The 72,089-nt window shown below is 32.4% G+C and overlaps 1 long non-coding RNA gene across 1 annotated transcript; it reads left to right on the top strand.

The window, feature by feature from the left end:
* Positions 1 to 13,106: 13,106 nt before the first annotated feature.
* LOC118185245 (uncharacterized) lies at positions 13,107 to 70,138 on the top strand. The gene is made up of 3 exons (XR_004757567.2): positions 13,107 to 13,322; positions 51,789 to 51,853; positions 69,707 to 70,138. It is a non-coding gene; the product is annotated as an uncharacterized LOC118185245 (long non-coding RNA).
* The last annotated feature ends 1,951 nt before the right edge of the window (positions 70,139 to 72,089 follow it).

Genomic DNA, 72,089 nt, shown 5'->3' with positions numbered 1-72,089 from the left:
ACCCGGTTTCCAACATATCTAGAAATGAGTCAGCGATCACAGTTTCTTATTCGAAGAAAAATGTGCCGTTCAGTTTCTCGCGGCACACCGCATAAAAAACGCGCACGAAATCGGAGATCTGGACACCTCAAAACGGAGCACACAGAAAGCTGTTTTCTGTCGAGGCGCCATCTTCGAAACTGATATTGCGGCTGCTCAGTAAGCATTATAAGCAAACAGCAGATAGAACATGAGAAATCTGGACAGTTGCTAATGCTTACGGAGTACGGTTTATACGAGAAAAGGCTTATTATTAATTTATTATTAATTTTTAAAACCACACCATTAATTTATAGACACCCTGTATATGGTGTGCGTATGAAAGTATGTATATATACGCACAGAAACAGAGAGAGAGACATTTAAAGCATTATTGAAGTAATCAGATTTGAAATCTTTAAAATAGGATTAATTAAAAATTAAGCATTGAATTCTATAAAGCTTGGATTCAAGTTATAAATCCTTCAATTACAATTTAGCATAGCTTTAAGTAACGTTCTAATGCATTTAAATAAATCATTTTTCTAAAATCCAAGATCTCTTATATTTTAGGTTTAATAAGGCAGTTAACAATTCAGTGCATCAAAATTTAATTAAAAGAAAACCTTCCCTAGTCACTATAGATTAGGGGATTCAGTTCCAAAGTACATTTTTGTTGGGTTCCTAAAGTTTATATTTTAATAATCTTGAAATTTATAGACGGCGGCGACTTCCCACTGTACTCAAATGACATCATGAGCCTTCTCTTCATTAGAATCAGGAAACTGGAACGAAGTGCCCTGTGAGAGAAATGGCACGAGGGGGAGAATGAGTGGCCAGTCCGTCTTTATTGGAGTTTGGAATACACTTTAAATAATAAGATGAAACCTAATTTGATCCCGAATAAAAGAAAGGACAGCAAATTGTCAAATTAAGCCAAAATATACCTTATAGAACATAGAGAAATCATTCAAAATCACATGAAATAGCACATATCCGCAGCCCTTCATATTACGATAAGTAAAATGTTCATGAACAGTTAAATAAAACAGGCAATTATTCCAATTCCATGGTTCATAACTGTATATTATGTGTTTGTTTTTCCTTTAACCTGTTGGATAAGAATTGCACTTATCTCACTTTTGTAATTTCTCTTTCTCTAAAGTATGGCATTTAATTTTTCCCATTTGAATTTCCAAATAAATGCAAAACATAAATTACAAACTATACTGCAAAAATGAAACTGTAAGATTTCATCATTAGGTGGGTTCTTGGCGCATTAACACTATAATGTGGATTCATTCACACGTACGTAGTACAGGACAGCACTTCATTTACAGTACGAACAAATAAACAGATATGCCCTTCTTGTGATGTCTGTTCTGACTCGGCGTTGCGTGGCAGAGAAGCCAATGCGGGCGTCGGTTAGGCTAAACTGTGCATGAGTGGCGTTCAAGGGATCATGACACCTTCCTCCTAAATCATCGGATTGCATCTTAGAAGTGACCTGTTAGATCCATATGCAGACATTTATTGAAGAAAAAAGTAATATTTATTATATATATAAGAAATATTTTAATTTTATTTATTATTGTTAAGTAATATTTAAAACAGTAATATTTTTCTCAGCATAATTTACCAGTTCCCTAATTACAATTAAAATTATTTGAGCATAAAATTATTTGAAGTCAATAATACTAATCATTAGAAGATGTAACATTCAATTAATCGTAAACCTAAATCTTTAGAATTATCTTAAGCACATTAACAAAATAATTAACAATCAATCATTAAAATTAAACTTTACATACTTTACCAAACAATGTCTAAATATTAATCACATCACATATTTTAAAGTGTAGCATTTTAGCTCTTAAAAAATATTCAAAAAAATAGTCAAATTGTTTAGAATGAATCAAAGAGTTTGACTTACAGTCATATTTCCAGTGACAAAGCAAATAACTGGGAGAATCAGTCCTCGTTAATACAATCATTCCCTTTCCTGTTAAGTAATCACTGCTTGAAACCGTGGTAATACTAAAGACTGCAGTTTCAAATGAGAACTCTGTGAGGAACACACGGTGAGAAAACAAGCTCCTACAGCGTAAAATGATGCGCAGTGTAAATGATGAAAGGCGAGTTAAAGAGTAGCATTTTGGAACATTGCAAATAGCGCGTTTCAATTAAATGAATGCTTCATCGTGTTCTCTTAATTTCGTTCGAAGCCCTTCTTTTTGCCATCGTTGTTAAAGGTTGTACTATTACAGAAAATTTGGGTACGTAAGATCTATAATACGATTATAGTTCTGAAATGCTTCTTACATCTTTCTCAGGAACTTCTCAAATTCTGAATGACTTTAACCTTTGCTGGGTCAGGCTCATGTTAACCAGAACCAACTATGTGCTATACGAATTTGATTTTATGCTTTTTGAAGTCACATTTCTTGAAATTTACAGTGGAATTTGCTTCTTCCTAGTGTACATAAGACATTGCCAAGATATCATTCTAGTCGCTAGAAAATATATTCACGTCTTCAATACAGGACCTATCAAAGTCTTTATGTTTGGTGAGACGTTTGTTCATAGTCCTCTAGAAAGCTGCAGTGGCGTTTCTGAATCCAAACAGTAAAACTACAAAAGCATATTATCCTTGCTGTGTCACAAAAGAAGTCAAGTGTTGATACTCAGAGTTTAGTTGTATTTTCCGATATCCTTTAAGAAGATCAATCAAAATGATGTAATTGGACTTTGATATTTGGTACATGATGTCTGTGGCAGTTTCCAATGGAAAGGCATTAGTTTCAGTTTACGAGTTTAGGTAACGGTAGCCCGCACACAGTGTTACAGTTATGTCTTCCTTCACTTTACAAACTATTGGATGCGCGTGTTCACTTTATGCTTTCACAATTAGTTCCAGCTGCAGTAGCTCATCTATTTGTCGATTAAATTTATTTCTTAGAATTGAGTGTCCTGTAAGGCCTCTGTTTCTTTGGTACCCCTTCAGGCTTGCGTTTAATTTTTTGTTCTCCAACATTGGCTATTTTTGGAATAAAAGGTCTGAGAGAGGCATGCTTTCTTAAAGTTTCCATGAGTCCCTTTCTCTTGCGTGGTTCCAGGTGCGTAAAATCAAACTCTTCATCAGGACAGTATTCTTCTGAATTTGTTGGAACAATTCTTGGAATGTTTTCAACTTATCCGGGGCTGAAGGGAGCCTCCAATTCTTACAATTCTTACCAACGTCTGCATCATATATAACACCAGCATTATTTACAGCAGTCTTTATTAATTTATTATTACTAATTTATTAGCATTCTAATTTATTAATTAATTTATTATTACTAATTTATTAGTAGTAGAAGGTAATTCATTAAAAGGATGCTTTTTAGCTTGAAGCTGACAAGAAGTATTAAGTGTTGCAATATTTATTCTCATCTTTCTTGATTCCAGGCCAGTAGAAGGAATCTCTTAGTTGTTCGGAAGTTATCTTCGTATAAACTAGAAGGAACTAAGTCCAAAATTTGTCTCCTTCTCTACTTGGGAACAACTAACTGGTGAGCCCTTTCTCCTAAAATATTATCTTTATGGTATAAAAAGTTATCAATAACAATGAAATTGTTACTTTCGTTCTTAGCATTTTGTCAGCATGTTTGAAAGAATGGATCATTTATTTGTTGAACCCGTAACCCTTCTGAATCCGAAACACAGTCATTTTATTTTGTGCTATCTTTAAAATCATCCGTACTTATCTTTATGTGTAACACTGCACAACGTTATATTGCTTTCTTAACAATTTCCTTACATTTTCATTCATAATGTTTTCTTTATCTCGTTAAATATTTTGACAAACTATACAACTACGTAAAAAGCTAGGTAAGGATGATTTTAAAGATTTCTAAATTCTTAAAATTAGACTTGCAATTAGTTCTTAAAATTAGCCTTAAATGTGTATACTGAAGCTTATTTTTCTATGCTCCTATAACTTCTTCTCGGTAAACAATTAAAGATATCGACAGTAAAGGCAATTAAAGTAATGGATACGATACAAGAAGTACCACTGCTGCAAAAGACTACATCTCGTGAACATGCTCATATCCACTTTTAAGGAAGGAAAAGCAGACCGTCTGTCTAAATGTAGTGAGATATTTGATAAGATAGGAATTTGGTCATAGCTCCGCACACCTAATGATAAGTCAGATCACGTTTTTCTCCAATGACAGCTTCTGCTCTAGAAGTAGGTTTTCTACAAGTTTCTGGGATGTTACAGTTACATTTGGTCATCATTTTCTTTTTACAGCATTCGACAGGTTAGGTCATAATTTTGGGCGAAGTAGTTAAGTTCATGGAAACGATTCTAACTCATCCGATAAACGTGCATTCAGGTGAGAACTCTGATGTATGGCGAGGGCTAGGGCATCGATTGACAGCCATATCATAATAGTATACTTGCCCCATTATTGTCTTGCAAAGTAATCCTGTTGTCAAAGACTATACAAGCATTTTGTTTACCAAGTTCGTTCTACGGTTAAAATATTATTCCCTTCAAGATAAATCAATTATCATGATAATAAGGACCCAATTACATCTTATATCAGCCAACTGTGGTTTCGTGAGTACGCTGATGACGTTTTCACTTTGCCACGGCCTATACGTATCTAGGGTTTAGTATTATAGACACCATGTGACCAGGTTTATGAACAGGACGGGAGCTCCAACATCTTTAGAATTTGTCACGTTCTACAATAAGTAGGATCTAATAGACCATTATTCAGTATCTAAGATCATTTGTCGATTTCCGGGAGAATTCAAGGACTCTTGAACGCAAAAGGCACACTATTAAACAAAAAAATATCCTTTTTTTTGCCACGTTTTTCCGCAGTTTTGGCCAATCTTTTCTGTAGAGATATAGATATATATGAACTGCCTTCCAAATGTTAAGCACGCCGCAATAAGATCAACAAAAATGAAAACGTAAAACTTTGATTAATATCAAATTGCACATAAAGGCAGCAAATATGTTTATACATGAAAAGAAAAACTCATCATGTATAAAGATGAAAACAATATTTGATTTTCGCACATTACCTGATGGTGTCACATTTGGGTTATTAACAAATTTGTGTTTAAAGCCAAAAACAAACAAAGTAATTTGCATTAATCAAGTATGTGTCCTCCATTAGGGCAGTTTCTAACTGTCTAAGATTGGCTAGAGGAGGTAAATGTGCAAACGCATCACCCCTAAAGGACATCCCAAAGATTTTCAACGAGATTAAGGTCAGGAGAACTCTTCTGACTCAGGGAATCTCTATACGACGAATGTCCTTACTCTCAGGTTCGCTTTAACGATATTGTCTTGATACTGCTTGCCATTACCATCCTTAAGGAGGAACTTCAGACCAAATGACGCAGCGTAGAGACTTACAGTGGGATAGAGGACTTCATTCCTGTAACAGGCAGCCGTCGTAGGACCGTCTTTTAAAATGTGCAGCTGGGTGCGTTATACCATTGAAATTCCTCCTCATACCCTGATGCCATCTTTGAATGTCTCATGTTTTGGACCTGATTTCATGTGCTTCGTTTTCTCTATCATGAACAGGATGTTGCTCCAATCTGCAACAATCCGGCTGAGATGTTGACGACACCATTTTAATCTTGCCACTCTGGACTGGGTGGTTAATGGAACGCAAACAATTGGTACTCGGGAATACAATCCCTACGTGTAAATCCTTCGGCGCACATATTCGCAGACATTTTCTGGCCAAGTGACACTGAAACTATAGATGTAATATTTGATGAGGTGGGTAGTCTATACCTCTTACTATTGCGATATTATAGTTCTTCAGAAGGGATGCTAAACCTTCTTCAACCGGACGCAGGTCTCCGTACAACTGTTTGACTTGTTTGGAAATATTCCAACATTTGGAAAGTCACCGAATGATCGACTCTAAAAAAAGATAAATATCTTTAGTTGACTGTTCTGCTGTCAACAGCATACCAGAACTCACTATCTTCAATTCATTTTCTTTCAGTCGCAGAAGCACGAATTTCATCAAAAAATATCTTATTAAAGTTATAAATATTTCGTGTCAGCATTTAAATGAACATCCTTAAAGCTTTCAGACAGCTGGCGTCCTCGATGACTGCCTAGTTAGCAGATATTTGGACAACGAATGATGACTGGTTGTAACATATGATATTTTCATATCACCATCAGCTTGCGCAGCGATTTTCTCTGAAATTCAACTATGCTTTCGAAAATTGCTAATTTACACGCATTGAGTGCTTAGCGTTTATATAATATCGAGTTTTCTAAAAAATCCAATAACTTAACGAAACTACAAATTTAGCCTTAAATTTGCCTGTTTGGCATCATCATTCTTACTTGAGTAAAAGACGAAATACCTTCTCATTTATTAATTATTGTTCATTGAACGGGGGTTGGTTTGTTCCCCTTGAAAAGGCAACTAATTTCCGGTCAATGATGATAACTACTTGGTTTATTAATTTTCTTTTTCAAAGTTTAAATTTCTATTTTTCATATTTAAATTCAAGTACCTTTAAAGAGTTTTCGGAATTAAGTTTCATACTTCTGGGTTACTGCATTCTGATACATTCTACTAAATTTATATTATGAGGTAATATAGTCAATATTTCTTTAGTAAATAAATTATTATTATCTTACTTTGCAGCTATTGCGCAAGCATTATAAAAACAATTTCGATTTCAATGAATTTCAGTTCATTCAATATATATATGTATATATAAAGTAAAAAATCTTTAAAATTAATAAATTAAAAAAGTTATTAAAAGACTTGGAAAGTAAAATCCTGCGCTATTGCTGCAAAGATAAAATTAATTTAATAGAGAATATACAAATGAAAATTATCTCGTGTGAAATGTGAAATGAAATTTTGATAGCAAATGTATTTTATTATTGAAATTATTAATTAAAATTTGCAAATATTATAAATTATTAAATTATAACTGAAAATATTCTAAGACCGCTTAATAAAAAATAAATTGAGCACATAAACAAGTAAAAGAGACATCAGTAGAAAACTTAGCCAAAACAAAAATAATTTCTAAAAAATTGGAAACAGAAAGATGTTTTAGAGTAAATAAAATTAAGAATTTAAAAAGCAAGAGCAATGTCACTAAGTAAAAACACAGGTGGACGTTGATTAGTACTTCCTGTTTTCTTAGGAGCAAAGCAATGAAAGCTAATCAGATCAATCTGACAGTTACAGTAGTTCCAAATAAAGCTCTAAAAAACATAAAATAGAATTTGATAAAGAAATTTATTTACCAATAAATTAATTACTTTTTTCATTTTCTTTTACTTGCTTTGGCAATTTGTAAAGACAGACACATATTAAGAAACCAAAAGACGGGAAAATAGCAGTTCAAATAGAAATACGAGTTGTACAGATGATCACATGCACTGGATATCGCATACAGCCACTGATGTCAGCAGTCTTTAAGTTTAGCCTTCTTTTCAGACAAATTTCCGGCCAGCTTGAATATCTTCATGAGGTATAATATTGAAAAAAATGGTACAATAGTTTCTTCAAGAGGGTTGCATCATGCAGTCGGTTGTCATTCAGAAGTTTCATTTTCGGAGTTCTGAGGTAAGAATATTTACCATGTTTGATGTGCTGATTATACTACCGAGAATAAAACATGCACCACTGAAATGTGAATCTTTCTTCTATTGCCAAAGAAACTAGCAACCAAAACAGACGCGTTACGATAGATAAAAATCCTTACAAATTTTAGCAAGCGTAACTCCAAATTTTTAAATAAGAGCTGTACGTTATCAACTATATTTCATTGGAGTTAGTAACGATAGAGACCTTATGTTGCCTCATCACTTCACGTAGCGGAGCTGAATCTGTTCAAGGATTCAGCTCAAGATTCAACAACACATGCTGCCGCAGAACTTGACGACCTAATTTCAGTTCCAGAGACATGATAATGGAAGTAGGTAGTGGAATCGGATGTCATGGTCGAGTAAATCGAAGTTCTTTCTCATTCTCTTTGAGGAGCGCGGAGAAGTTACAGTAGGACCAAAAACATGTACACTGCGGAAAAAAAGAGAACAGTTCTATAGCTCTCCTTCTACTGTCCCGATTAACGAAATTCAACTTTCATGTCTCGAAAGCGCGACTTAGGATATGTATTAGATTTGTATTAGATATAGCATTGTTCTAATATAGGTATTTTGACACAAAATTGGACTTTTTCTGAACTGACATGCCAATTTTTTTTTCCATATTTCAATTATACGACTCAAATTATGCCAAACTGCCGAGTTTTGTAAATGAATTATTCTTGGCGCAAGCTGAAAGAAAGAAGCCAAGATAAATTTATGAATTTCTCCGTAAATTTCGCGCCAAAGTTTACAAAATTTAATATTTAGGCATAAATTTGAATTGTAGAATCGAAATATGGAAAAAAAATAGTACGTTATTTCAGAAAAAGTCCGATTGTGTGTCAAAATACGTATGCTAGAATAATGCTAGCTATAAATCTAATATATATCCTAAGTTACGCATTCGAGACATGAAAAACGCAATTTTAGTTTCGTCAATTGGTCCAGTAGAACGGGAAATTTAGAACTGTCTTTTTTTTTTTTTTTTTTTTTTTTTTTTTTCGCAATGTATCTGCAATCTTTACTTAAGGCTGGAGGCGACATTGTGCTGTCATACAGAGAGTTTTAATGCCGTATGCACTTAATCTACCCATCTATTTAAAAAGCTGCTGAGAGGTTATACTCTGTGGAAACTTTCTAACAGATCTTTTATGAGTCTTTTAATATTCTTGATCATCTACGGTGAAAGAAAATTTATAAAATGATAATGCAACGTATTAGCAGCCTTCGGTATCTAGTAAGGCATTGAAAAACATTTTAATAGCTAGATTAACAATTTGATATTTTGAACTTTGATTTGGCTTCCACAGTGAATTGATACCAGTCTCTTAAAGCAGTTTTAGAATAGAATGGAAATAAGATTGTAAGCCATGAATACAGCACCATTATGTGGAATATATTTACGTTATTCACTGTAGAGTTCGTGGGCCGCTATCTCTTCGGAGCTGTACCAGCAATTTATTGACTCCATGACGTGAAGTGTGACTTAACGCTGAAAGCTGAAAGCTCTGAAGTTAAATATTTCCTTTGAGATTATAATATACGAGTGAATATGTGTATCTACATAAGGGGAATGTAGGAATATTGGAATAATAAAAACTACCTACTTATTGCTGTTCAAGAGAATTACATAACGCTATCAGCAGAGTATCAAGAAAATTACTTTATCAAATTAGAACAGGAGTTTGTTAAATCGCAGTTTCTCAATAATTGCAAAAAAAAATACTTAGAAAATCTCTTGAAATTTTGAAAACTTAATCTTCAATTTCAAAATTTTGAAATATAAATAACGTTTCTAATGCTTCCTGAATTTTTGTTTCCTTTTTTAGTTCCAGCGTTAATAGTTATGCAGTATAAATTAACCTAAAATGATATTGTTACCAAGATAGTTTTTCATTTGCTACAAATGTTTGATTTTAAACAAATAAAGCGAATTACGTTCATTTAAGTTACTTAAATACCTAGCGCTTCTACGTATATTCAAAACTTTCCTTAAACAGATACAACTTCAAATTTATTTTTTAGTGTACGTGTTAATACAGTACTAATAGCTAGTATTATAATTTCATATGCATGTGTTCAGGTTTGGTATACAAACATACAGGAATATACATTAATGATTATGTATAGAATCCACAGTGCGTTTATAGGAGGAAGCGAATTCATAATGTTTCAATATTCTCCAAATTTTGCTGTATTCTCTGCGTTAAATCGTTACCCTACTCCAAAGCAACGGCAATTACAGATAATTCAGACTTAATAAACGCGAATAATTATTTATTTACGTTTTTACATTTGGCCACGTATCTTAAAATATTTACTTGGTATTAAGTTGTAAGGATTATGTTAATTTTATTAACAGTTAAATTTTAAGTTAAAGTTCCTTTCCTGTCAAATTCTTAACTTCAACTTACTACTTCCGGACAGAACGTAGTTTTGGAATCTTGCTGAATATTTAATGAGGAGGAGCGGTTAACCACGAAGTTACTTACTGAGTCAGAGAGAATCAGAGTTTCTGATTTACGCGTGTCTGCCTCTTTGGAAGCTCTCTCTCTCAAAGCTGTTATTACGCTCGGCCGTACTCAGGCCCTTGCTAAGCTTCGTAGTCAAATAAGTTAAGGGGCCAACTCGATTCGAACCTTGATAGCTTGCTTCGGCTATACTTCTTTAGTTAATCTCAGTTTTAGTTTAATTCTTAGTCTTTTAAGTTCAAGCCCAAGTGCGGGCTTTGCTTGTACACTCCCAGGTTAAATTGTTAAATCGTATTGAATTAATAAAGGGTTAGTTACCCTTCTATCTTGTTGTTTCTTGTCACCGAACTCAAGCGATTATTCGCTTGTCATTTCTTAGATTCTTCACTTCTAACATTAAATTAAAATTCCAAAGTGAGGAACTCTACAAAGTAAATACATACATTTATTTATGATATTTTTATACATGTTTATTTTTGATATTTATGAAGATAGTTATATAAATTTGTATATAAAGTTATGAAATTAAATTTTAAGAATGGATCGACATCATTCTATGAATATGATCTTACATTCTTTTCTGAAATTTCTTTAGTGGTTACCGATGAAATTAAATATTACAATTTTATAACCAAAATCCCTTTCTAGGTGATAAGATTTTAAAAAGTTGTGACTATGCAAGAAAATCAAGACACTAAGGTTGGAGTAAAATAGTATAGCAAAAATTAATTTCAATAAAAACACGTGTAGAATCATTAAGCTATCTGGTCTCCTCTAGTGAGTAAAAGGTGGTATTCGCGAATGAAACAGTATGTTATCCAACTAAACAGTACGCTAGTTTTCTTACAGGGACTTTTTATGATTCAGGCCTCTTGAAACTTTCCAAAAGTTTGGTGCTAGTACGATGATGGTTTAGCATGATTTGGAATAAACAATATGTTTGCATTAAAACAATCTCTATTTTCATGTAAAAAAATGTAAAGCAGTCCGTAACTTATATCCGTAACTACAGACAAATATATTTATACATTCATGCTCACAAAATAAGCAGTAAATGCTAAAAGAAAAGGTTGAACGTAGAATGGGGAATTAAAACATACAACTTACTTATAAGGTAGACGTTGCATCTCCGAATGCAAATAGATAACCAAAATTATCATCAAATGTAATTCCACAGTCACACCACAACGCCTTAAAAAGGGACAGGCTAGACCTATGCGTCAGTTTGCAACTAGCGATAGTTTCGTATAATCCGAGCTAGCCAAAGCGGAAAGCATGAGCCTAACGCATCATTTGCACCATAAAATGCGTTGGAATGTTGCAAGCGTTGCAAGACAACCCGCTGTAGTGAGAGAGCTGAATGTGCATCGCAGTGTCATCAATAGGCTGTGGAAACGAAATGATCAAAACCCCTGCAGAAGACGTCGGTGTGGGCGTTAGAGGATTACCAGACCGACAGACAATCGCTGCCTGTTGTATGTGCAAGACGTCTTAGATCACTGACAGTACAACAGCTGGCGTCACATCTCTCTGCTGCACGACGGCCCATATCTCCCCAACCTGTGCCGCACCGATTGCATGAAGGTCGACTGTACGTCCGATGACTGCTGTTTGTGTTCCTTTGTCCCCATCCCATATCAAAGCGCATTTGTATTGGGTCCATGAACATCGCAGTTGAACACCAGAGCAGTGGGTTCCCGAACTCTTTACGGATGAGTCTCGATTTAACATCCATAACGATTCAAGAAGGGCAATGATATGGCGAGAGTCGGAGACAGCTATTATGCATCAAATATCACCGAAAGAGAACATTACAGAGGAGAAGGCTTACTTTTAAGGGCTGGGATTGCAACGAACGGTCGCACCGACTTCTATATGATTCATGGTAGTTCCGTCACAGCCATACGATATTGTGACGAAATTCTACACCCTCTTGTGCATCCGTTTATCGCCGAAATGGGTACAAAGGCAACATTTATAGACGATAATGCCAGCCCGCGTAGAGCTCGAGTGGTGCGGAGTTCTCTGGAAAGGGAAACCATTCCATACCTGCCTTCACCTGCTAGATCACCAGACCTAAATCCCATAGAGTAGGTGTGGGGCATGTTAGGTTGCCGAATAGCAGGTCGCAGTGCACCGCTAGGTACCCTCCACGAGCTCCGACGTGCATTACTACAGGAATGGGAGCTACTGCCACAACAAGAGATCAACAATGTATTTCAGCTAGAGCATGTATTTCAGCTAGAGGGTATCACAACCATTATTAGCGTGATGTTTACATTGCACATTCTTCGACCCATTTGGCCTTTCACGATGTGATGGTCGTAATACATGTACTTTTGTATGTATTTGCTTAATTGTATGCTATGTGGTCTAATAATATCACACTAAACTCTTGGATCAGTTTCACGCATGTCTATTAAATATTTTTTGTTTTTTGTTTTATTCCATATTTTTCCTTTGATACTTATTTTTGAGCAAGAGTGTAGAATCTCACTAAACATTTTAATAACGTTATTAAGTTTCAGGTATTAAAATGTATTGTAGGGAATTTATTTGACACGCACTTAGACTTTAAAATATATTATTATGCTTAGAGAAAACCAGCTTGGATTCCATATGGTACACATAACAAGTGTTTCGGAAAAAGAAACACTAACTATCTATGTGAATAAGTGCGCAAACATGCTTGTGCAAATGAATTGAATAAACTAATAGTTTTTAACAATAAGCTCTTCCTCATATGATTACCGGTTTTTTTTTCATTGAAAAAACGTGTTAACTTCGAAACGAGTTATATATTTAACTTCAAACCCTGCGAATTGCTCCAAACAGGTACTAACGCGTGGTATGACAAAGTGAGTGGGAATTAAAAGTAAAGATACGACAATTGTGCTTATAGCAGCGAAGATTTTCCCAACTCAGCTCGCTATTAATAGCATTTTTTTAACTGATGACCTCATTGTACCAGAAGACGGGAAGACATCTAGCGAGGAAAGACGCGAGAAGTATGTGAGGGAGTGGACAGTCATAAATGGCTTTAGCAGACAGATGATAATGGCAGAGATAGAGCTCCGACTTCATCTTTTTATCGTCTGCTCCCTGACAGCCTCCTCCAAAACCATCGAGTATCCCTCCTCACCACCACCTACGCACTGATCTGACCTCAACCTCTGGGTGACCAGGTTTGGCGCATTTATCATCTCTATTGGCGGTTATTTTAATATGCATCATTTTTCTGACTCTCCGCCGTTATCGGTATAGCAATATCGCTCCAGCCTTTTTTTTTTTTCTGCGTGTGTGGCTCGGTAAGGAAATATTTAACTTTTGCTAGCGTCGAAGGGGTCGATAGTTGACTTCGGAAGATACTGAAGTCTCTTAAAATTTACTTTATTTTTTTTACTTGTGCATAGTTCAATATTTTAAAGCGTCAGAGCTCACACTTTGTGTAAAGTAAACTGTAATAAATCCTCTGAGAATAAAGTTTCATTAACCTCTCTCTTACTTGATATTTTTATTCGCAAGCGATGTAATTTGCAACAGGTTTCCCTTAATTAAGAAACTGAGATTCAACCTCGCTGAAATTAATTCTAGAAGTTTAAATTCAAGGAAGGTATATTTTTCCACAACGGACACTAATATATTCTTATTAAAACATTTTATACGCTTGCTATTTTTGTCGTTAAAAATCAATAGTAATTAAGATGATATTCCCAGTCATGAATAAGTGTTGTAGCTAATTACAATAATGAAAGCCTAACTACTGTGTTTTAACAGCACTTGAAAATTTTGTTACTGAAAATGTTAATGTTTAAATATTATAAATCTGTCGCCTGTATAGATAGTGAAATTAAATATAAAATTTGCGAACAAGTAGTAGAATACTTGGAGTATGGACTCATCTGGCGAGCCTGACCTTTTATTCATTTCAGTTAATTAATTTGTTTTTTTATAAAAGAAGTGTATATCTTCTATTTCTCACTCTCATCTGTAATGGAAATATCCATCCATAAATACTGAAAGTGCATGAACCATATCGACCACTAATACTACCTCTAACAATTCGGGATTTAAATAAATGTGAAACGAATATATCTATCAGTGATGGAATATGTACTTCGCATAACTTGTTGTATTCCTTACCATTTAGATTATGGTAAGAAAACCTAATAAGAAAGTGATAAAACTGTTTCCAGTTGCATTTGGCATACATTTTAAGACGTTTATACACCCAAGTAGAAGATAATAGCAAATAAAACTGAAATGATAATTTGTAATCAGATCTAGAATAATTTCTCCGAGATGACGCTTCACATATACGTAACTAAAACGCCTCCTGATCAATAACATTAAGAACTGGTTACACAAACACATTATTCATGTACAGTAGAAAATAATTTTCTAATTCCTACATTTAGTACTGCATTACTATGTTAAAATTTTGGTTTGTTAGGTCAATTTACTGCTTATATTAATTAAAAATAAAAGGTAAGATATATAATACTTAAAAAATATTGTGTTGTAGTAATTATAAAACAGCTACAGATACGGAATTGCTGAGATATTACAGTATCATGGTAAACGTTTATTTTGGATATAAAGTAGTACTGATTAATCTTAATTAATTTACCTGTTATCTTAATTAATTTACCTTTCTCTTAATCCATTTACCTTCTTTTAATCAATTTACCTTTTTTAATTTGCAAATTATAGTTATTTTAAATACCCCAAAGATCACTGTAATGATTACATAACTCATACGTTTGCTGTTCAGTTTTAAACATTCAGAATTTTTGCGACTATTAGAAGTTTCTTATCAGATACTTTGTTGAAATGCTGTTGACTTTACCACTTTCTGTACACGATAGCTTTACCACAAGTTCTGTGTGGTACAAAATGAAAACAAGGTATGGGGGATGATTTTAAGTCTTAAAATAAAATTATTTGGATTGAATAGCATTAAAATTTAGTTATAAAGTCGGACGTTACAGATTTTAAACTTAGTATATGAATTTCTTAAACAGCAGGGAGTAATACTGAAATAAATTTATGTGAGCGAACATCTTTTACATTAGAAACAATGGACATCTGCATTCACACTTTTATTTCAAACAATGAATTAGTAAACTTTGAGGGGACGAAACTGTACCTTGAAAAAGCAAATAAAACCAAATAAATTAATTTAAAAATTTAATTCCAGATCTTGGAAGTTTCGTATTTACTAAAATACCATAGCGCGAATTTGTGAATTTTAGAGTATTTAAGACAATAAATCTATCATATGATTTTTAAATGTACTTTCAAATGCAAATGGAGTAATTAAAAAAACTAAATGCTACCTAACCATATTTACAAATAACAACAATCCTACGTATTTTCCACCAAGCTTAACAACACTTTTATTTAGAAGTTTTCGATTTTTTAAATGTTTTAATGGCTTGGAAATATTATATATTGCTAAACAGAGTCTGGAGAGCAATTATATCTAATGAGTTTTTATTAAATGAAATTGAAATGTAGTTTAATATTTATATTTGCTTTCAGTTATTCATGGTTCATTCTTCACTTTTATGCATTAACATTAAAAGCTTCCATTAGCATTGCTTAAAATCTGGTTCATCAAAACATTTGCATTAAAACTATCTTCCTAATTTTAACTGTGTTACTTTTGAAAAGAATTAAGATAGTGACTTAACCTGCAGACCGAGATGATGATGCAGTATCGTGCACTGTGTACTTGACTGGATTACTTACTTTTTACAATGTAATATCACAGACATAACTGTAGTTGGGCCATGATATTGATACTTGAAAAAGCTTTTCTGTTAAAATTTTACCAAGTTACATCACATCGGTTTCAGAAAATAATGATAAAACAAATCTAGTGCATGATTTTATAATGCTAAAAATGTGGCAACAAGCAAATGCGAAAATGGAATTTCCTCGAATTCTCAAATCTACATTCAGAAGTTTTAGGAAAAGTAGGATTAAATGGGCATTTTATAAATATTCCATTTTTTTTTCACATCGCGTAATCTTACTTTTTCTTTGTGCTTTGGCATCACTTGGCGCAAGGTTTCTCAGCAGAAAAAGCAAAAAAGTAACCCCTTGCTAGAAGCGTTACTTCCTGGTGCTGTCGATGTGACTAGTGGCTTTGTGGCCTTCCTCAACAAACCAATAAACCTAAAGAGCCCAGTCATGGAAAGGAAATGGGGCGTCCTTTTTTTTTTTTCTTTCACCACCCAAGAAGTAACAGAGTGCCCTTATTTGTACTGCACTCGTGATCTGCCTCACATATATACGTTAAGGTCAGGGTTCTTAAATATGTTATTGAGCAGAATCCGATCATTCTGTGCATCTTGTTCATCCTGAGAGGTGCTTTTTTATCTCACCGTCTGGTCCTTCTTCAGCTTAGGTTTCACTAGCTCCAGAATTGCAGAAACAGACTTATGTCAGGATTCGAAGAAATTTACGTTAAAATAATACTAAAACTGAAATGTTACTACAATTTGCTACTATTACCACAATTCGCTTACATAGCGTATTATCAATTTAGGATTTTTGTTCTCTTTCGCATATAAGTTTATCACGAAATTAGTTGGATACGAATTTATTACTACGCTTGAGTAAAGCTATAAAGTTTTTGTGATTTCGGATGGTTAAGCTGTTAAGCGTCTATAAGAAAAATGAGGCAAAAAGTATTGTAATCTCTAATTTTTGTAGCAAATCCGCAGTCATTTTTAATAACAAAATTAGAATTTATTTTCAAGATGTGATTACCTTTCTGGCAAAGATTGTCAATACACTTTATACTTGAATTAAATGTTGTATGATCTTAAATTCATTTAGTGCGAAAACAAGTTACTACTACTTGCGCAATTGCTGCAAAGTTAGTTAATAATAATTTATTTCCTAAACAATATTGATTAATTGATTATATTACCACCTAACTTAATTAAAGTAGAATTATTTTAAAAGAGTGAATCCATACTGGTAAGTTATATTTTGAACGATGTTTTGAAGTAACTTGAAAGTAAAATGTTAATAATGTTTTAACGGGGACTGGAATTAAATCATCATGAAGAACAAAATTTCAATTGTAAAAGGAAAAATTAAAAACATGTAATCATTGTCATTGATCGGAAATTAGTTGACTTTTCAAGGGGAACAAACCAACTCCCGTTCAATGAACAATAATTAATAAAAATACGTAAATACGAAGGTGTTTCGTCTTTACTCGAGTTATAAGGTAAAGCCAAAACAGCAATTCTAGTCAGGACAAATATTTCCGCGAATAGAAGGGATTACGAACCAATGCTGATACTCTAAGAACTTATTCTTATGAAGCATTTTAGCCAATTCAATTTGGAGTAAAAAGCAATTTCTGTAGAGAAATCCGAAAAAACTCGAGTAACCGTCCCCGACACCCTCATGTTTATGCATTTGAGTTCTATATTATTTGTAAAAATTAAAGATTGGAAATTGTCATTATGAAATAGAATTCAAAGTAAAGTTGAAATAAACATAGAAGATTACAAAATAAGATAAATAATGCAAACTTTGTAAAAACAAATCAAAAATAATATAAAAATAATATAAAAAATATAATAAGAACCGTGAATGTACATGAAGATATAAAGGCCAGAAAAGGTATTAAGTAACTTACATTCTTTCTAGTGGGAAGTTGGCAAGGTGTTCTCTTCGTGTCTGACGCATAAGTGTAGGGTGTCCGAAAATTCTTAGCGGCAGTGGGGGCTTTGAATAATATCAGTCGGTAAGACTTAGGTGAAGTAATTTATGGTAGTGGGTGGGACTCGGAATTCTTGAGGGATGTATTATGTGGAGTTCTTATTTGAGTGAAACTGTCTGTAAGATTTTTTGAAAATACTAGTGAATGGAAATTAAATAATTTCTGGCTAATTGTCGTGTCACAATTATTAAGAATTTAAGAAAGGAAAAAAGGAATTTTCACTGTCCAAGAGCTATTAGACAGACTAAAGTCATGAAATAGGCCCATTTTTTTAGTAACAGCATAAGTCTGAAGACAATTAGCTTTTTACAATATATACAACTGAGTAATTACACAACTGAGTAATTACAAATCCTTCAACTGATAGTCATCCAACTTATACCGCCTTCTCAGGTTTAGGAACAAATTATCATATCCCTATCAGTTAAATCATTTAGAGTGAGTATTTAACGCCTGCTCTTTTAAGGCAATGGTTAATAAATTGAATGAGTATTAGATTATTTTTGAGAATTTTAATAAGGAGCAAATTTTCGCATTGTAAATCTATTGTATCTGTGCATATAATTTTAATTCATTGTATTTGATTAATTATTGTATTGTTAATTACTTTTTTGGATATGTTGGAGTTCCAATTTATTAATTTGTTAGTATTGCAATTGAAGTTTCTTGTTTTGTCAAAAAGTAAAATTTTTTTGTAGTTAATGATTTGAAGATCTAGAAAGTTTATGCTATTTTGTGAATTATTAGTTTTATTAAGTGTAAGACAATTTGGATAAATCTCGGAGTGTTCAATTTTACCAAAATTATTAATTGTTATAAGGTCATCAATATATCTGTAGATGTGTTTGTAGTAATTTAACTCTTGTGGTTGTAAATTTTTTTGGAAGTTAAATTCTTTGATAAATAAAAAGATATTACAGATCGAGGAGCTGGAATGTAAGCCCACTGGCAATCCTCTGACTTGTTTAAAAAGTTGATTTTGAAACTTGATGTAGTTATGAAAAAGTGTGCATTTTAGATAGGTTTTCCATTTGTCAAGAGTCATAATTTTGAGCATATCAGGGAACAGTTTAGGCAGATCAAGTAGACTGGTATAGATTTCTTCTAGAGGAAGTGAGGTATATAAGTTTTCAAAGTCATAGCATTTAATGTTTTGGATGTTAATTGTTTGAATGGTATTAATGACAGGAGTGTTATTATGGATGATACAGCAATAGTTATGATTAGTGTTACAATCATTGAAAATAAATTTACAGATTTTATTAAGTTGAATTGAAAAATAATAGTCTACATTTTTCTTGTAATTATTAGTTCCATTAGCTATAAATCTGAATTTTAATGGTGTTTTATGGAATTTGGGAATTGCATAGATTAGTAAATCTGTTGTAGTATGTATTGAAAGTAATATTGAGTTTCTTATGAAAAGTTTTAATCCTGTTTATTATAGATGTATCTGTAAGGTTGGCTAATTGATAAGTAGTTGCGTTGAGAAGTTCTTTATGAATAAGTTCTGCGTAGAATTGTTTTCATATAATGCTAAAGTTATTAGTTGCTTTATCTATTTTTGTAATGGTAAAAAGCTGTTTTAATTTTTTAATATCTGATGTAAGTTGCGACCAATTCAGTGTACTTTTAAACTTGAGGTGACTGATTTCGGTGGATATGCGTTGAAGAATTTTAGCTTTCCATTTTAAGAAGGTATCTATGGGAAAATTCAGTTGATAGCTTGCTTTAACTATAAATTCGTTGATGTTGTTTTCGAAAGTCTTGTAACAGTAATTTTTAGTCATGTTTCTGACTGGTCTAAAATTTTGTACCATAACTCATTAGTGTTTTTAGTTGATGGTTTTGTATGATATTCAGATTGCCAGTAATTATGTGCTGGTGATGAGAATCTACGTAACTACTGTAAACTGGTGTCTTACAATGTCATTCTGCTGTTTCATCTATTTAATGGTGGTTAGTGAGCAAGTTGCTTAAGGTCCTTTGATATTTAAATGCAACCATTGGTATTGTGTCAACTGCGGGGAAGTAATCTTTACAATCTCTGATGATTCTTGCGAAATGAATCTTGTCAAACTGCGGATGGAGAAAATTGACTTTAAAATAAATTTTGCGTTGAGTGAGATTATTAGAAAGTCTGAAAAGACTATAATCGAGAATCATGTCTTTAATGATTTGTATGTCGTCGTAGCTTTCTTGAATGAATTTTTTTAGTTTGATAAGGAATTTATTAGCACAGGAGTGTAACCAGTTGAGAAGTTTCTTGGGAAAGTTGTCTGAGTCAAAAAAACATTTCAATTGTTTTTTCAATGCAAGTGTATCCAAAGTGGATAAAAATCTCGCATTATTTTTTATTTTGCTTCCTCTTTTTCCTCTCTGCGTTTTGTTGCTGTAGAGCTTAAATTGGCTGAAAATAGATTTTTTAGAAGTATCTCTATGACTATGTATATAAGTGTTAAGTCCATATGGATAAAGTGAACATTGTTTTAGTATATAGAGAGATTCCTGAAAAATTCGTGTTTTGTGATTGGGTATTATATCTAGTATCTGAAGTTGAATAGAGTTGAAGTCATGGTGTTTAAAGTGCTCTAATTCTGCTGTATTGAGTTGTGATGGTGTACTTATTTTAATGCTATTTTTTTTTTTTTTTTTTTTTTTTTGTGCGTTGAATTTTTAAATTTGAGCTCTATGGTTATTGATTCGAAAGTTAAGCTTGTTTCTAGTCTGTCCTATATATTTCATATGTCAGGTGCCGCATGTAATCATGTAAATACAGTTAAATGTTTTTCATAGAAATTGTTTTTTGGGTTTGCCTGTAGCAGGCATGGCGTTAAATTTTCAAGTTTGTCATCTAGTGGAATGACATTTAATGATTGTTTAGGAAATAAATTATTATACTTGAATTAAAAATATATATATATATATGTTCTCATAGATAGTTCGGTGGCAAAAATTTATGTTATAATATATACAAAACTAACTGTGGAATTTTTTAGTCTCCTCCTATCACAGAATTGTAATATAAAATACTATATTATAATGTGCTGCAAAGCGTGAGAAATGCTTGTCAAAATAATAACTCAATAGAGTAATTCCATTTGGTGAAGATATAAGGTATTTCTTCCACTTCCCTAGCGTGCCTTCGTGGTGCAACGGTAGCACGCTGGGCTGGTATTCCAGAGGTCCGTGGTTCGATTCCCGACGAAGGCGGTTGCATATTTTTCCTCTTTTCTGCTTCCAATTAACCTGATGACTCTACAAAGAGATTGAATATTACTGTAAACGAAAAGGGTGTTTCCATGCAGAGCTTTTAGAGGGGGAGTATAGTGTTATCATTCTTGGTAATGGAGTGAGAAATATTTTCGTAAACTTATAGCTTCTTTCCCTCAACTTCACAGAAAACAATTAAGAATATTAAATATGTTTCTAAGAACAATAAGAAACCAAAATTCAGCTCCTATAAGGCTAACATAAATTTCGCTCATAATATTAAATACAATAAAAAAACTGAATTATGAATTAACAAAACGATTTTTTCCTTCTTTCCCTTTTATACGATACGTATTGTTTATCTGTTAATCATCATATCCTTAGAAATGCTTGAGAGATTTTAGTTAAAACTAACTGAAGTATTAACAGCATAATTAATTTTAAGGTTTTTAAAGCAATTTACATCACGCATCTTATTATTTGTAGTTTCGGTTAATCCGTTTGCCTAAAATTATATCAGGAAATGTATAAGTGAAGTTAACTGGAAATCAAACTTTGGAAATTTTAAAAGTCTATCAATCATAATGAGCATTAATAAACGGTTCCAACTTTTATTCCTATTCAAAAATTATATCACGTAACCAATTTGTATTCATATACAATATTTTCGTAACTTTCAATACAGTTTCTGCTGTAGAATATTGTTAGTACGCCTTTAAATAAAATTTACGTATGAATCAAATTTAGGTACAATTAAACTTATGTAGTGTTAATTAATTACAATTTGAATTACCAATAGAATTGAAAGTTAATATAATATTCATGACATGATTTTTGAATAATTGAATTATCGTTGGAAAGAAAATACATTAATATGCCCTAATTTGTAAATAAATATTTTCATGAATGATTTTATCAAATTCAGAGGTAACAAAAAAAAATGTCTAATGAAAATTTAAATTATTCGTTTTACGTTCAACATTAAAGAAAAAACAGAGATTTTCTTTTCACGGGTAGCGCCATTTTACCATTTAAACCAAAACAAAGCTCCAAAACATTATTTCTTGCAAGCAGTTTATCATTGAAAATGTTAAAGGATAAAATAAAATTAATGATTAACTTAAATGCTCTAAAAACGTTTATAAAAAGATATATATTATATATAAATATTAAATATGTAAATCATTTTATATAATTTATATAAATATTATATTTTATAACTTAAATAAATTTTATAAAAAAGTTTATATTTATTATTTATAAAAAATATTTTATAAAGTCAAAAATTAAAAGTTTTTCAGTTTTGACTATTAAAACTTTTAAGTTACTTTTTTACTATTAAAACTTTTAAGTTACTTTTTTACTATTAAAACTTTTAAGATAATAAAACAAATATTTCAACTATAAATTAATTAAAAGTATACAAAATAAATTTTTAAAAATGTTTAGGGGCAAAACTATTTCAAAGCGAGTTGCTCTTCTTTTGATTCATTGAATATATACAATTTTGCAATATAATATTTGAAACATTAGCCATAACTATTTTTTAATTATTATGCTTAATGTTTCAATTATTATTATTTAACTTGACAATTTTTATTATTTAATTTGGGGCCCACCAGCGGCCGAGCGATAAAGACGCTGAACACTGGTAGTTCGGTCCGAGGCTCGAATCCCGCGAACAGGCTGGCTGCATGGGTGTTTTCGTGGTTTTCCCCATGTGTAACGTGTATACGAGCCAGTTTTCCCTAGAAAGTCCTCCACGAAGGCATCCCTCCCTTTAGGCAGATAGCCCTCGTGTGCTTTGCCATAACTGAATAATCCACTAATCCATCCATTATTTAATTTGGATTTAAGATATATATTTTTTTACTCTTTGATCTGCATCGATATTTTTGTGGTCTATTCTTAGTAAGACATCGTTTGGAGTTCCAATATGGAATTAAAAGTTTGTAACTTCATTTTCGACGACAGTAGTTGTTCACACTGTAGATATTTTATACTATTTATATATTTTCAGTAAATTTTTCCTGAAATATTAATATTATTGCTTTAAGCTGAATTTCTGCATCTAATTTTCATTGTACACCTTTAAACACTTCGGTTGACTTTAAGAAGTTAAATTTTACTTTAACCTATATTTATGCTTTACTTATTAGATGTATTTATGTCTTATTAACAAATTAAAGTTTAGGATTAAATCAAAGTCAAATTTGAATGATTACTAAACTTGGTAAAATGTATTTAACTAAGTTACAAAATTAATGTAAGTTTGTTATCCTTGGATAGATAATAGTGAGATTCAAAACTTAAAACATAACAGGATATGCACAGAAGAAAACACTTCAGTGTTTAATATATCCTAGCAAGGAGTTTACGCAAAACTTGCTCTCACATCCAAAACAATTGAACTTAAATTACTCCAAAGTAATCCAGTGAGTTAAAACTGCACTTTAAATAACCAAAATTGAAATTACCAAAGACGATTTTCTTAAACGAATTTGAAATAAACAGCAGCACAGGACCAAAATCAAGTTCGAATCTACATAGCTTTTTTATTAAACTTGTAGTCTCCGAGCACTGTAAGCACACAAAATAGGAATTTTTTGAAAATGATCTACCGATTCTTTTTCACATTTCGATTCTATGACTCGAATTATGCCAAAGTGCCAAGTTTCATTACAATCGCATGAATTGTTTTTAAAGTATTAGCTCGCAAAATTTTAGCTTCTCAGTGTTATTTGAATTTGTTATGTATTAATTAATATTTCTTTGTTTATTAAACTTAGCTGATTCCTTCCTTCAAAATTCGAAACTTAGGTTCAATCCAAACAAAATTTCCTGATTTATTTTTAAAATTTGTACTTTTTAGTAAATTTTATAAATTTTTCGAAAACATTTTGAATTATAAAAGTTTTAACATCACCTTAAAGTAGATGTATTTCTAGCCGTATTTGAAAAAAAAAATAGAGTTTTTTTATTAAAACTTTCCTCAGATATACTTGAATTTATATACTGGCGCCGTTTTGAAATTTGGCATATTTGTTTATAAGTGATAACGCAAATGGGGTTGATGCAGTTTATTAAAACTATTTGAAAGGATTTGAGGCACCTTTTATTCTGTTCGTGCACAATGAAAGGGAAAGAGAAATCATTCACCATAAATTAAGAATTTCGCCAAGTGAATTATTGTTGTCGAAAACTGAAAAAAAAATGCGCCAAGGTTTAATTTATTAACCTTAATTAATTATTTGGGTATAATTTGAGCCATAGAATCGAATTATGGAAAAATATCATTGTGTCATTTCAGAAAACGTCCAAGTCAAAATACCTATGTTAGAACAATTTTATATATAGATCTAATATATATCCTAGGTCACGCTTTCGAGGCATAATAAACGCAAGTTAAATTTCGTCAATCGGCTCTGTAGAACAAGAAATATAGAAGTGTCCCCTCTTTATTGTGTACGTATGTGCAAGGTGTTACATGCATGTAATATAAAAATTGTTTCGATGAATAAAATCTGAAATAACCAAGGAGTTGTTTTTAGCTTTCTGGAGGAATTCAGGTAGTCAGGCATATATGATTAGTTCTTTTCTTTAATCACAGCATAGTTAGCCAAATAAATACAAATGAATAAATTTTAAAAAGCCCATTATTTAAAAAATTACAACCTACAAAATTACATATTAATAAGCAGAGTCTACAAAATAAATAGAAAAACATAGCTACAAAATTTAGAAATTAAATTGCTAGACTTTGAAATTTTTATCCTTTTTTCTGACATATTATTCAATAAAAATGAATGTTTCGGGAGTTTCGTGTTATTGTTATGATGTTGACACCCAGCATTCTATCACAAGAAAGCTCATGGAAAGGTATGCTATAATCAGCTTAACTAAGCGTCTAAGAGAACGCGTTTAATAATATTCTAACTATAACGAACATAGAACGACATTTGGGTAAAAAAGATAAGTAGAATCCCTTATTAAAAAGTGCTTATGAGAAATGTTTAAGTGTTATTCCGTCATTGGTCGGAAACTTAACGTTTTAAAATCGCATATTTATACTGAATGTACGTGGAAAAAAAATGTCTTTACCGTTTGAGTCTAAATTACAATTAATGAAAACATTGCGTACAGTTATTTTTCTAAAAACGAAGCGAAATGTCCTTTATTTCGTACATGGTTTTCACAACTGCAAAACCTTTTGAAATGCTTTCAAGCAGATCTTTGCTAAACTTTTCTAGATTCTCTATAGTTTAATCAATCTCTAGGGAAGATGAAGATTTAGTATGCTATCTATCAAGTCACGAATGACACTAAAAATTATACATAACTTCTTCCTGAATGTATTGCAGATAAAAATCTCTCAAATGAACCTCTCTTCAGAGAACTTTCATTTTGGGAAAAGGTTAAAAAGCTTTAAAAATAATTGAATGTTCAGAAAGAATTCATAATCTATGAAATGACTTTTGCCTATGAATACCGCTTAACACGAACTGAATATTATTTGTTGACTTAAACTATTACATAACGAGAGCTATTAAACTAGGCATGGCTAACATGTCGATCGCCGCTGTCAGGGATTACTTTTCAAAAATCAAAACACACATATCGTCACAATATTAGAGTACAGTTTTATTTCTGCTTGAATTTAACGTTGTTTTATCCTCATTTCTAAACTTGTCATAGATTAAACCAGTAGGCTCTAATTTATTCATTTTTCAAATGATTCCATGTCCAAAATGTCCATTTCATGAACAGTTGACGCCGATTCTAACAGCAAACAAGCTGGCCACTTCTGGTTTAGGCACTTCTCTCTGTATCTAGTATATCTACAAACGCATATAAACTACTATAATAATCGGACTCTTTTCTTCTTTTCCAATAACTAAAATTGTCTCAAGGAAAAGTTATGTGCGTGTAAAAATATTTCGCATCTATTAAAATATTCAGTGCACAAGAACACGCTAAAAGCGTTTTATAAAATATATTAACTTCTGCAAATCAGTCTGCTTCATTCTTTGCAAGATTTTGTTTCAGAAAATTATTAAATTTTTCACAAGGTTTTATTACGATGTTTCTACAATTCTGCAGCTCTAAGATACAATAGGCTGACGTATATTAAAATTATAGGAATCGCATAGGAATTCTTAAATATAAACATTTTGTAGCTTAATAAATATTCATTAACGATACATAAATTGTTTTCTTCTTCTCTTCCATATTAAAACATAAGCTTTAATTTATTTTAATTTGGGATTCGATTAATTGATTGCTCATTTTTTACTTCTTAAATAAAATATAAATCTTATTTTGGGCTTTTATCTATCAAAATTCGCGCAGAACTTCCTCTTTCTCGCGGATGGAATTCGAGCCTCCATTGTGGTGGGCCCTGGGCAATTATCTCGATGATAAGAGGGTTAAATGACAGACGAGTTTTGCACCTTCTCAACGAAGTTACAAATTAGTTGCAAGTGTCCGGTTATTTGAAGCAACAACAGTTACAATTATTTTTCAGTGTGAATTCATAGTTAATGATTAGTTTAATTTATTATATAAAATAGTCTGAGAAATTTCTGATATTTTGAGCCCCATTGTGGTTGGCATTTTCTATATTCAAACTCTATCGCACATTTATGATAACTTTCCTTAAACGTAATCAATTTGCTTAATTTAGCAATTATATATTAATTAAACAAATTATAGTATGCATGTAAGGAATGCCCAAAAATACCAAATTTCTGCAGGTAGATTACGGCAATGCTTTTACATCTATGAAGATTGTTAAGGTATAACACAAGAATGCAAGAATAAATAAATAATTTAAGCCTCGCATCAGCTGAACAAATTAAAGCTAGGCTAAATGTGAAGCAAATAAATAACCAAAAATAAATCACTTATCTCGATGCTTTGTCAGTGCCGTACGGAGTGAAATTGTTTAGTATGGAAAGTTTATTATCTTCCTACTAGGCGAAATGCTATCTCATGAATAAATGTACAATGCAAATGCGTCGCAAGTGTTTCATAGTTGATTGGAAATAAGGATGGGGACAGACTGCAATTTAGGCGTCGGCCCATGATTAGTGCAAACGGTGGTGCGCCAGATGGGTCTTAAAACACTTACTCTACTTGTATGTAACAAATACAGTGGCTAACATTTGTTTTTGGACACTTGCGTTTTTGTTCTTCGATTCCTGTGTGGTCAGAAGCGAAATTAAACCATTAAATAAATAGTTATTTTCAAAATATACATTAATCAGAAAAGTCTTAAAAAATATTAAAGGAAAAGCTGTAGTAACATTTTAATGATTTTTTTACAGTTCTCCATTTTTCCAAACATGGTAAAAGCCAGTTTAAATTAAAGTATACTGAGTTAGTAAATTAAAGTCAATACACATAAACTCAATCAAAAGAAACACTTGCACTAAAACTGCTGAACCTAAAATAGCCCGAATAATCGACACTGCATTAAAATAAAGGGTTAGAAAAGTAAACGGCATGTGAAAAATCCCAATAAAAGCAAAATTAATCAATAGTAAAATCCCTTAAATAATATTTTGCATGCAAAGTTGTTAACTTCATTGCTAATTCACCAGTACCGCAGTAAGAGGTCATCTCAATGCTTTAAATGTTTTCTAACGGAGCAGAATCAAAGGTCCAGTCTAATGAAATTTTTAAATATAGATATGTTTTACAAAATTTATCTTTTACAAAAGGCATAAATTAGTAGCCCTTTTCGCTGAATAAGAGGTATATGCTGCGACGAATTTTTCGGAATTTCATTTTTTAATAAAAAAAGGGTTGAAATTGAATGTATTGATCAGAGTAATTTTATGCAATGATTAAAGAAAAGTATGATTTCTTATATAGCATGCTGGTTTAAGGCAGTTTTTGCAGCATATTTTATTGCTTGAGAAGAATCGCATGTTATGAATAAAAAGTTTCGGTATTAGCAGTTAAGCCTACTAAGTTACTTTAAGAATTTTCCAACAGAAAATGCACTTCTTATTTCGGCTGTCGACATTGGGCAAAGCAGGAAATGAAGCCATAAGCAAAGTGATCTTATGCGTACAAAACGATGATAAGTGATCTTGCCCTTTCTGTTCTTCATCACAGATCTTGTATCTCCCTCTGCCGAATCTCCATATTTGTAATCTGTAATGCACCAGCGTCATCTCCACTGCGTTTAAGGCTTCCAGTGCAGAATAAAATTACATCGTACGTATGCTATATTTCACTTTAAACAATGTAGTTACTTGTCGTATTATTACTTTTTTTAATGTTATTTTAAGTTATAAGTATTTTTATGCTTTAATAGCTTTACTCTTTACTTAACTCTAATCTCGGAACGCTCAAAGCTTATCCATGCAAATCTATGATAAATGGGTCTTTGCTTAACATCAATTCGACTTGGGTAATAGTTCAATGAATCGTTCAAATTTTGGAAAACGCGGATGGTGGGAATTTCTATTAAACAGTTTTAAAGAAGTTAAGGAACCCACGTTTTTCATAAACTGATATGATTAAAAGGCATTTAAATGTGCACCACACAAAATATTTCTCTGCAGAGGTCATGAAAGGTACGATAATATCTTCAGATTGGCTATCGTTAAGGTAACAATAAATAAAAAGATGTCAATCATTTGCTAAGTCAATCATCTGTAGCAAGTTACAGTTTTAATGACGTTTTAATTAAATAGTGCATTAGGAACTCCTAACTAAGCTGCTAACAATAATTTAATAATCTACTCAAATTGCTTAATAAAAGAATTAAACTGGTTCATAAAACAACAGAGATCTCGCAATAGCTCAACTCGACAAACAATGAATTAAATAATATAAAAGATTAACTAGTATGTCAAGTCCCATATAATATCACCAGATATTTTAAAATCACTTCTAATTTTGAAAATAGGCTGGTACTTAAAGAACCACAATCAGTTGCAATAAAATTCCCAATAAAAATATGTAGTAGTTTTTAAAGGCTGTGAACATTTTACAAGTTTTGCTTTAATGAATTCCAAATAAATGTAGTTGTTGCTAATAGTTATTCCACAAACTTATAAGGTATTTCTCCCGCCTTCTTAGCGCTCCTTCGTGGCGTAGTGGTCAGCACTCTCGGCCCGTATTCGAGAGGTCCCGGCGAAGGCATTGCTCATTTTTCCTCGCTCCTGCTTTCAGCATCAAAATTCCTAATGTCTCTACAAAATGATGTGCAGAATAGAGCAATGCAAATCAATATTCGATTCAAATGAATATAAAGCAATAAAATGCGTATAAAACTGGTTTAATTTCCTTAATTGTTCAAGAAAAGCTGACTCAGTTTTACAACCTTAATTTTGATAAAAGTATAACTTTCATTTGTAGCAATAAAAAATAAAATCCTGTCATACTTACTAATTTTTATTTCCCTTAATAAAAACTCATACTAGCTTTTTCTTCAAACATATTGTCAAATTTATGACGCTTTCTAAAAAAGGTGCCTTATTTAACACACAAACCTTTAAAGTAAATTGAGCATGTTTTCCTTAAGACTCTCAAATTTCATCTCCTTCTTCTCAGGTCAATCAAAACACAAGATTTAAGTTCTTTAAGCCGCTTAAAATGCTAGAACTATTCTCAAAATAACATGAGATGAAATAAAACATAAAATTTGATAGTCAGAAAATTCAAAAGAGAAAATAATTAAGCAAACTTGCATTTTTTGTTTAAAAAAAAACCGACAGTTTTGGAGAAATAGCTCATACAGTCAGTGAGGGATTAGAACACACGTATTTCATAACACACTTAAAAGGGCTTATGTATTTTCCCTGTAAAACTATCCCAGGTATTAAGAAACCTTTTCAACTTCGTAAGATAAGCTTTATTTAAAGCAAGAGTTTTTAGTATATGTTCGTTTGGCATTTGGTAGATAGCGATTAAATATATATTTCCCGGTTTCTGTCACAACGATATTTAAAGTAAGAACAAAGTTCTTTTCTTGTTACCTGTTCAAAATTAAATTCCAAATTTATGTTCTTAAACTGAATATCGCCTGCAACATTTTCTCCTTTTTTAACATTTATTTGTTTACCTCTGTTACGTTTTTAAGTGCGGAGATCTTACTTAACGAGTGTTTGATGATTGTACTTATGAATAATCTTAAGAGAATTCTGTGAAAATAATTCAATCACTTCCTGAAGAAGTTATAAAACGTGCTTCCAATAATGAAAGAGTAGATGTTAGATGACTTCATGCTGGCGTAAAAAAGAATTTGTAAAAAAGCACTAGATTAAAAATTATTATTACTTTTTATTATAAGATGCTTGCGAAAAATAAGGAACATTTTCATTTATGATATATACCGAAATATGCCATACATATTGGTAGCAACAGCGCTAAAAACAGATGGTAACAGAAGAGTTTTACCAAGGCAGGCTGAAATTGCCAACTTTCTCTCCTAAATTTAAATTCTTGCCGATTGTTTCAAACTCATTTCATTTATTTAATCCGGTGGAAAAGACAACAAAATTGCAGAAAAATTCAATGCAAAAAATAATGTGTTCATTAAAATAGACCTTACATATGCGCGTAAGTGAACAGGTTCTGATACTGAATACTGGTTTCGACCCACATTCAAGTCCTGTCGAATGGGCTGGATGCACGGATATTTCCACGGTTTGTCTTAAATGTAATACACCAATTTTCCTTAGAAATTCCTTAACGAAGGCATCTCTTCTGTTAGGACTATAACTCTAGTGAGCTTTCCATAATTTGATTACCTTCCGCAGTATAATTAAATATCCAGCGTTTGACAGCAGTTCATATTACAAGCCATTGCGTAATTACTGATTTATTATATTTGAAAGAGGGATTCTTCAAACTCAGTATAAAGTTCCCAAATGTTTAACTGATAATTTTACTTTCTGCATTACACATGAGCCTAATTTCTTTCACAATTTTGATACGTCTTCCTCATGAATCCGTTTGAAAATCGTAGTACTTGTAAGGTACATTTTATGTTATTTAACCCATTTTGTTAAGATCTGGAACTGTACTGTTACTTCCTTTTTCTGTTAGCTCTCACCGGATATAAATGAGATACAAATTTTTAAGACAGAGTTCTTGAACGTTTCGAGAGAAAGTTTTCGTCAGCGATGCTGACCTTAGTACGATTCTCCCGACATTTCTAAGAATTAATTATCCGACATTAGCCATCCTGCTAACTGAAGTTATTCGCACTGTTTAGTACTGTTTAGCACCCTGTTAGTAATTAAGTTATTCGCAGCACCCTGTTAGCACCTGTATTGCACCCTGTTAGTAATAAAGTTATTCGCACTGTTTAACACCCTGTTAGTAATTTGAGCCAAAGAAAGCGATGTTTCTTTTTTTATATATATATATTTTTTTAATTTTATTTATTTATTTATATATATATAAAACTTTTCTTAATAGAGTGGATGATTTCAAGTTAATTTCAGGGAGAAACCCTAGATATTGATGTATGAAAGACACTGGAAATTATCTCGTGTAGTAGATGGTAAAAATATAGACAACGATTCATGATGTTTTTCTTCATTCATCTTATTAGATGTTTGCTTTTTCCATTAGGGCAAATAATGCCGGTTTTTAAGGTCATCAGGTCGATATTTGCCCTTCTTTAAAAAACATATTAATCCTTAACAATCCTTTAAATATCTCAGTAATTAATTGCGTATGTTTAACATTTTTCACAGTGAGAATATCGAAGATAAGTTCATTAAAATCCATATTTTATGCAGAAGTTTCACGTTTATAACAACACTTCTTCTCTGATTATGTAGGTAGGAAACGAAAGACTTCAAACCACATTAGTACACTAAATTTAAAGATTTTGTTTTTCCACCATAGTTAATAATTTTAAAAATCATATTTTTTGTGGGAAATTTATGATCGTCTTACAGAATTTATTTTATAGTTGCCATTGCAATTTATTCATTTTATGCAGTATTTGGGATAGCAGACAAGTTTTGCAATACCAATCGAAATCAACGTGGAAAGCATTTCTTTAAAATTTTTTACTAACGAAGGCAAAATGAATCAGCAGTTTATGAGTATCATTGACGGAAAGTACCTCATTTCAAGAAGTATCGTCTTCTAATTTGTTTTAATATAAATGACATATTATTTGAGCCAAGTAAACTTCTTTAGCAAAGCATCGTATTGAAATTATTGCTCTTTGATTGCCCTTAGACAAATTTAAATGTTGCTCTGGGATACAAAACCAAATCATTTATGGAAAAATAGAGCCGCAGATGTTACCCGTTTGTGCTAGAGGACTCTGTTTACAGGGATGGATTAATCAGTAAGCACTATAAGCATATGCTTAGGGCATCAGAGATAGAAGGCACCACAAAAAGGTCCTTAGGTGTTCAGGAAAACGAGCACCATAAAATTTCCTGTTCCAGTTTTACTATGGAATGCATAGTGCAGCTAAAACAACATCCTCTAAAGCCCTAAAGCTTCTAAAGCCCTGTCTATTTACCAGAAACGGCATTGGGAAACGCGAGATTTTATCATTCAATTCTGATACCACAGATCGAAAAGTTTTTTAAGTTTTGACCAATACGATTACCCTATATTCTACACTGATTTCTTCTTCTGGGGTTACCTCCAAAACTTGGATGCAAAAGGTCCTTTGGTCTCTTGTATAACCCTCTTTGAAAAACATACATCCGAGAGCGGGCTGGTCCACCGATCCATCCGTAGACGTTGCGAAAACTGTTTGGTTTTGTATTTTTGATATACCTTGAAAGTGTTTCTTCGAATTTTTGAATCACTCTCTCTATATATATTCATGAATGAATCCATTACCATGTTGATGAAGGTGCCCATAGGATTCAGTGCATAATTAAAAAAGGTACATTTATTTGCATCTGTTCATTTTTATAAATGCTTCGTATTCAAAGGAAAAATTAAATATTGTGCGCACCCGCTTTGCATTATATTTTAAGTTCTCAGATCCTAACAGACAAGTGGCATTCAGTAAATGATGGAAGCCTGTGTATTATATTCAATCAATATTTACTGATTAAAAGATTCTTTATAAACATTTATGAGAATATGACAACAATGTAATGTCGTGGTATGATATACTATATGCTACATGAAACAATGTGATGTTTCATTGAAACCTGCATCAGTACATATAAATCTGAGTTAAAAATTGTAAGTTTTATTTTTAATAGCTCTTTTTCCAAATGATTAGATATAAAAAATATAAATAAATATGTAAACACATTACATATTCCGCACGTATCAAACCATTAAATATAAGCATATAATTGTTTGCATGCACAACACTCATGGGGATTTTTTTAAGTTGAAATGCACAATGAACAAATGCATGAATAATGTGCATTAGCAGTGTAAACCAAAAATGAAAAGTACAAAAAGTAATAGAGAGTATATACATTTTTCGTCACGTATTCGTCGGGGGGCTGTAACAAAAGAAGTAAAATACCAGTCTGTTTCCGAACTGACAAAAATGACACATATTTACAAATTAAAACCTAAACATTAATTTTCCACATAAAAATGTGTGTTCTTATGATTCCAGCTTCTAAATCCTTGTATTCTTAAACACCCGGCTTTGCGTTGAGCTTGTGCTTTGATATAAAATCAAAATCGAATGGAACTAAACTAAAGCTAAAAAAAAAACTATCTTGAAAAACTTTGTAATGCAACTTTTTAATGGTTAAGTACAAATAAAAGAAAAGTAAACCAATTATTTACCTGGATTTATTTCCATAAAGCTGGAATTCTGCAATTTTAAATGCATCCTCCAAATGATCATATTCTAACCTAAGTTGACTCAGTAGCACTTCGAACGAAAGTAGAAGTTCTAGTATTTAGTATCAAAATAAGTTTTAAAATGGACTTAAATAAACTTGATGGTATGGTTGTTGCAGTTTTTACAGCTATCAAAGGGTAACTAGATTAGGTTTTGGATTGCTTTTTACATTATATGTATAAGATATGTAAGGAAGAATACTGTAATAAGTTCGAGTAGACCAGTAGCTAAACGACGCTTTAAAAATTTTAGTTATTTAGCGGTAAAAGTAGATAAAAATTTTATACTCATATTTTACTGAATCGGCTAAGTAGGAAAAAAATGGAAAAAAAAACGAAAGAGCAACGAACGATTATAAGCAGGCTGCTTATGCTTACTTCGTTGTGAGCACTGAATATGATTTTTATAATTTTCCGTACACCAAACCGTCATGAGATGTCACGAGAAATGTAAATTTACCTCTTCAAGATTTTTTTTACGTTTGTATATGATTTCTCTCATTTTTATATAATGGTTGTGTTCACTGCTTTGTTCGTTTTTTTGTTCTATATTGCAATTTCAGTAGCATATAAATTTAAAATTTATTATTATTTTTTGCTGTATGTCTATAATTATATAATTTTTTTACTATGACATAGATGCATGACGATGAAAGTCGATTCATGAAGAATTATTAGAAATTTTCTGACTGATAATTATATAAAACATTTACAGCTGCACTAATTAATTAATACATTGCTATGAAAACGATTTAAACCCTATTAGCAAGAATATAAAATTAAACGAAGAAACAAATTAATAAATGCAAAACCATTAAAAGAAAGTATCAGAATAATTATGTGTTATTTTGTTTTCAAACAATTTAGATTTTCAGCCATAATAACCCAATCAAAGTTATACAGATTTAAAACAGTAAAATTATATGGAAGGAAAAAATATATAAGATAAAATATTAATTTTACTTTGCAAATAGTTCCTTAACTCTCCCTTTTTATTTTGGCTACCTCCTCTTTATATCCCCAAAATAATAATTGTTTATAAGAAATCGTTCTAAACTGCATCATTTCAAAATTAAGCTGCCTCACGTGATTCTTACATAGCGCTAATAACGCAGATACTTGCATAACTTTTCAGACAATAATTAATTTTGAGAACCGAAATCGTTAGCATCTAGTAGGTATAAAGCTGAGTCAAAACTAAATCATTTTAATCCGGTTTTCATCTTAGACACGTCGCATTCTCGCTCTCGCTTTTGAAGCTTTCTGCTGTATCGTCAATCGAAATTAATTACTATGAAGATGTAGAAAAACCGCAAATGAGCTCGAGAAAAGGCGTGCAGATTGCGACCATTACTCTGTGTAGTTCATGTTAAGAGTATGCTTCTCAAAAATAAAAAAAAAATGTTAAATTGGTAAGTAAGACTGCTAATATCTTACATGCTTCGTCACTCCGTCATCATGCATCTACTGCTTCATGAATCGGTTTTCATCTTTATGCATCTACATCATTAAAAATGTATAATATATATATATATATAGATAGATAGATAGATAGATAGATAGATAGATATAGATATATACATTATTGATTGATATGTTATTGATATTGAATGATATGATTAGATATTGAAAATGTGTACCTATAATGAATTTGGCAGCCGTAGCAGATTTAAATAATATTTCTTTTATTGCAATTAAACATTTTGACGCCACAAATACTTAGCACATTAATCGTGCCTGTTCCAGAACAGTTACATTTTAGATGTTGTTGCGAAAGACAGAAAATAGAAAGGTAGCGTCTTATCAAGAACTGAAGTAGAAACTGAGTGCGCAGTGATCCAGTGTGGCAGCTTATTAAGAGAAAATTTCGCTTCCTGAAATTTTGAGTTAGGTTCCGAATCATCTATGCCATCAGCGTAATGTGAGTCATATATGTGGATTGATTTAGAAATGACGCAGTGCAGAAAAAGCATTACTATTTTAGAATAGAGAGGAGAAATATCAAAATTAAAGTTAAACATTAAGGGTCTAATTCTAATTTAAAATATAAAATAACTATATACATATTTTTATCTTATCATATATTTATACTATATATATATATATATATATATCATGAACAGCTTACTCTCTCTAGATATATATATACGAGTATATATATCTAGAGAGACTTAACTTTATATTATATATATAATAATATAAAGTTAAGTTATAAGAACAAACGAAAAAAGACCTATGTGGTCAACATTTTGCGCATTGTGCTGCAAAATTAAGGAAATTAGAAGATAAATTTTAGTACGCACTCTAAAAAGTTACCAAAAACTGTGGCTCCGTGAAAACTTCAACATAAGCATATTTAGTTGTTATGAAATGTGTGACAGAAGAGAAAAATACAATATTTGATTATTTACAAGTAAAATTAATAAAAAGTAAGCTATATGCTAAACGAACTAAGTAATTTTTAACACAGTAATATATATATATGTGATATACCAGCTTTTCTCCGGAATAAATAGATTGGTGAAGAATCATAAATGTAGTCGTAGCTTAAATTATCAGACGATAAGTTTAAAAAAACAGGATCCATTTATTATTATTCAGGAGAAATAGCAGTTACAAAATCAGATATCCGGAGTAAATAAAAGAATTACTAATAAATTTTAGTATGAAGTTTACTGCATCGTTACATTCAAGAAAAGCCCCCAATATTCCTTTGCGAGTCCTTTTATAGCCTCTGGAAAGGCGAAGCTTCCAATAAATGACGTCAGCCTCGTCAGCCAATCCAGTTCGCTTTAAATATCTCCAGAATATTCTATAACTGTACGTGTAGAAAAGGCGGGAAAAACAAATTGACTACGGGGCTGTGGATTTAATTCCACGTACTTTCAAATAAGAGAACGTCGCCATTAAAAATAGAAAGAACATACAGTTAGAATTTTAAGTGTATTCTTGACTATGGAATTTTATTATTACAATATATATATATATATAGTAAGCTGTTCATGAAATAATCAAGTAAACATAATACGTTTTGCAAAAATATAAGCAATAATCTTGTAGAGCTATTAGGTATCTTTTTTTCGAAGCAGGAGAAGTGATAAATGAGCAATGTCTTTGCCGGGAATAGAATCACGGACCTCTGAAATAAACGTGCAGACCACCACACTATGAAGACATGCTATAAAGACGGCAGAAATACATTATAGCCTTTTATCTAATGTGCAGGTTCGCCACGTAGCAAAACATTTATACAATTTTTTGCTTTATATAAAAAAATTCTGATATGCTGAAAAGTTGTCTTAAACTCGGATGAATCGCAGTTCAAATTCCAATGCACACTAAGACCTTTAAGAATTAAATGCTTCCCTACATCTTGAAATGGCCTTATTTTGCAAAATACCTGTCACCAACACAAGAATTCCAAGAAAATCCTTCGTTACAAACTTATTCTTAACATCGAATCAAATTTTATACATGGTTTCTAAACGTTCGGTGTCTGAATAAAAAAAATATTTCAATTTCTGAGCGCTTTTGCATTTTATCTGCGACATAAATTCAAACCTTGAGGCGTTCAAATTTCAATTTAATACTTTACTGCCTTCAGATATGGATAGCTCCAAGATTTATTTTCATATTACAGGAAAAAAGCGTATTAGATATTTTCCTTAGCTCGTTAGAAAATAAAAGCTTAAATTAAAAACAAGTATAGCTTCCTTATAAGCCTTCATTTTCTTTTTTTCACATCGTGCTTAAGGCAAATTTATGCCTTAATAGCAAAGTTTTTAATTTCATTTTTTAGTATGCGCCATTTTGTTTCTTTGAAAGAAACCACCTTACTTTTCTTCGCTTGTGTAGCCCTTGTAGTCCATCTCCATGAATTGTATCTATAGCAAAATGTTTGCAATCAATTAAAGTTTATATATTTCAGATTTGAAATAACTAGACCAATAGTTGCATTATTTACAAAGGCTTTCCGACAACTGCCAAAGCAGTAAAGAAATTATACTTTATATACGTTATTTTCGAAGTTAAATAGCGAAGAAATCCCGAAAAGCTATGCAGCGCATAGCATTTGGTTTGGCTTGACTGTTGACGTATGCATCATTTCCACCTTTATTGGATACTTCTCGTCCCACCAGCGGCTGAGAGGTGAAAGCCGCTTATCTTAGTAATTTGTCCTCGGTTCAAACATAGGCCAAATAGGCTGACTGCATAATTGGTTCTCGCAGTTTTTCTATGTGTAACGTGAATAGGAGCCAGTTTGCCCTAGAAAGACCTCTCTGAAGGCCTTTTTCCTCTTGGGCTGGTAGCCCTTCTGAGCTTTGCTATATTCCAATAGCTAACTAACTCAGTGTTTTTTTATGTACCCTGATTATAATGGATTGCACCTCTTAGAATCAGTGGCTAAAAATTTCTTTCCACTGCAAATTCAATTAATTACTTCTTAAATATGTTTTTATTCTGTGAATATTATTTTAATCGGTACTTCTATTGTTTTGAAATTTCAAATTCGCCTTCATTATCAGTTTTTCCCCTTCAAATTTCGTTTTAATTAGTCTATTAGCTTTTTTGTTAAATTAACTAAAAATATTACATTTACGACATTAAACACCACTGCAGAAAACTGTTTAAGTTTTATTTTTATTTTATTATCCTTTTCTTATTCAATCCTGACTTTGTTCACTTATTCACAGATTCATTTTGCCTCTAGATTGAACACAAAAATGCTCCGTCCAAACAGGAAAGTGGTTAGTGACGCTCAATGCCGGACCAAAGGGACCTGGGTTCGAATCCTCGAGAAGGCATGGCTGTTTTGTAAATGTATAGTGTCTGTGTGGCATGACGGCACTCAAAATATATTGCGTGCTGAAATTCTTCTCGATAGGTTGATGGTAGGGAAGAGAAGAGGGGTGGGAGATACCTCGGACCCATCCGCAGAAGTGATAAAAATTGGGACGGAACTGAGCAAAGTGAAACTGTCACCACAGGGCACTCAAGCCTCTTGCGAAAAATAGACGCATTCTTGTATTCTTTGCACGATAAAATTCGCGATCTTTTCCTGATTAGGTCAGACAAGTGAGATTTGTCACAATAAATACAACACAAAAAGGTTATTTTTTACCTCCATAACTTTATATGACAATGGAATAAAAAATATCACTCTGTTTTACAGAAAAAATAACAAAACAGACGTTACTCGCGCTGTTGTTGCTTCCAAGCAAATTTTCATTCTCCTCATATTTCAGTGATGAGCGTTCTGTTCTCTCAATACTCTTTGTTTGGTATATAAATGCTAAGATTTCTAGGAAGATTTAGCATTTAGGAAGGCCATAAAGATTTAAATCACATGAGTTATTGTTTCGATTCTCTACTAAAATGTAAACAGATTCAGAACAGTTACTCCCATTCCTGAGCTCTGGGTGGCAGTCAAGAAAGTATCTTAAAACAGCATGCATCTCCTTCCTCAGTAATCTCTTAGTATTTTAGAGCTGCATGAGTTACTATTATTTTTATAGCGTAAAATTAAAAATATCATATCGTATTTTAAGCAAAGATCGAATCTTAAGAAACGATACCGTATTTTAAGGAAAAAATGTAAGTATAATATGTATAATGATAATTTTTATGTGATGTACCAAGCGTTCGTAAAAATTTTAAATATTCTTGTACCTGTAATTATATTGCTTTATACTGCTTTTCTTAATATTTACATAAAGTGTGTATGAAGAAATAATAAATCACATGCTTGACATACTATTGAACAGTCAGAATAATGTCTCTTATTTTGCCATCATATGAAAAATCTAACTTTTGAATTCAGCTCCTTCAAATCTAATTATTGTTTAGAACTCTAAGAAAAACAAATTAGATAAAATAGTTATCTGGTTCAATGCCGTTTTGTACTAGCAAGGAAGGTTACTATAAATATTAAGAGAGAGAATATGCGTATTGTAAGGATATTCCTATGCAAATACCTACAATGCAAAAGTATAGTTGCAGAAAGATTCTAAATATGGCATAAAATGTAACGGAGTTTAGTATTGATTCCAAATATAAGAGAAACGAGTCACATTTTGCTGTGAGAGACATAAAAAATTCTCGATCATATTCCTTGCTCCTAAACTCGTTTCAGCTAAATTAATGAGCACTATAATGAAAGTAAGTTACATTTTCTTATGTTAAAGTCTATATTTAAAGCAAATAAGGAAATTTTTGAAAGTAGACTTTGGCACTAATCCTCTTTCTCTCTACTGTTTTCGATTCGAGACTCACTTTTAAAATAACAAATCATTTGCCATCAATTTTTTTTTGTCTGCTTGTAAAAATTCTAAATAAATATTCACATGAAAAGAATAGTGTTATGTATTAATTGCTATTATTTTCAAGCTTTAAGTTATTTGCTTACTTAATTCAGTTTTGATCAGTAATTGAAGTTATTAATATTTGCTTTAGTTGTTTAAAGTTTGTTGTAAGTTTAAACTGTAACTATTGTAAACTTTAAATTTAGGTCTAGTTGCTTTAAAAGTTTTCTTAAGTTGAAGTTGGTTAATTTTAATTTGAGTTTAGGGACTCAAGTTTACTTGTTTATTGTACTTTTGTTTTGCTCCTTAAGGTTGTTTAACTCTTAACTTTAATTATTTTAAAGTTTTGCTTGCTGCACTTTTGAAGTGTTAATCTTTTTAATTTAACTTAATTTTTACTCCTCTTTCTATTAAAGTGTATTGATTTCATATTTTCTGACTGGTGGTAAGGTAAATGAATAGTATTTGAAACTCAGTTTGAATAATGAGTGTGTATACTGAATTTCTGCTAAAGAAACAAGTTATATTGTGCTGACATTTTAATGAATTTAATTGTTATGTAATAGTTTAATTTTTAATGTCCTAAATTCGTTTATTGTGTTGAAACACTATTCACTGGTTCTGAAAAATTTTCACATCCAAAGTGTCGGTTGACAACTTGTTTCTCAGAATTTCTTATCTGGGGATTACTGCACCCCGAAATTCTTTCGCCAAGCTTTCTAATACATGTTCTGATGACTGCACCATCTGGAGTTTTTACTTAAACAGAACCCCGTTTGCTGTCCCATCTCTAGCAGGGAAATGTTCTACGAAGAGGTTATTTATGAGAGTGAAAAGTCGTTGGATAGGAAGCTCGCAATGTTGAAGTTGCACCCCGGGCGAGGCTAGTGCTCCCCCCCTTTTCTATCAGCAGAAAGGACGTTGACCCAGCGGAGTGGCCGTGGAGGTCGAATAGTTGAACCGCGCTAGTTGGCGTCTTCTGGTAGTCGGGAAACCTCTTCCCGTAAGATTTCTCTGTTTGAGTTGCTGTGCTTGGCGTTCTTCCGAATATCATACTTCGCCAATTTTTTTCAAAAGCGCGCCAGGTATTTAAGTGGCTGCGCAGTGGATGACGGGAGACGGAGAGAAAGAAGAGAGCGGAAACAAGAAGCATCGCAGCGTGATCGTCACAGTACCTCTTTAGAAGTCGAAAAAAATTCCATACGAAGATGAAAAATATGGAATGGCTGCGAAGTATGAGAAGAAAGCAGAATCTTGGAGGATAAAGGACTAGATCCACTGGAAAGACCCCTGCGCCGCTGAAGGTTTAATTTTCGCCGAAATTATCATGACGGTTTGGGACCAGCAGCCCAGGAGTCTGCCTAAGGGAAATTGCAGAATGGCGGAGTTCCAAGCCGCCGCCTCGGGATCAGCATTTAATTAATAGTCTCTTATTTTTTTCTTTCGTTTTACAGATTTTCTTTCCCGGTAATGTACCCTACAACTGCAGTATGAAAAATTTGAATGTAAAGAATACCAGTGAATGATTCGGAGGTGTCCTCTCCTATAATTTTAGAATGTTAAATCATTATAAGGTATGTTCCAGTTTATTCTGATATGTCAACCAAAAATGTTAACGTTGATGACCGCCACCACCCAAATTAAACAAATTGTAACTGCAAACATTTAATGTCTCTAAATAAACGTAAGAATGATTTTTACTTACCTTGTATTATATTTAATTATATACTTCCCATCACTCATCGATATCTGAAGAAGAGCTCTCATCCACTGCGTTTCCGGACAAAGAAATTACTTTAAAGGAATTAAAATTCATTGTTGCCCATTTGCCGAAACGGAAAGCTCCAGGCCCGGATGGCATTGACTATGCCATCGTCAAAACTGCCATCTTGGCCTCACCAGTATTTTTTGTTATATTTTTCAACAAGTTATTGGCAACTGGTACTTTTCCTAGGTCTTTTAAAATAGGCCAGGTTGTCTTGTTTTTAAAGAAGGATAGAAACCCGACTGAGGCTACTTCATTTCGACCCATTTGCCTACTTCCAGCGCTTGGGAAAATTTTTGAGAAGATACTGATGACTCGTCTGCGTTTTCATCTACATCAACACCAAATTATTAGTTCTCGACAATATGGCTTTCGGCCCGGTTCATCTACATTACATGCACTGCATGATATCACACAAGACATCCTGAATAATAAATTCTCTGGCTACCACACGGCATTAGTCAGCTTAGATCTTAAAAGCGTATTCGATAGTTTGTGGTGGGTAGCTATTAAGCAAGCTCTGGTAAACTCCAATTGTCCGAGTAATAGTATTTATAAAGTTTTAGAACACTATTTGCAAGACAGACGTCTTATTGCAGTACATCCAGCGGGAATTATCGAAAAAGTACAGACAAGAGGATGCCCGCAAGGTTCTTGCGCAGGTCCTCAACTCTGGAACCTCACTTTTAATAAGATCCTTCACGCTCCCTGGCCTGATCATACGCATATATATGCGTATGCCGATGATGTGGCTCTTGTTATCCGGGGACATTCTCGCGAAGTTTTACAGCAAAATTGCAATGAGTCTCTTCAACTCAACAGCATTGTGATGATCTGAAATTGATTATTGCTGAAAACAAATCCAAGGTACTTCTTGTACCTAAGAAAGGAGGTTCCTTGGTCAGGCGACCAAGAATTGCCCTCAATGGCCACAGGTTGCAAATCCTCAGAGAAATCAAATATTTGGGAGTTATCATTGATGATAAGTTAACCTGGATCCAACATATTCTGTCCATTAAAAAACGAACACAGATGATTACCAAACAGCTTCGTTATCTTCAGGGATATCGGTGGGGATTAAACCACCATATCCAAAAAATTATATATACTACTGTCACAGAAAAGATTGTTACTTACACCGCCGCTGTTTGGGCACTCCCCATGCAGGGGAGAAAAATCAAACATCTTTCAACCATCCAACGCCCTTTTGCCCTGAGTATAACTCGGGCATATATTACAACTTCTTCGGACTCACTAAATGTTCTAGCCGGTCTACTCCCTCTTCATATTAGAACTGAGGAAGAGGCTGTTCGTCAATTACTTGTGCAACTACGCAGGCCTATCACATTTGATGGAGAACATTATTTGCCTGATGACTATGAAGCAAAACTGAAACCTTTTAGTATTCATCCAGCAGACTATGGGTTTGGAGTTAGGCTCCATATTCCACCATTAGTGTTTCGTAATTCTTCAAGCCACGTGATATATACTGATGGCTCAAAGATAGATGATAACGTACGAAGCGCTTTCATTGCTTTTCATGATAATCTTCCTCTAGCCCATTGGAAGGGACATTTATCTATACAGAATGTTTTTCAAGGGGAAGCAGTGGCGATAGCACGCGCTATCCGCTACTTGCTGACTCAGAATATAACACAAGCGACAATCAATTCTGATAGCCTTCCTGTCATCCACGCCATTGGCAATCCTGAGCATTCCTCTCCATTTATACGAGACATTCAACAGGACTTACGTGCTTCTTCGTCTTTCACTATTCATATTGCTTGGGTTAAAACGCATGTGGGAGAATATGGTAACGAACTTGCAGATGCCTATGCCAAGGAGGCGGCTTCTGGTGATGCTGATGAGAATATATCCATTCCTTAGCCACATTCTTTTCTCAAGCGAACTTTACGTCTTCGAGCAATTAGTAAGTGGCAAGAGGAATGGGACAATAGCTTCACCGGTCGACGTACTTTCTACCATCTTTTATATGTGTCGACAGATCGCTGCTGTGGCAATGCCCATATTCCCCGTTACATTTCAGGGCATGGACCTTTTCCTGAATTCTTCGCACGCTTTGGCATTAGTGATACCAATGTCTGCAGTTGTGGTGAACTCGGCTCTCCGGAGCACTATTTAGCCAATTGTCCCCTGACAGAAGGCCTACACATACGATTTCCTACGCAAAATCGTCAGGCATTTTGCAAACTCTTAGTTAAGCAAAGACACTTGATCCGCAAACTAAATTGCGTAATGGAGAAAGTCTCCAGCATTGGGCTTGACCTATGTCAAGTTTAATCTAAATGCTTTACAGGAAATATATTAACCATGTACTATCTGCTTTTTGTAGCTAGACTGTTAATAACAAATGAAATATAAGTTTGACTGCATCACGTTAGTTTGTGTGTATCGAACTCCATCTATCACCTTTTCAGGTTTGTTAGAAATTTTTATTTTTATTTTTATTTATCTATTTATATACATGTATATATATATATATATATATATATATATTAAATTCGTAATCGATTTTGTATTATTATTATTATTATTATTAATTTTTTAAGCTATGTCTTTACATAGTTCTCACGTTGGTTTGATTGTACTGTACTCTTCTATCGATAGTATGCTTTTCTTATTAAGTTGATTGTCTATAAGACAATCATTATCTTAATCATTGTATCATGCTTACAAGTATCTTCATTCAGTATAGTATTATCAGTAAATTATGTTGGTATGTTCTATTGTAATGTATAGTGAGCCTTTGTACTATAACAGAAATTGTATAAATGTTTATTTGATGGCATCATGTTAATCTAATTACATTGAAATCTGTGTCATGTTGTAAGAATCTGTCTACTTTTTATTTAGCACACAATTTCAATATCATTGTTTCTTGTCTCATGTTAGCTAGTTTCATTCTTAAGTCAGCAAGTATAGCATTATCAGTAAATAATTCCAGTCGGTCTGCAAATATCGCATTCAGTCAGTAATATAGTTCTGTCGGTACTATAGCTATTGTTGACAATATGGATAGTTTCAGTCAGCAAGTATAGGTTTTTCCGCAAATTCTTCTTTATTTGTAAGCAACTTTCTGCCTTTGTATATGTTTTTGTTTAACTATTGCATATTTTTACACATGACTTGTTTGTTTGTTTGTTTCGTACTCTCCTACTGTTCATATGCATTTTTCATTTAGTTACTTTTTTTATAATAGCAAGCATTATTATTCAGTTAGCAAGTATAGCATTATCCGCATACTATGTTACTAAGTTCTATTGTACAATATGTTAGGTCAGCTCTTTAACATACCAGAAACTGTAAATGTTAGTTTGGCATCATGTTAGTTAATTGCATTGTACTATCTATCGCTGTATGAATCTGTCAACTTTTTAATTAAAAAGTAAATATTATATATATTATATAGCATTTGTATATGTTCTTGTTTACCTATCGAATTTTGAGCCAAGCATTTATACAGATTTCATGTTGGTTTGTTTGCACTGTACTGTATTTTCTACTGTTTTTACGCATTTTTCATTTATCTACTTGTTTATAAGAAAATAATTGTTGTATGCTTTTTTTTTATATTATATTAGCATGCATTATGATCCAGTCAACAAATCTAGCATTATCAGTACACTATGTTACTATGTTCTATTGTACTATATGTTCAACTGTATTATTTCTGTCAGCTCTTTACCATACCAGAAATTGTAAATGTTAGTTTGATGGTATCATGTTACTTATTTATTTTGAACTTATCTAATGTAGTAAGAATTTGTCACGTTAGCCTGCATCGGGCTCCCAACTATTTAGCCAGTTTGTATTGTACAATTTTTTACTGAATGTAAGAACCTTATCCTACTGAGCCGACTACATCCTACTGACTTGCAAAATCTGCAAATTTGAGCAATATACATGAATTACATAAACAAAATATTTAACTTGCAGACTTTGATCTATAGATTTTGTACTACATCTATAGAATATGGACTATAGACTTTGAACTGTGGATTCTGAATATAGACTTTGAACTATAGACTTTTGTTGGAACTACAAACTACTCTTCATCACTACTATTTCTTTTCGTCGCATATTATATTCAAAATTCCGCACATATTTTAAAGAGTTATGTCATATAGTATGTTAAAAATTTTTGTATTACATTCAAAATTCTGTACGTTTATAATTATGCTATTTTATACATTATGCTTCAATTTTTTTTTTTTTTACATTCCAAACTGTGTATCATTTCAAATTATGTATTCATTTCAATTATGTATCATTGCAAATTTTGTATTCATTTCAAATTATGTATCTGTTTGCTAATATCAATAAACGGCTGGGATCACGTAGTGGGGAGACGGCGCTAAACCAATTAACCAAATGGTAAAGGCGTGGTGCCTGTCTTCCCCGTTCCTAAATCCTAAATCCTATATTTAATTATAGTTATTTTACACTGGACCTTAGTCATAGAATGGGTTATAATTAAAATCACAACGCAAACCTTTTTTATAATTTAGAATTGTTTTATTGTTTATGTTTCCCTCTGATAATTACACGTATTGTTATTTAATGTGATTCAGACAGTATTGGTTGAGAAAATGTTTACTTATGTTTGCACATATTCACACATTTACCTACTACAATATAGGTATTAACATGAAAATTTTCAAATACACAGTGATGATGTTTAGTAGTAATTATAGCATATGACTATATGTTTATACTGTTCTATAAATAATAACTTAACAATAGTATCTTATGAAACAAGCCACACACGCGAAACAACAACAACCACTTATATATAGAAAGAATTGCTATGTATTTTAAATCATTGTATTTTCAGGAAAATAGTTTAACAAAAATTATATTTTACTTTACAAAAAACGTGCCTAACAAATTCACTTTGTTAACGCTATCAAAAATATTTTTGCAAAGCAAAGTGAAAGATACTTTCTAAAGTTTTTAATTAATTATTTATATAGTTGTATATATGGAGTCTCAGCTTGTTTTCTGTTAACGATGATGAATGCACTGACATCCATGCCGAGGTTAGCTATCTTAAGACATACGCAGTTAATCGCAGCTTATTGCGATACTTAATTTTTAATTACCATTGTATCGAAGAATCCAATTTCGTAAAGTATCAAGACGAGAAAGTTGTTTGTTACTTTGTTTGCAAGTTGCTTTTTTTACAAGGAGAGGATAGTAGAGTTATTAGGTTTTTTTGAAGCAAGAGACATGAAAAATATGCAGTGCCCTCTCGCCGGGACTCGAGTCCTGGAGCTCTCGAATACGCGTCGAGGATGCTTCCAATTACACCACGAAGGGGTACGGAAAGGAGGAAGAAAATACCTTATAAGGCTTCTCATATTCAATTGATATAAACAGAGCTGGATCAGTTTTTTTTCCGATAAATGTTCTGTTTTAACGATATGTTTCCTAAGAAATTAATTAAGTCATTATCATTTTTTGTCCATATAACTGCCTTTTTGTCCACCTGGAAAGGATTCTCAAGCCAGTTCATCTGCTGGAACTTTCCATTTCATCTTTAAAATATAAATTGAACTTGTATTTCAGTCATTTAAAGTGTTTTGAGATCTGGAAATTATGTTAACTTCAATATTTATATTTCGGTTCCCAAAGTTTCAAATGTTTCAAAGTTATCATAATTTCGTTCTTCAGTAGTTTTCTTTCATAAAACAAGTTTTCCTGATAAATGCTCTGATTGTATCAGGCATTCTAAATGTTTCTTGTTAATACAAATTTAATTCGTTAAGTTTTAGAAAGATATCTACTAAATTCGTCAACTTCAGAACAAACGCTGCTCCCGCAATGATTTCTCAAACTCACTTCTACATTTAGCTTTCAAAAACATTACAAATTCTTTACGGAGATTCACAGATCCTTTTTAAAATTTTCCTTCGAGAATTCCAATGCACTTCTGAGCGAATACCATTTAACAGAAAATTCAAAACGCTTTTAACACTATGCGGTAACCACTTAGGTACTAATACTTCGCTATGACAATGAAAAACTAATAAAATTAGATTACGTTCAGTCACTCGATTACCAGATCTAGCATGGTCCCTAGCACTATACATTACAAGACATTTCATCCATTTTCCAGACCCTTTCGTATTTCTTTAAGTGCTAAGGATGTTGAATATATCCTCGCTTGTATTACGATGAATTGGGTAGCAGCACAATATATGTTCATGGAGTCATTCCTAAAATGTAAATATAAACTCATAAAATTGACATAAGCTTTGGACATCGGGAGGGGCATCAAGCTCGACATCAAAATTCCTGCTTTCTTTAACCTTTGTGAATAATCTAAACTTCAATATATTTCGACATTTCGTTAATCCTTCTAGAGACGATATCATTTGAAATTGGAATCATGTTAATTTTTTGAATCCAAAACGCCGAAATTTTCAACTATATCTTTTATTGCGGGGACACTCATTTCTTCAATCATAAAAAGGCTTACCAATTTCCGTTATTTGTAAACTTATTATATATGAAGCGTGCGTATGGAGTGTTTATATTGATTTTGGAAAGATATCGAAAAAGAAAGGTATTTATTTTTCCTTGGAATGCTTTAAACCCTTCTAATTTCTTTCCAAAAAACTCGAGTGGTTTTTATCTTAACATTGTGATGCTTGAACTCATTCTCTCATTTGTAAGTATCTCAAAACAGCCAGCTGTTGCCAGGAGCTGTAAAATATTCATACCCTCGACTTAAATAATCAACAACTAATTTGAATTATGGTGAGGGCTAAGGAAAGACGTTATAGTTAAGGCTCAAATCATGATAGCTGGTTAAATAATATAAAATTTTATAATTTATTACAAATTATTCTTCAGAACCTTAGTTCTCCAGTGTGACTGATGTCACTGTGTTACTAATCATTGTTTTAATCACTGATAAAATAAAAACTTTGGAACAAATTCGGAAATAAACAGAGAGGTTAGCTGTACTCAGTCTTTCGTACTAAACCAAAAAAAAAATGGCAAAATAAGTCAAGATGAAAACAACAGACTAAATTACGACTCCTAGAGAATAAATACTTCTAAAGGACTGGATGCAGGAAATTCTCCAAGTATTCTACTGGTGGCAGGTGTACTTATACCAAGAGAAAATCCAAAATCTTCAATAATGTAGTACGTCCTAAACCCTTCTTTTTTGTTTTTCGAAAGAAATTCGCTCCATTTTCCTATCCTTTATTTTATCACGTTGGGAACCTGTTAGTATAAATCTTTCCTCTTTTTTATCTGTCACAGCTGTGGAAATTGCAGGCGTAGTCGACACAAAATCAATAAACTTTCAGATCGACATAGCTACAGAACTCGAACACGTTTCGGGATAAGGCCAAAAAAAATTTGAAAAAAAAAAAAAAGATCAAATGTTACCTCTAGGCGAAAGATCAAGATAAGCACTGGTACCGTGAGGTAATGGAAAAAATATGGCGAAAGAGAATTTCCAGCACAAATTCATTAGTACGAAGTGTGATAAAAGATCTTGTTGTGTATAAGCGAAGATCGGAATCTTCTTTTTCGAATTTTTATATGGTTGATGTACTATTTTAGGTCTGTGAGTAACTAAGTGATATATGTGTGAGAATGTGCATTCGTTAAAATTATAAAAATTTTTAAAAATAACAAAAATGAAAATACATTATGAAAATAAAACTAGTATAGTTATTTTGAATCAAACAATGGGTTTCAGAAATAAATAAAAAAAATTTGAAATAAAATTCTTGATGAATACATGTGTAGAGACGTTAGGTTTTCTTTTAAACAAGACAGATGAAAAATGAGCAACGCCTTCGCTGGGACTCGAACCACAAGCCTCTCCAATACGCGCTGAGCGTGCTGACCACTACACTACGAAGGCATGCTAAGAAGGCGAGAGAAATACCTTATATACACCCCCTTTTAAAGGGCAACCCAATCGCCAAATCCTGGAGGTGGAGAATCATCATCCACCACCCTTTCTGTTCGGGCGCCACTCTAGAGACATCAGGTTTCTTTTGAAAACAGGAGAGGTGAAAAATGAGCAACACCTTCGCCGAGACTCGAACCACGGGCCTCTCGAATACTCGCCCAGAGTACTGACCTGACTATTACACTACGAAGGCATGCTAAGAAGGCGAGAGAAATACGTTATACATGTACTTAGTGAATTTTTTTAATTTGTATTTGAAATGGAAATCTATTCTTCTTTTCTCTTCATTTACAAACGGTTAACTAAAAGCCGAGTGCATAAAAATTGCCAAATACTAAAATTCTCTCTGGGTTTGCTTTTCATCAACTAAATGGGCTGACTGCTTGACGATTTCGTAATTTTCTCCACGGCGTGATTCGTATCAGTTTCTCTGACGAAAGCATCTTTTCTAAGAACGATAGGGCGAAACTACTTTTTCCAATACAAATAAACGAATTTAACTTTTTAAAAACAAGTCTTCTAATATTTTACTACAATTCCTGTCCTGTATGGTATGGTGATTATCGAAGACTGACTAATAGCCCGAAGTTGTATCCAGAGTTTCGAGTATTGAGCAAGGCTTGGTAACACGTGCGTTGTTTTTCGCCTCCTGGAGCGAGCAAAATCAGTTTCACCTCTTGGTACATCCTAGACGCGGCAAAATAATAAGTCGGCGAAATGACCGCTAGATTCAGCCATATTTTTCCACAATCTCTTAAGCGTAAACGTCTGCTGTTTATAAAAGTATGCAAAACATTATGAAAAATTACACACAAATATGGAAAACTTACTTTACAATTTTCCTCGATAAATTTAAGCACTGGACATTGGTTTGTCACATTTTTTTTCATTTTTGCAGTGCTTTTGCCTTTCTCTATTTTCTTGAAACTTTGATTTTTACATTTGGCTTCTTCTTATCTTCACGGGTCATTTTACAAAAATTGTATCTTTTCGACATTCTATTCAACTATTTTTATGCATACTTACTCAGTTACTGAAATTTATATAAAAAATTTGTTTAATAAGCATTTCTAAAAAGGAATCTTTGCTTTGATATGAAATTGAGACTAATTGTCGTTTCTCATGTATTTACTCGTATTATAAATTGTAATTAATAGCAAAATGTGAAATACACTCTTTCTTTTGAGTTGTGGTGGGGTAGTTTTATTTTCATGAATGGTCTAAATAATTCCCTTAATTTTTATTTTTACACTGATCAGTTTTTAATTTTTTACTATTTTCTAATTATATTTCAATTATTTCAAGAAAAAGTTTAAAAATTCAAAATTAATTTTCAATTTTTTTACACTTAATTTTTTTGCAATTCATCCAGATAAGATTGTTCCAAGGATAATTCTCTTTACTGCTTCTTGATAAATACCAAAGATTTGTATATTTTATTTAATTATTTAATTGTTTGCTTTATTTTAATTTGAAAGTTTGTTCAAGAACGATTTCGGTGTTTGTGTTTCATACTGTTTCTTTTCTTTCACGTTAGATAACTGACCCCTTAGAATATATTTATATTCAAATTTGTTATATTTTATTCGCATTTAGTTCGCAGCACTTTACTCAACATTAGTAATTATGAATTAAATATTTTTCATTTATTTATCTCTAAATATGTATATAGTTATTATTATTATATCTATACCTTTACTGTAAATTATTTCTTTTGCTACCAAGCATCCAGGATATTTTAGAATAAGAGTTTTTATAAAATTTGTTAGCTAAATCATTTTGTCATTTTTTTCGACTTTTTCATTTGATGTAAATAATTTATCTTATTCTTATTCTTCTTTTCAGTTTTTTTCAGATGGACATTTGTCACGTGTTACGTCATTTCGTTATGCGTCATGTCAGTATGCCAGGTAAATTCCCATTTCGTAATTAATTTCTTACGAGAGATTAAATTAAGTCCAAATGTAATATTGAGTTAATAGATTATAGAAATTTATAAAAGATTCAGATTTTTCAGATTATAGAAATTTATAAAAATTATTAAATGAATTAACTAGTTTTCATTATTTCAACATTTTGATTTGCATCTAATATTTTACCTCATTGGGTGATGACAAGGCAAGTTTTTATTTGGGAATAGACTTTAGCCGTTTAATTTGTCTGACGTAAGAAGCATTGTAGAGGTTGAAATATTTCATAAAAATATGACATCATTTAATTAATTCGCTTTTAAGGTATTTCTTCCGCTTTCCTAGCGTGCCTTCGTGGTGTAGTGGTTCTGCAAGATGGGCCGGTATTCATTACGTTCGTGGTTCGATTCCCGGCGAAGGCATTTGCTAATTTTTCATCGCTCCGGCTTCCAAAATAAATCCTAATGTCTCTACAGTGGCGCCCGAACTAAAAGGGTGTTGGACGAGGTTCCTCCACACCCAGAATTTGGCAATTGGCTTCCCTAAAAACCCCAGTCGCCCTCTAAAAAGGGGAGTATATAAGGTATTTCTCCCGCTTTCCTAGCGTGCCTTCGTGGTGTAGTGGTTATGCACGCTGCGCCGGTATTCCAGAGGTCCGTGGTTCGATTCCCGGCGAAGGCGGTTGCTAATTTTTCATCTCTCTGACTTCCAAAATTAATCCTAATGTCTTTACACGCTCATTAAATTTTTGTTTAAACCATACTTAACTTTTCATATAATAACCATTATAGCACTTCTCCTGGCTGTAAACACTTGAACAAAATGGTTTGTCGCAACATTTTACTGGTTTTTATTCCATTTATTGCTATAAAGTACTTATTTTTATAGTATTCATTTTGCTCTGTGGTATTATTTGTGTTTCTGTTTCATCTCAAGTTTTACTCTAATGTATATTATTTTTGGGGGTTCTGGAAAGAGTATAAATTTTGGAATGTAGAATATAGATTTGTAAGCCACGGATAAAGGGCATTATAAAAAAGCCGCAGTTAGAGGGCGCAAATGTGAGAAGCATGAGAGAGCGCGAAGAAAGTGTAATGTTGTTTATGGATGCTTTAAAAAAAGGATTTGTCAGCATGAGGCTGTTTGTACATATGCACAGTATAATTATATTAATGAACCTAAAGAAATAGTAGAATGTGATTATTCCAAAGAGTGAAGCCAAAAAACGCTTTATAGATTTAGTAATGTAAAATTTTTTAAAAACTTTCCTCTATGTGCATGTAGAGATATACTGCACTATTTATAATTAACAATTTAATTTTATATTACGTTCAGTTTTTTTTTAATGTTTGACATCGTTTCATAATATAAATCCGTGTACTTATAGGTCTAGCATGATCCTGGGGTAGATAGAGAATGTATTTTTTTTATTTCATTATATATGTACAAAAAGAAACATTACTTTAAAACAAAGTTAAAAACAAAAGTTAAAAACAAAGAAAATATTTTAACCAGTCCTGCGCTGCAGGATTGAAGTAAATTAAACTTTAAGCATCTAAAGTTAATATTAAATTCTAATCAAAGCAATTCCTCAACAATATTAATAATTGCAACCTTGGATAAGAGGATATATACATATATATATATATGCATGTATGTTATGTAAGTGTGTGTGTGTGTGAAGGTAAAAAAAATATAAGAGCTAACGTCTAATTCTAATTGGTAATAACTCTTATCATAATATATCAACCTAAACTGCCTTATTCCACATCAATCCGTTTCATGTCATCTTGCATAATTCATCAACGCAGATATTTTTTATCCAATCAGATTTCAGATTTCTGTTAAGAGCCTAAACTTTTTTACTTACTTTCCCACGCTGCTTCTGAATGCGTCACTCTTGCCGATTTGCTTCGCTCTTGCAAAATGCTTCTGTGTGCTGCCTTCAAAAATATATTTCTCAAGTTTTACCAATGCAAGACGTTCTTTACGTTTTTGTGTTGGATTAAGTAAAACTGTGCGTCAACCATGAATAAAAAAGAAATGACTGAATTTGGCCACGTCTACAAGCCTCTCTTTTATGCATCCATCTAGAACGCTTCCAGTTTGCCAAATTAGGATATATATATATATATATATATATGTATATAAATAATGCAAAATGAATTTTATACAAATTCTTCAAAATTGAATTTTTTACTTCTTTTGTTGCACCAACCCCCGATTGACGACGCAGCTAAATATATAAATTTCTTATTTCATTTTTGGTTTTGACATGCTTGCCCCATTTTTCTTGCAGTTTTTGGATTTTTTGGAATTTTTATATTTCTCATATCTATAATTCTTCTGGTTTGGTGATTATTTGTTGAATGTTTACGTATTTGTAGGAAATTTTGGATTTTACTGATTTTGAATTTCATTTCTTTCATGTCTTTGTGGATCTAGTTCTAAATGTTTTGTTTCTGATCTATAATTGATTAATTTTCAGCAGCATATTGCGCGGAAATAATATTGGGATAATTCTGTTTTAAAATTTTTTATACTCTATTTATTCATATATATATATATATATATATATTGCATTTTGTATACATTGGATTTCGCTTTTATAAATCGTTGTTCCAAAATTTAATGTCCTATTGAGCCATCATGTGTTAGAAGAAAAGTATTTGCAGGAATTCAGCTAATTTTAGCATAACAATATAACAGTATATACCTTTCAGATAAGCTTTTCGGAAAATATTCTCTCTTTAATTTCTCTTAAAGTTTAATTTCTCTTAAAGCTTTTAATTTTATTTCTTAAAAATATTTTTAATAAAGCAAACCTAACCAGAAATTTTCAAACTGTTGCAAATCCTCCTGATTTTGGAAACACATTAATTGCTGGATTTTGTTTTTTGTTTTGGCAACCAGTAGTTTCAAGAGTGTAAGAACAGATTGTCAAAGAAAAGAAATTAAATCTTGCTACCACATAGCCTATTTACTATTTTGTTTGGGGTTGTTAACCTTTTCCGATAGATTGTAAGGATTAAGGTAATTTATCTAACAGGTAAATTTGGAGTTAAAGCCACTGTCCTATCTTTTCTTAACTTCAAGCTTACAACTTCCGGCCAGAACATATTTTTAGAATCACGTTTGAAAGCAATTGAGGAGAATTATTTAACTGTGAAGTTCTACTGACTTCGTTAGAGAGAGCCAGTGATTCTGACTAGCGCGCGTTCCTCTTTTTAAGCTACTCTCTTTTAAACTATTATTGTGCTCGGCCGTACTTTAGGCCTTTGATAGTTTCGCCGTTATTTAGCGTTAAGGGTCCAACTCTGTTAGAATTTTGATAGCTTTGGCTATATCCTTTTAGTTAAGATTAGTTAAGTTTAATTTCTTAGTTCCTGAGTTAAAGCCCGAGTGGAGGCTTTCTTGTAAAACTCCAAGAAGGAGTTCTGTGAATTTAATTTTGAATAATAAAGAGTATTTAACCCTTCCCAAGTTTTATTTTCTGCCTCACGAACTCAAGCGATTATTCGCTCACCAGTTCTTAAGATTTTTCAACTTTAACTTAAAAGCACACAGGTTATAATCTTACAAGATTACGGAAATTAATTTTTGCTTTATCAGGACTATTTGGCCAAGCATCAGGCAAAAAGCGAAACAGAAAACAGGCAAAAGGATCTTCGACTCAACTCAAGCAACTACTCAATGTCATTTTTTAAAATGTCAGATTTTTTTCAATGTCTTCAAGATTTCTACTCAATGTCAAACTCAACTTCAGACTCTTGTAAAACAGTATATTCAAATAAAACTCAACGTCAAACAATATATTTAATCTCTATAATCGACTGAAATTTCTTAAGACTAATTTAATGAAACGGACTTGTGGGACATATCTGTTACTGCCCGACATGAATGTTTGTAAATGTGTAGTGTTAGTGCGGCATAGCGGCACTCTAAATATGCGTCGAGCCGAAAGTCCTCTCGAGTAGATTGATGGAAGGGGAGAGGGATGAGAGACCTCCGGATCCCCCCGAGGTGCTCTCCCTCAAGATTGGGGGTGCAAAATAGAAGTTCAACCTCTCTTTGGAGTAAGTTCTGGCAACCATTGTTACATGCAATATGGGCAAAACAACAACAACAGAGAAAGTCAGTAACCGGCTTGCTGTGAACCTCTATGCTCCTCGTTCCACTGTCATCTTTGCTAAACAGCTAGATATTCTCACAGATGGATTTTTTTTTAAATTTTGACACTTGATAAGATAAGACTATAATTTAAATTGGAAATCTGAGCGAAAAATTTTACTAATCAGTAAGTAATAAATGAAGTAAAAATTTTACTTCATTCATTTATTACTTACTGATTTTTCTGTAAAATTCTTAGCACAATACATCCGACTTCCTTTATAAAATATGATATAACGTTTCATTTTAAAAACTTCATTTATCCGCGCTACATCACATCTAAACTAAATTTTCTTCATGGTTATTGTCCTTATTTCTGAATAATCGACTTGTTCTCCAACATTAAATTCTGGAATCACTATATCCGTTTTTATTCATAACCCTGGTTAAAAGCGCTTACTTTTTTAATTCGACATTGCTAAAACATGAAAGTATATGACTAAAGTAAAAGTATACGACTACGACGAACGATTGCAAAAGCAAGGCCGGGTAAGGTCTTTCAATATATGTGTATACAAGTTTGTTATTGTCAATTGCACTTAAAAAAGGAGATGCATAATCTTATAACAGTCCCATATAAAAAATTTCAACGTCGGCTAATCGTTTTGAGGTATGCGAGATACATATACACATCACGAAATAATCCCTTTTGCATCCACTTAAAATCTATTTTGCAATTCGTTTTGGAAAAGAAGTTCTTTATTCTCTCCGTAGGTACAGGACGCTAGAGAAGGATCGCAGTCTTGGTACTAGCCTTATCGGGGTTGAAATATCCAAAATCCAGAGACCTCTCAACGGCGGCGGAGACCCCACAGTCCCTGCCCGGCTTTATACAAAGTCTCACCAAGGACGAAAACGTTGGAATATAATTCAAAATGGATCGCTGTGACATCTTTGCCTTGGGGCACCACTCCCTCAGCATGGAATAAGTTCGTTTTTGGATGCCTTGCCTTACTCTGTCATTTCCCGACACTGGGACTCTGAGGGCCAAAAAACCGTCGATAAGGTCAAATATACGTACGATATAGCTCCACCACAGTCAGAGGAACAGACACGACAGTACAAGTACGGTCGCTGCCAAGCCTGAACCAACCTGAGTACAATACCCGACCTGTGAACACAAATTATATACCCCCGTGGTTGAGACTGTCTAGGTACAAATCCTAACCAGTAGTTCCCAGGAATTCTCCTGAGTCAACCCCCGGGGGGGGAGGTCCGTAGGTACAGACGTCACGCAAAAACAATTCGTCCAAATGGTTTCGTGAATGGTCAAAATGGATATTTCCGTTGAAATATGATTCCTGAAATTTTTGCGACTACAATACGGACTTTTGTTTCTTACAAGGAAGTAAAAATTATGTAATTAACTTCATTCAGTATTTTCTAATTCAGCCTAATTCTTACGAAAGCCACCAAAGGTTCAAAGAGAAATCTCAGTTTAGCAGCTTATCTAGACATAGCTAATGAGCACTATTTCCTTCTTTTCTCCTTGTTCCCTTCAGTTTGTAAGGATTTTTTCTCCTTCAGCATGCCTTTGTGGTGTAACGGTTAGCACACTCGACGCGTATTCGAGAGGTACCGTTTCGAGTCCCGGTGAGGGCGCGGCTCACTTTTCATATCTCCTGCTTCAAAAAACCTAATGACTCTACATTGGCGCTCGAATTAAAGGTGGTGCATGACGATTCCTCACCACGAGGATTTGGCGATTGGATCCCGTAATCCCCAATCGCCCTTTAAAAGAGGGAATATATAAGATTAATGGTTAGTTCTAAGCACTCGACCCCAGCCCACCTAGCAGGCGAAACCTGCCATACGGCTATGACGGGTCAGGCCAATCCAACAACAAACGAACATTAAACAACGAAATATAACAAAATAAAATGATTAAATAACGGAACGTAACAAACTTAATAAACATCTGGTGATACGTTGCAATGCTAATATAAACACCACATCATACAGTCACATAAAACGAACATAAAAAACTCAGAAGAAAAAACGGATTATAAAAGAAATAAAATCACACGTAAAACAAATAAACACATCCCAAACACTCTCGGTGAAAACAGTATATAGAGGTATCGTTTTAATTTATATGTACTTTCCTAAGTTTTAATCCTTTATAAATTTTAAGTTTAATTAGTTAAGTTTAATTTCTTAGTTCCTGAGTTAAAGCCCGAGTGGAGGCTTTCTTGTAAAACTCCAAGAAGGAGTTCTGTGAATTTAATTTTGAATAATAAAGGGTATTTAACCCTTCCCAAGTTTTATTTTCTGTCTCACGAACTCAAGCGATTATTCGCTCACCAGTTCTTAATAAATTTTACTTTCAGTTGTTATTCAAATTTCTTTTATATTGTCAAAATTCATCTTAAATTTATAATTTCATTTCAATAATATCTCACTTCAATATGATTTTCTGTTTCGTTATATCTCGATACAGTATTCTACTTATTCACAATTTGCATCTTTTGCAAATTTCTTCATATTTTCCTCTCACACTTCCAGTCAGGCAACAATCCTCGGCAAAATGCTTTGAATCGCCGAATTTATTACAAACTTTACATATATCATTTTCCTGGGGCTGGAACCTTTTTAAGTAAGCAGGGAACCTTCCATGCAATCCGTAAGAATTTGATTGACATCTACATCTCCTAAAATTTGCATTTTTTTTTTTTTTTTTTTTCTAATTTTTAAGCAACTTAAATAATTTTTGTTTCTTTCGGAGAGATTCCACAGATTTTTCCAGTCTTTAATCAGCTTTTCTTCTGTTATAGTATATGTCTTCTTTTTCGAATCTTGAATAGAAAGCTTTTCGGCCCCAACCACCAGGGCGGCATCTTTTGTTAGTGCATCCGTTCTGTCATTCCCTTAATGGCCAGCGCGAGCTTTGATCCAATGTGAATTCAAAATATGCTTCTTTCTTAATTCTTAATAAATACGCTTAATTTCATTAACAATTTTATACTTTTGAAAAGGGCGGAAAAGCACCATATATGCAGATAAGGGATCTGAGTATAAATTAATGTAATATCCCACGGATAAGGTAGTCTCTCCCTTCTTTCCGCATGCCTTCATGATGTAACGGGTAGCACACTCGGCGCGTATTTGAGAGGTTGAGGCTCTAGTTCCGGAAAGGGCATTGCTCATTTCTTCAATTTCTTGGCATCAAAAATAACCTAATGTATCTACAGTGGCGCCCGAACTAAACGGTGGTGGAGGATGATTCTTCACCACCAGGATTTGGCAACTGGGTCCTTTAATCCCCAGTCGCTCTTTAAAACGGGAATATATAAGATATTTCCTCTCTCCTTCACTTGCCTTCGTGGTGTAACGGTTAGCACACAGCCCACTCGGCGCGTATTCGAGAAGTCCAGGTTTGAGTCCCGGCGAGGAAGTTTCTCATTTTTCACGTCTCCTGCTTCAAAAAATCCTAATTACTCTAAAAGTTTTTATTACGAATTTATTTCAATTCTTCTATTTTTCTCAGCTGTTATTGTTTTTTATAATGTTTTCGTATTACCATCGTAGATTTTCGTAATTCGTAATTTTGTTTTAAATTTAGAAAGCAAAACTCTTTTTTTTTTTTTTTTTTTTTTTTTTTTTAAGAATTAAAATTAAAAGGAGAGTAACAACATCAAGTAATTCTCATTTTTTTTATCCATCTTGCTGCGCATCTATCTGTATAGGGAAAAACAAATGAAAATAAGTAAGAAAAGGAAAGATGTAGCAATTTTCTGATTTAATAAATTTGTCAGGACTCTTGCACACAGGAGATGATGCGCTCGGTGGATGATGCTATTTAATAATTTAACCTGTATTTTTAACATATATATTTATTGTTAATAAAATGGAACTCATTATAAAGCGTAAGTAATATTATCTGTTAAGAATCAGACGTCCTGAGTCACGGAACGGTAAAAATTAACATAGGCTGAGTTTTTAAAGTAGTTTTTCATTTAATTTTTAAAATAAGAAAATTTGATTCATATTCTCTTTTTCAGTTTTTGAGATTTTTCTCTCCTTTTCCTACAGTTTTACCATGAAAACATATAGCTTTGTTTGAAACTGGTACTTTGTAACATTTGTGATTTAATATTTTATTCATAATGTTTGTAAGACGTAACATTCTTTAAACAGAATAAATTTTATTTATTTAAGATAATTTGAAATAGCATACACAATGTATGGGCTATTTTAATTTATCCTTTGTACGTAACATTTAGTTTTCAGTTTGTACTGAAGCTTTAATAATCTCAAATAAACGGGAAAAACACAGTAATTACATAATTCTAGATTTGAAAAATTCTTACAAATGTTTCTATACTTTGGGTTCATACTTTACTAAATTAGAAATATCTATTTAAGTGACTAAAGCAAAGCTTCACATACAGCTGCAGATAACTCAAAAAATTAGGGTTTTCACATTTTTTTCCCAATTATTAATAACTGCAAGTACATTTAATACTTGCAAGCAGCCAAGCGTGCTTAATATATTAATCGCATTTCTGAATGAAATGATGTTCTTTACGTTTAGCTATTTTTTTCCTTTGCTCATTACTACGCAGATATGTTCCCTAAATGAAGAAATTAAGTTTCCCATCTTATACTAATTATATGTAAATTAATTAAGGTGTCGTAATGCAAAAGAGTCAACAATTAACTGGTAAATTAGTTGTAAATGAATGACATCAGTTCTCCTTAACTAAGAGAAATATCTTAATTATAGGTTTCAAGGACTTTCAGCCAATCTTAGAGATAAATGACGCAGCTATTGCCAAATCATTGTTACCTCTTTCCCATAGCAGTCAATTAGTAATGGCCAAGAAAAAGGTCTTCCGCATGCCGAATTCAGTTTCCAGTTACTTAAACATCGTTTTAAATGACATGCAATCAACATCTAATACGAATACAAACTGGCTATTAGCCTCAGCTGTATTTATATATCTCAAAGAATGAAAGTTAAGACAACTTATGATTAGTAATCACACAGGTCACATATTTTAGTTAATGTAGCAAATTGTGAGAAATTTTACACTGGTATATTTTAATTTATTTAATTCCTTTCTCTCATTTTTATTATTATATTCAATTATTTCTATACTTACATAACAAGCCCTTTAATAACTCTTAAAACGAAATCTCTTTTGCACAATTTTTTATCCATTTAAAAATAAATGGCATTTCTCCTGCCTTCTTAGCATACCTCCGTAGTCAGCACGCTCCGCGCGTATTCGAGAGGCCCGTGGTTCGAGTTCCTGCGAGGGCATTGCTTATCTTTCATCCCTCCTATCGCGAAATAACCTAATAGCTCTACACAGGCGCCCGAACTAAAAGGTGGTGAATAATGATTCTTCACCACCAGGATTGGGCAAATGGGTACCCTAAAAACCCCAGTCACCCTTTAAAAGGGTGAGTATATAAGGTATTTCTTCCGCCTTCTTAGCATGTCTTCGTGGTGTAGTGGTCAGCACGCTCGATGCGTATTCGAGAGGTCTATGGTTCTAGTCCCGGCGAGGGCATTGCTCATTTTTCACATCTCTTGCCTCGAAATAACCTAATGTCTGTACACTTTTACCAAACATACAAATTATGATCTTTGTAATTTCTAAGGAGAGGATTATAACTTTTTAAAGCGTTACCGTATACTATGTCAACAATCTGAAGAAGGAGTGAAATGGCAAATAAAGGCTGCTGAAATGAACATACTTACAAAAAGTACCTTATTTTGTGCTCAGAGCAATTATTTGTAATACTGTAAAAGTATTTCTATAGTTATCCATAATTTTAAAATTTTTCTAGCTCACTCAAGAACTCTTTTTTTAGTAAAATATAGCTTTATTAAGCTATAGCACATAATATGATAATATGATATAACTTGATAAATAAATTAACTGGAATACGAACCTGTTTCCTCTATTCTAAAATAAAGTCAGCATATATCAGAGCTAGCAAAAACGATCCACTATATCTAGCTATTAAATAGCTTTATAATAAGCAATATGTCACTTAATTTGGGCTTAAAAGGCCAAACCCGTTTCAGCTCGTGTATCCAAACTACATAAAAACGGTGCGCAATAGTAAACGTAAAGGTAGATGTGGAATATGTAACTATTATGAATGCTGTAATGTAAACAAATATCCGATCATGGCGTTAATGTGCCTCGTGGGGGTGCATTGGTAGTTAGTGCAGTGAGGCGATACCATGGCGATGTTTTGGTGCCTCCACTTGTTTCTGTCCGTTTGTGTCACCAGTGAGTACTAGAACTATGTTGTTTTTTTTTTCCTTTTTATTACCCTATTACAACGTTTTGTATGACGATGCTTTCGAATTCCATTGATTTCTCCCCGATTTTTCCACCAATAATCTTTCTTTAGTACTGAAATACAGATTTTGATAATGAGTGAAAAGCATTCTGTTTCACAAAGAAAATACAACTCCATGAAACGTCTAACGTAACATCATTCTGATTTCAGAGTATATTTGAGAAACAGTTATGTAAATTTTTGGCAGGTTTCGTTCAATGACACAATTTGATAAAAGCAAATCAATTGATTTGTTAAATTCTATACGTAATTATCGCATTTCACTGTACATACTCTCTTGGTGTATGACATAACACGTCTAGCTAGCAAATCCGAGAGCCGTGCTTCGAATCCTGGCGAGAGTGAATGCTTTCTCAGTTTCATCTCTGAAGAAATCTTATGTCTCTACAACTTTCTGAAGGATATATAAGTTCGGTTGTTTATTTTATTTTAATTTATATTTATTTAGTTATTTTTTTATCATCTGCTAAAAACTAAGGACTAAAAATGATTTTAAGACGCCGTTCACAAATTTTCATTGAATATAATGTTTACCCCACAGCTCTAATCATAAGACCATGAACAGCAGAGCTAACGTACATTTTCCAGTAATTCATGCACGCTAGTGTTCTGTCTGTCTCCACCTGCCAGTTGTCTTCTAGCTGAGACTTGTAGATAAAATATTCGTAAAATTCATAAAAGCAGAAAACTCGAAATGTTTCAGACATTAATTGAGGTAAAAAGTTTAAATAATTCCTAAATTGAGAAGAATAGGAAGCTAGGGAAATTAATAGAAAGGAAGGAAAATTCAAAGTAAATTCAAGTGTTCTAAACAGCACGGAAAAAAGCATTAATTCCACTGTCAAATCAATTATAAAATTATAAAATATACTATAAAAATAAGAGAGATAGCATTTATATAAAAATGAGTATTAGTGAATTTATAAATTATATTTGGCCTAGTTCCTTGAATGTTTTGCGATTGATGTATCATTCAGAGACATTCAGTTAAGAAACAAAGTACACCTCAAGGAAATATTTTCTCAAACCAGGCATTTGGCGAAGTTTAATTATTTGAGCAACTTATGATTTAAATTAATACGTCTTTTTAAAACAGTTTTTTTTTTTTGTGTGTGTGTGTAAAACTCTGAATCCAAATCTTTTTGTAAGTGATTCGTGCGTAAGGAAATTTTACAAGAAATAACTTTATACAACGCAATTAAATCTATTACTCGGTCAAAAAAGATTATTGTATGAAAAATTGTTTGTTGAATACTGAAGACTTTGTTTTACTTCTAAAAGCATTCCATCTCTTTCTTATCTTCAACCACCCTCTTTAAAACAGCATTGAAAATTTTCATTTTCAAGAGCAAAAATGGGTTTAGCAGGAGGAGCTTTTCCTTCGAGTAATATAAACATTGAGTCTAAATTGGCATAATGATACGCCTACGACAAGGAATGAAAATTGATTGCTATCTTCTGATTAGATACCAGGTTCAAAATGAGGTGTGATTAAATTCTAATTTTAATTAATTTTATTAAGCTTAAGAATGCAAGGATTCCTTACGGCGCGTGCCATTTGAACAAATTATGAGATGAATATCATCATAACGAGGGAATATAAAATTATCATATTTTTAATTACTTTTGAGCGAAAGACATACGAGTCTAGTTTCGTATTACGGAATAAAATATATGTTTTCAGTTTTACATATTTTAGACATCTAGTTTCCATCACATAACAATATCTTGTGTCAAATGCTGCGTAATTTTCTTCTAAATTTTAAAAAAGTAACTCTATACCTTTCATTGTTGAAATAAGGTTATTTAAAATTAACTCTGATTTTTTATACTAGTCATTAAACAAAATATTTCAGTGTGCAAATAATAAAAAGATGCAAATTCTTTCTTTTTGAGATCCCCCATCGGTATCTTCATGTTGTAATTTGTTCTTTTTCCTGGTGAATGATTCCTGCTTAAACTTCAGAACAGTCGTCTACACTTCCTGAATGTTCTCTGCATTTTAACGTTATTTCGATGAACTGAATATTGACTAAAGCTTGGTTTAAGGTTATCTGGTACGCGGCCTTTTTGTTTCGACTATCACAAAGCTTTTTCAGGAAACCACAGTTTCTCAGATCTTCAGATATTTCTTTTTTATGCACCAGCATGTCATATTCCATGAATCCCGATTTCCGAAATGTTTAACGATCTCTTCTTTGTGTAGCAGGAAGCCATTTTCCATACAGTATTTCAAATATTTAAAGCTAACGTCCTTCTGTTGCTTAAGTCATATTTTATAAAGTTATTGTTGATTCATTCAGATTTTCCGAATAAAATATTATAGAATATTTTGACTTTAGTTTGAGGCTTGAGGCATAATAAAGGAAACCTGCGTAAATCAAGGCCAGTTATTTTCAACCAAACAAAAATCCGCTCTTCAAATCCGGGAATATTGCCAAATTTTAAATATTATTAGATAGTGAACTTCAGTATATTTATTTAAGATGCATACTACTTTCTGAACTGAAAATTAAGAAAAATGATTTGCAGAAAAGTGCTTTCTAAAAAAAAAGCTTTTGCAGGTAATTCTGTGATGCATCTCCCTTCTCAGTAATTATTTCAAATGCTTCCCAATTTCTTTCATTCTTGCATATTAAGCTGATAGGAAACTCAGATTTTAATTACCACCTAATTAGTTTTCGCGAGCATCCCTTGAAAATTTAGTAGCTTCAAACTAAGTGTAATATCAGTACAAGCATTTTAATTCAGAATTTCATTTTTCTTCTTCAAAAGGCACTTTTTATTTGTCTGCGAAGAATGATGAATCTCGGTTCGTGTTTAAATTATTTGAAAGCCATTTTTTTCTCTTTGAGAAAGATTTATTTTGTATTTTAATTGATCGTATGTGTTTAAATGATTTCTTCTTTTGTGTACGTAAAAGCAAAGCCAAAATTATCTCTTTCATATAAACACTTATGCTTATTACCACTATGAAAAGGATTTGATAAGTACTTTCTGCTCAGAAGAGTTTTAGTATTAATATATTCAAGAAGATTTTAAATTACAGCATGTTTAAAAAGCGAAGTCATACGAATATCATTTTTTTAATTATGTATACTGAGATCTTTTCCCTCAATACAATGTAACATACACTTTTAGGACTATAATAAAATTTAAACATGCTTAGCTTCATAGTCTCTTTGCTTAGCCTATAGATAATTGATTGTTTTCTTAAGTATAGGAGGTATTATAAGCCTATTTCTTTAGAATTTTCTTCATGAAAATAGTCCTTCCTGAACAAAAAATGTTTTCATACCAGTTAACCTAATTACCTGTGTATTTCTGAGTTAGTGTAGACTAAATACTTTTAAAGGGTTCACATTGTCCAAATTCCTGAGGTATCAGGGTTACCCGCCTTGTTAAGAATAAGACTGAAGAAGTTTAAAAAGAGGTTTATCAGTTTAATTGGCCTGCAGCTTAATTGAAATTGAGTATTCGAGAGGCCGCATGTTTATTTCTAAGACAAAATTCAAATTTTAACACATCATTAAATAACACAGAGCTTTAGAAATGTGGAAATACGAAAGTGATCTGTAAATGCTGAGTTTATCGTTTGTTCTTTTCAAGTTCGAAAAAGGCCTTTTTAAGAGCACCCAATCTTTTAAATAATATGAAATATTAAGAAAAATATTAAATATTATGAAAATTATGAAATTATGAACAACTCCAAATGTAGCTTCATTAAATGAAGGTGTTTCGAATTAAAATCGAAAACATTTGTGCAGCTGAAATCCGCGATTTTGATTCTGTATACTTGTTCATATTTTTGAAACTAAAAATAATAATGACACAAAAAATAAAACATAAATCGAATATATCCCTTTTTTTCGAAACTTTTGTTTATATTCTTAGTCTAATTGTTATCCTTATTTTTGTGGTATTATTTGTATCATAATTATGTTGTATACTGCATATTATAGAAAATAAGATAAAGGGGTTGATGAAGATATGAATATGGTAATATGAATCTTGTTTTTTTATATTAAATATTGAAGACTAACCATGTCTGATAGCAGCAACAACTAGACTGATGAGTGGCTGAATTATCAAAAAAAAAAAAAAAACTTCGTTTACCTAAATGGAAATTTTCAAATGCCCTCCTCGGGATTCGAACTTCGAACCTCTTGCTTACTAGCCGACAGTACGAAGGCAAGCGGAACGAAAGGAGAAAATTCCTTACAACTCTCACCAAAACAAAACCTATTGCCACATTTAGCGATTGTCCTGTACATTTATTTACTTTTCTCTTGCCAAAATTTGTTTTCGCAGCCTTTCTGAATCCATATTTAGGGAAGTACTGTCCTATATTTTTCTAATTCTGTTACTTAAGTTATTCGAAATCGTAACTTGTTAAAAAATAACACCATTAAGAGCCAAAGCTGTTCATCCAAACAATAAATGCTTTAAATATAAGCAGAAATAAAACTTGTGAATGTGTTACGTTAAATTCTATTTTACCTAGTCTGTACACTAGTCTGAACTTCCTAGAGCACCAGAAGAATTATCATCTAGGCTTTACGTTCACACCTAGAATGCCCAAATAACAGCAACAGAGTAAAAGCAAACTAAAAACTGTATATTCATTTCAGCTTGAATTACAGGAAACTGAAATGATAAAATTAACTTCTTTTCTTCGGGTCTGGTCCCAGAGACTCAAATTCTTTACAAATTTCAGTTTAAGTCTAAAAAACAGTCTGGTTCTGTAACCCAGAGATGATTGAAATAATTTCATTCGAATTCATCAGCCCTAAGGATAGGTATTAACAGAGGAGTTCCATCGCGGCAAGCTGAGATTGTAAACTCTCTCTATACACTTAGAGTTTCGCTTGTTATTTAAACTCCCTTTATTTACATTTTCTGGAGGAACAAATGAAACATTAGAAGCGCAGGAGTGATTTAATGTAAGAAATAACGGATTCATTAAAATAAACTTTAAAAATCTAGAACTGAAATTAAACACAAAATTCGCAGCTGAGAGTATTAAGCTTTTGTTAAATAAATTAAATAAAAAATAACTATTTGAAAACCCACATTAGTTGAAACAGTTGTATATTTGAACTTAAAACCAACTTTGACTGGAATCATATTCAAACATCAGTGAAAAGGACACAGTACTTCGAATTTACTTTTAAAAATTAAATTCAAATCTTTTTATAAATAAAGTGAAGTACAATAAATTTATTTATAGCTTTATGTAAATAAGTTCATGGTTTGTAGTGCTCAATAATAATACCGGTTCACACGAAATAAAAATATTTTAAAACTTGTTTTGCCCTTATTTTTCTTTAAGTTACGGGTAGTTATGTGAATTATTTTAAGTGCAAATACTTTGTGATAGTGAAACGAAAAGACAATTTGCACATTTTATTCATTTGTATTTTGTTTGTTGCTGAATTCACTTTAAGAAATGGCATTTCGCAAATTACGCATATGCTTATTGTGTTTATGAGAAGTGTTAAAAAAGTGCTAAAATATCTGGCATAGACAGCAGCTCTCATGATTAAGCTTAGGTCAAGGGTTGAGTCACGTGCGGACATTTGTCACGGTCTATTTTTCTTTCCGTTTGAAGTACTTAAGCTCATTTTCCACGCAGTTTTTGCATTCAGTCGAATTAAACTGGCGACAGAGTGTCTGCAAGTACAGTCAGTCGTGTCGGAAAATTATTGAGAAAAAATCGATCGACGTTTAATATTCTACGGAAAGTTGGTTTCATAAATGTATGCACTAATGTAAACATTATTTTTATTATATTTAAAGTAGGGAAATAATCCAATAAACATTCTTTAGGTGCGTGTTTTAGTTGCTCAATGCAAGTACAGCACGCAACTGATCACAAGTTTTATGACTGTATGACAAGTTTATGATTTTCATTCATATATTCATGTGAACCTCATATGAATAATCAATGTGAACTCGAGTTTCATATGAATAAGATACGTATGGATTCATCATAAAATCGATAGGAATTGCAAAATGTCAAATAAAAGTTAAATTTTGGAAATTATTAAAAATTTAGTTTAGCGTAAAAAAAAACCTATTGGAAATATTACTTCAGCCATCAATCAGCATTTAACTTTTAAATGGTTCATTAGAAAATTGTTGCTGTGATCAAGAAAAACCCTTTCCGTTGTTCCACGAAAAGCACTGATGCTCCTTTTCTTGAAAGGAATGTGAAATAAAGCTTGACATTTATAAATTATTTAAATTATGTAGGTCGAATCGATTTAAACGGTTTTTGAAATACTTTTTGATTGTATTTAATTTCAAGATTTAAATCTGCAGTTTTTAAATTCAAACATCAACAAATTTTATAGCTCATGTTCTATTTTACATTAAAAGAATTTAAAAGGGGAAGTTTTCAGGCAATTGTGAATGTTTCGCAGAAGACTCTACGTCTTAGTAAATATAACTGGGAACAGGGAGTAGGGACATCTCCAAAAGGTGAGGAGCATTTTGTGAATCCAAGACGTTAACTGTTACCTAACCGTGCTCAACTGTATTTATTGTTGCTTGCAATAAATTTATAATTCTGTTTTGAAAATGGACGAAGTAGAATTCTGCGACCAGTAGTTGAACAGATGTACAGTTGTGTGTTATTAGTATTACGATATCTTGAATATTATGTATAGTTCCCAATATTGTACTAGAAATTTAAACTGCTTGTAAATGTTGGACAACCAGGTGTTTTCCTGTGAAATATTGATTCCTTACAAACAGTCAACTTATTCTTATAATTTAAAGGATTATTGTTATGATTTTCAAAGGCTCGCTTTTCAAGTGAATAATGCAGCTGGAAGAAATGCGAATTGAGCCTCACTTCCTAAATTTTCTTTTTTACGTTTTCTTAAACTTAAGTTTTATTTCTTAAGGAACTTAGGAATTATAACTAATTTAATCTCCATTTTTAAGCCAAAACTTATAATCTGTTTCTATTCTATTATATGAAAGAATGTGCAGAATAATAATTTAATATTCTAATTGTTGAGTAATTTTAAATTTATTTAAGCCTGCATTTATCATAAGGAAAATTAATAAAATAAAACTAACATAAAAACAGTTCTGGTCCAAGTACAGAGTATACGCTCTTAGAAGCATTTTTTATTAATTTAAATAATTCTATACATGTTAAAACAACTTATCAATTGCGCACGAGTATATTGTAAATTATACATATCTAAACTTACAGATCAGCGTGTCCATAATTTAATCATGGTATACCAAAATTAAATTTAAGCGTAATTTTACGAAATAACCGGAAATAATTTATATCGCCATAAAAACCTTTAGTTCGATGAATATCATTTTTCTAATTTTTAGGAATGGCAGCAGGGAACTTGTTTGTTTACAGACAAAATGTCGTTATGCAGTCAAAAAGTACAGTCATTTGCGGTTACGAGCATTATGCATTTTCTGGTTACGAGAAATCTCCGAAAACAGTACTCTTCCCAGGAGAGCAGTTCTGCTATGAAAAGGTCTTTCTTCCCAACAGCGAAGTAGTCTACAAGACTTCCCAGCTTTGCAGATTTCTTTGCTCCTGATAAAGAGGGACTTGTACCTGTTTACCTTCAAAATCTATTGAGTTCTTGACTAAATCTACGCCAGACACAAGTTTGTTGCTTTGTTATTTTTATGTTTCATTTTGCCGTGTTTCTCTTTTGTTTTGTTTTAAACTTGATATTTCCGAGGAACTAAAGTTGCTCATGTTCATGTGTATTAAATATGAAATTAAAGTGCTAAATAAAATTACCAGTTCTTTTTTCCCTTTCTCTTATTCTGTATTTTTTAAAATGCAGCTTTATGTGGTGAGTTAATTATGAACACCTTGTACTTAGGTAAATTATTAAAACAAAATAAAATCGAAGGTAACTGAAAGACACTGGTCTCCAATTATCTACATATTAGTAGTCATTAATTGTCAAATAATAAATAACATGTGTGGGGAAGTGCGCAAAACTTAGATAGCATTTAAAATTTAAAATAAACCGAACACAAGTACCTAACACAATTACAGGGGTTTCCAGGTAACAATTGCAGGGGTAGATGTCCATCAAGGTCAACCAAACTGTCAACCGAAAACATACGGTTGACAGTCATTTGCGGTGAACCCGCAGGACAACTGATGAGAGAGGGTGCAGTAAATGTAAATAGTATTTCTTAGTTAAAATTAAGTCGGTACCCCGTCAAACCGCTAGTCACCGTAATGTATAGGTTCAGAGTAGGTCACCAATTGGACCCACAGGTCACGAATGGAGACAATGCATTAAATTTAAATAAATATTTAAACTGAAGTAAAACAAAGCCTATCGAATCCCTTTACGGCTGTGATTAACGATGACCTACAAAATGAGACTCACTTACAGTATCGTAATGAATAAGTGCTGTTTAGTTAGATAAAATTTTAAATTAAAATTTAACTGAAGCATGTCGCTTTCCGTCACGATTGTCACTGGTAAATACAAGCTGAAGACCAGTTATGACCAACCCACAGTGCTGTAGTGCAGTAAATTTAGATTAATATTCGAATTGAAACTAAGCCGGAATGCACTTATAGCTTTCAAAGCCGTTAGTCCTAAAAGACCTACAGACTGAGGGTCGCTTAAAGTAAAGCCTACGTTACCAGTGTGGGCGGTGAAGTGAGGCAACTCATCCATCACCAGTATATGGCAGTGCAGTAAATTTAGATAAATATTTAAAGTAAAATTTTTAAACTAAAATTTTCTCGAAAACCATTAGCATACGCCAAAGCAGTTGGTCATTGCTGACCTATAGGTACTGGAGGTCAGCCTATAGGTCGACTGCTAATACTTCACCGAGTGTTGGATTGTGAAATAAATTTACTACGCTACTATTTACTTTAGCTAGGTTGTTAAAATTAGAGTAAACCTAAGAATATCTTAACCGAAGAAAACTGTTCTCGGTTATTGGTGTACGATAGATCAAGGTTTTTTGCATTAGAAATATTTGATGTAAGTTAATATAGCCGTACATAATATAACTCCCCTCCAAAAATTTTGTAAATATCCTCAAAAAGCATCGTAAACATCAAAAGAGTTTAAGTGTGTTAGTTTGTTAATTTGCAAGATACTCCTTTAATATTTTTCAGCTAAATGTTTCTATTTAGTTGTTATGGTAGTATTAAGAAAACAGGTAATCATAAAATTTTAATTAATTTATATAGTGAAAAGAATTAGTACTATAAAGAAAACTATCTAACCATCAGGTTGTTAGGTAGGAGAAAGCAATGTAAATATTGTTTAGAAAGAAAATTATATAACTGTAACTCCATTTACGTGGCAAATTACTCTTTGCTATTGTTATGTGCATTAGTTGCGTTAAATTACCAAACAAAATTTCAATAAAAATGACTTTGATCGATATGTCTGTTGCTAATTGGCTGCAATGAATAACAGAACTAAAATAAATTTGAGACGTTATAAACAAAACACCACTTTATTTTTGCCAACGGAGCATTTTTTTAAAGGACAGAACATAACAAAACATCCAGGGCATAGGAATTACATAAAAAGTATAAGGCATTAATTTCATTTTTGTTTGTATATTAATAAAATTTAAATTGTTACAAGTTATTAAAAGTTAAATACTTTTATTCTGTTTCAATCCAAACAGCTTATTGTCCTTCTTAGAAGCTTGTCTTAATTAATTACTTCTGAGGCAATCAAGGAAAAATACAGCCTAAATC

This window comes from Stegodyphus dumicola, chromosome X1 (assembly GCF_044657685.1).
Source record: "Stegodyphus dumicola isolate Sdum_Otavi_A_Nest chromosome X1, ASM4465768v1".
NCBI lineage: Eukaryota > Metazoa > Arthropoda > Arachnida > Araneae > Eresidae > Stegodyphus > Stegodyphus dumicola.
Note: the sequence above shows the minus strand (reverse complement) of the source record. Positions and strands in the feature narration are given on the sequence as shown.